This window comes from Excalfactoria chinensis, chromosome 1 (genome assembly GCF_039878825.1).
Source record: "Excalfactoria chinensis isolate bCotChi1 chromosome 1, bCotChi1.hap2, whole genome shotgun sequence".
In the NCBI taxonomy this organism is placed as follows: domain Eukaryota; kingdom Metazoa; phylum Chordata; class Aves; order Galliformes; family Phasianidae; genus Excalfactoria; species Excalfactoria chinensis.
The window spans coordinates 12906795-12978883 of record NC_092825.1 but is presented as its reverse complement, the minus strand read 5'-3'; the positions used below and the strand labels follow the sequence as shown (position 1 = coordinate 12978883).

Genomic DNA, 72089 nt, shown 5'->3' with positions numbered 1-72089 from the left:
GCAAGTGGCACAGGACCGAGTTCTACTGCAGTTATGAATATTTAAGCAATAACTACAGGTCTGTGGTGCAGGTGAAGCAAGGATGGGCCGAGAGCTGCCCACCTCCATCCTCACCAACCCTGTGTCCCACTGGCCTGGCTGCAGTTTACCTGAGGAGCTTATCCCATGGCAGAAGGCACATGAGTTAACCAACCTGTGGGGTGCCTGGGGCTGGTGGGAGTGGAGACCTTGTACCCCAGTGCTGTAGGGTGCATGGTGGCTGCCTGGACAGCCCCGTGGCCCTGCTCTGGGTCACTGCATTTGATGGATCGATGCTTGGAAAGCAGTGGTCCTTCAGCTCACAGTGATGTGCAGTGGCTGTACCACAAAGAAAACTGGTTTGGCGCTCCTTGTTCAGTGCTGTACCTTCTCTTTGGCCAGGATAAGTGTATTTTTCTCTGCCTGAAAGTAATATTTTTAAACAGAATTACCTAAACCTCCATGGAGGGCTATTACAAGTTATTTGGATACATCTAGAGTGTACTGTGCAGCTGTTCAGGCATCAAAAATCAGATTACCCTTTCCTTTTAAAACCTAGAGGAATGTGATCTTGAGCTGTGAGTCACCTTACTGCAACGTACTCCTTTGGACTATTTTTGCTTAGAGAAGAAGCTGTGAACATCAAACAGCAGCTCAGGGCACTGAGGGATGAAGGGGACTTCCCCCAGACCCTAACATGACACTGGGGAAAACAGCATGGACTTGGGCCAGCGAGCAGAGTCTCAGCAGAATTTACATTAGTCAGTGAGCAATAAGGCAATAAGCTGGTGAATGTCCTCTCGTTCCTGGCAGTGCCCCTGGTCTTCCCAGTCCTCTTTGTGACTTCAGCAGAGCATTTTTGCACGTGTGCAGCACGGTCGTGCTGTTACACAACCAACTCTGTCTGCAAGCGTTCTGGTTTCACTTGTGATTCATATCACACAGGGGCTGAAGCGTGTTCACTGGCTCCAGCAGAACAAAAGTCACGAAGCTTTGTAGGCTAAGGTTCATAGCACTCGGCCTCTGGAGCACCGCAGGCATTTCAATCCCATTGATAGTGGTTAATATTTACACGACCAAAGATCACAGAAAATCAACAGTGTCCATGAGATGACCGCGAGCCGAGACTTTGAAACCAGAGCTGGGAACACTGAAGTTAAACTTTTCAAATGAAAAAGACATGAAAATAACCATCAGTGTGCAGCAGAAGAGGGGTTTGCTTCCTTCCCTCCCGCATCTCCTTGTGCAACCCTGCGCACACAGCTTAGCCTGAAAGCTTCTGACCCTAAAATCAGGCTTTGTATCACATGCTTCGAATAAAACGATTTGTGATAGGCAAAGGGAGCACTGGGCTAATCCCAAAAGTATCTGGTTCATGTCATGCTTTCCTGGAATCGTGTAGCAGCCCAATATTGCAGGCTGGGGCTCCCTGAGCTGCATCATGGTCCACAGGACACAGCCAGCTGATGGTGTTTTTTCTAGATACATCTCTTGCTTGCAGACCATTTACATTGTGCAGTCCCAAATGCTCACGTTTAATTCAGGAACCCAGGAAATGCATCATGCAAGAAGGCTGCAGAAGTGGAATGAGCTACAACACAGAAAGGCAGGAAGAAGAGGCAGCCTCAGCATAAAGCCAACAGGAGAGCAGGGCAACGGTCTCATGTGTGAGAGTGAGGCCTCTGTGTGATTTGGCTCCATTTTGGAAAGCATCCTCATGTTCGTAGCCCATCTCTAGCCAGGTGTGCAACCTCAGATTCACAGCACAAAGCAAGAGCAAACAGAAGCTTTGGGGCTGCTATGAGATGCACAGCACACTACGTTTTTTGTCCAGGACAGATAATAACTGCAGGGTTATTTGTGGAGTGGGGCCTCAGCTGGGGCTGGATGCAGATCAGGGTTCAGTCTCCTGGCACTGGGCTTGGGAGGGAGCCCCCAGGAGTCAAGGAGACAAAGGTGGCATCTGAGGAGGCAATGGGTGCAGAGCTGACCAGCCCTAGCCACCATGATGCTGGTCCAGAGGAGAGCAGGGAACTGTGCCTGTGACCACAGAGCTCCATAGTAATCCCAGGAGGGAGGAGTCTTACTGCTTTGGCACTGGGTTGTGCTTGGGAAAACAGTTCTTCTCCGGTCTGGTAATCCTTCAGCCCCACATCCCAAAATATCCCTGAAACAAGAAATCCTGGGAAGAAGTCTCTCATAAGCACCCCACAGCCACCAAGGTTCAGCCTTTCACCTCAACTTACCCCCAGCCCAGGCAGCTGAGATCTTCCTCCTGTGGCTCATAAACACAGAGAGACCCTTCTGCACAGCTGAGCTGTTTGATACTTAAATTGGCAGTTTTCAACCTGCAGCCCACGGAATCCTGAGGGCAGGAGGTAAATAACCCACAAATGAGAAGCTCATTGTCGGGAGTTTAAATTTCCCACAGGGGGAATCCCACATCTGTTGGGGAAAATATCTGTGCCCATAAACATAAAAGGGTTCACAGCCTGCCAGATGTGTGCTCGCCCATAAAGCATTCGGTATTCTTGTGGAATGGCGTTCCTATGGAGTTAGAGTTGGGCCACATGACGCTAACAGTAGCCGTGGTTAACGTTTGGAGAAGCTGTCTATGCTCTGCAAGTTTGTGAAAAGCCGTTATACACAACCAGTTGTGTCATGCCATTAACATGGCTGGGATTTAAATCTCGGCTCGCCCGACTGGCCAGGCCTGTTCCTTTATAATCCCGAGGAAAAAATGCAAAGTCATGTGTAGTCTGTGCAGGGCTGTTTTTATTTCTTGTGCGCTTCCAGCGCTTTCTCCTTTGCTAAACTGCTTGCATAATGCATTGCAATTGTAATTCAGGGAGAAAAGCATTGTGGCTGCTGGTGGCTGAGGCAGTAGGAAATGTTTTACTAGCAGAACTGGCAGGTCGTTTTATTGTGGCTGAGGAAGAGGAGGAGGTTGAAACACGTGGAGCTGGCAGTGTTTCTGTGTTCTAGCATTTATTAACAAGATGAGCCAGGGACCATATTTGCTCTCAGAGGGGTTGGTGTGCAATGCTGCAATACAATTTCACACTGCACAAGGGAAGCTCTGCTTGAACCCTCCAAAGGGTGCGAGTGAGTTTAGAAGATGATCATTTCACTCAGTCCCCTTAAACAGGGCATGCAGCATATAAAAATGTTTTGGGGCTCTGAGCTCATCTTGCCACACTTATATTTATTGAAGATAATGCAGGATTAGGCAGCGGTAATTTGAGTGTACCATGTGTATGCATGCATGAGGTATGTACAATCAGTTCAATGTCTATAAGGAGTTCAATTCCCATTGTCACATTAGCTAAAGACCTGCTTATGGAGGGAAATATTATTATCTCCTGTTTACAAATAGCAGACTGAGGCATGGAGAGCATCGCATCCAGATGAGGGGTGCCAAAGTCCTCCCTATCTATCACTGGAGGTCCAGTGGGAGTTATGTTAGAAAATGCTTTTAGTGTTGTGCAGCTTAATTACTTGTCTGGGGTCACAGAGAGAGCAGCTACAAAGAACTGAACAGAGATTTCGAACTAGCACCTTATATACAGACCATCCCTCTTCCCTCCTCCACAGAGGCAGAACTGTGATATTCACATAAGACAGAAAAAAACTGTGTCCTTGGCAAGTACTTATATACTTGATTGAGTAGATTCTTTGGTTTTACGGTTTAATCCAAAGCTAAATATGAATCCAATTATTTCACAGCATCTTAGGAATATGATTCTGTGACTGCAACTTCTGAATTGTCGCTGCTTTGAAACCTTTCAAGTCAGGATCCTTAGACATTACACTCATACATACCTGTCACATCGCGTTCGCATGCTTACTTTGAAAAGAAGGAATCATTAATGTGTTTTTATTCTCATGGGAAAATACATTTTCTCTTTCTAGAAATATAGAATGAAAATCGAGCCTTCATGCTCTTTGTCAGCTAATTGGCTACTATACACTATTTTCCTCTCAATAATGTGTTGACTTATTTAACACATGTCATTGCCATTTCCAGAGTTTCCATTTTGAAGACAATTCAGATGTATTTCCTCAGTACTTTGAATGTAACACACTATTTTACAAACCCGTTTTCTTTCTCTTAATTTCTTTGGTTTTTGGTGACATCTTTCTCTGCACTTGAGGTGGATTCCAGCTTAAAATCAAGTTCACTCCCAATACCAGATGGCTCATTCAATTCCCTTTGAAATGTAAACCTGTATTGCAAGGGTATGAGTGGCACGTGACAGGTAAAATCCTTCTCCTTGGTGCCAGCTCTTACTAAGAATTTGGCTGCCTACAAGCCATGCATTTGCCCTTTGAAGGTGAAATGCAGAACTCTGCACTCTGTTGGGTGCCCCAGAACCCCTTTCCAATGCACACAATGGCCAGTGCTCCAAGCAAGCCTTAGAAAGCTGCTACACCAAGGGCAAGGCAAGCCCCAAACACCATCTCCAGGCAGCTCAGCCAGTGCTGTGGGCAGGTGTCTCCAGAGGATGCTCAACGACTTTTCTTCCACAAAACCAAGCAGGACTCACTCCTTTACAACTGGACTGAAAGAAAAGACCACCCCTATGCCCCCCTTGGGATGATAGCTTGAATTTTCTAAATAGTCCAGTTGCAAATTTCTCATGGTACTGTTGGCACTAACTAATTTGATGGCACTGACCATTTGGTAACACAAAAGAACATTAGCAATTTTGGTTGAAAGCAAGTACTTAATGATATGATGGCATTTCTTCTAGGCATTTAGCAAATGGGTTCCTCATTCCTAGTCAAGGACAGAGAGATGTGTCAACTGGTATCTTACTGTGACTTACTGCCACATCCTATCAGATGGAGTAATTCAGGAGCTGATTCAAGAGAGCAACTTGTACTTCAGTAGTAAACATTTATCTTCTGGGTTAGGCTTTTTACTTGGTTGTTTGTCCTTAGACTTCCTATATAAGGTATGGATGTAATGACCCAATCCACTTTTCAGTGCGAATCTATGAAGTCAGTGCATAAGCAGGATGACTGCAGCAATTTTAGGCCCATCTGCCTGACTGCGGGAATGTATCTAGAAAAGATCCCTGCTTAGGTACACTTCCAAAGCAAGCTTGGGGGATTTGTATCCAGGACTGCAATACTTCTCCCCACACTTTCTCTTGGATGTACCTTGGACACCGCTGTCCCTGACCCGCAGGATCTGTCCGTATGTCCGGCAACAGGGCTGTGCAGATCCATGTCTTGGTGCTTTGTTGTTTCTGCTTGGCTCTGACCATATCCAGTGGGAATTTTGGAGGCTAAACCCTTTTCACCTTGGTATTCCTGGTTATGCTTCACTCATTTCCATGAGAATGCTGGGAGGTTGCTGAGCTGCCAGCAACCAGCAGGTACATTCACTGGCTCCCTCATCCCTCTGCATGATGAAGAGAGCAGAATGGATGAGGAGAGCAAGAGAAGTGATGTGCTGAGGTATGGGCAGTTTAATAGGTGAGGGAAAGGGGTGTGGAGAGAAACGCAAGTGATGCAAAATTGTCTATAGGCTGTGTCTGCCATCCTGGATCAGCCTTGATATCCTGTCTGGGGGACCCCATTGCACACTGTGAAGGTACCATCCACTGTTTTCTCTGCTCCTTTTGAATACAACCAAGCAGACATGGGGCACTGCCCTACTATTGCCCATGCTGGTCCCACCTTGGGTGTGACAATAGCAGCCGGCTCTATGGGCACCTTTCTGTAACCCTGCCCCAATCCTTCTGTGGGAGTTAGGTGCTCATAGACTGAGGAGGCCACCAGGTCATGGCTGGAGAGAGGGGTGTGCTTGCCAGGGGCACATGGGAAGATGGGAGCCCGTTCTGTGATAAAGTGTGGGTACAGCTTGTGCAGAGACTGGTGTGCAGAGGGATATAGGAGGGAAGGGAACATGGCCAGCTGCACCGCCATGCTGATCAGCGATCTGGCCAGAATGGCTGTCTCTGAGAAGGCCCTGAGACTGCAGGACGCAACCAGGGGCTTTGGCAACACTGGGGAGTAGGATCCTGAGTGCAGAGACCACAGGTAATGTGAGTTGTGTTGCCCCTCACCTCTCAGCAGTGCCTTGCTTCAGCTTTGGATGGGAGCTCAGTTCATGGATGCTCTGTGCTTCAGGTCCCTGCAGTGACTGACCTGTTGGTCTCCAAATATTGGAAGAACTGGTACAGCCTTCCATTAATAAATAAAGGAAGGTAATAAGCTTAGTCTTGCATAACCAAGATTTACGAAAGATATTATGTTCTTATTTTAAAAGTAATATTAATGTAGTTTGAGAAATTTGGCCGATAAACGTGTGTAGCAATATGCTTAGACTTGTACAAGGAAGATTGCTTCAGCATGAATTGTACTCTGAGATAAAAGATAAGACAAAATTGAGACTGGATCTTTCTGTTTTTCAGGAACAATCCAGAATAAAGCAATCATTATTGACAACATAAGGAGGATTGGTTAAAAAAGCAAAATAAATAACACAAGCAAATAATGCATATTTTGGTTTAGTGAAACAGAGTATGATCTCTCCAGGCACAAAAGTTGCATGTCACATTTGCTCAGTAATTCTCTGTCTTGCAGAGCAGTCATTCTGGAAGAGGTTAGGACTCACTGATAATCAGTCGTACTGAAATTGCATGTGATGTTGGGACCTTCAGGGTAAACACTTGTTACTGAGCAGAAGCAGAGAGGCTTGTGGCCTCCACGTTTGGTGCTGGTGCATCTGGAATACAGTGTCCAGTTGTGATGTTCACATTCGAAGAGGGATATAAAAAAGTCTGAGAAGGTTCAGCAAAGAGCAGTGCTTTCAGATGGCACAAGTAACCTTCCCAGGTTTGTCTGCTTGTGTTCTCTGAGCAGTGTATAGCAACCTGCAGGGAAATCAGATCTGCCAAAGTGAATTGATGTCACCAGTAATGACACAACAGACTTTGGTATCTACAGTTGACAGAAGAGTTTAAGTGGGAAATACTATTTAATTATTTTCACTAATAAGGATGATGATTGTCACAGATTTGCCGTCCCTGGGGAAGATTTCAGTCTCTTTCTCTGAAGGATATCCTCAAATTCAGCTGTAGTTACCTAGCTTGATGGTTAGCAGCAAATACGCAGCTCAGCCCAATGCAGATCTGAAAATGGAAGTTCTGAGTTCAGTATCTTCTCATGCCCTGATGTACAATGTTTAATACCTTGGCAAATGTCAGGAAGCATCAATATTTGTGTGGGTGACTGCACGGCAACCAACACACTCCTCCTTCCCTCTGGGGAGAGCCAGTGCAGCCTGCAGCAGGGGGGTGGTACTGGATGGGCTTTAAGGTCCCTTCCAACCAAAGCCATTCTGGGATTCTTTGATATGATTCTACGGTACTGCAAATCCACCTTCACGCAGCCCCAGTCCTCCAGCTCCTCATGCTGGCTTTGGAGGCATCTCCACTTGCTCAGGGAGACTCTGAGAGCTGCAGGTCTCTGGAGGAGGGCTGGATAGAGACAGCAAGTACAGTGCCGGTCTGCCCAGCTCAACACTGCCAGCATTGCTGAGAGCTGCCTCATCCTGTAGTTCTGATGCACAGCAATTTAGCCCGGATGGACCCATTAAGATAAACTACTGAGGCTGGCTGAGGCTACAGAGTGCCTGGATGCATTTCCACAAGCAGTTTAGACACAGAGCACTCTCCTCTGCAAGGACTGTCTGCAAGTAGTTTAGGCCCATTTTCCCCTTTAATGATTCTTTTGAGAAGAATCATAGAATCATAGACTCATGGTTGGAAAAGACCTTAAAGATCATTGAGTCCAACCACAACCCAACCATACTACACTAACAACCCTCTGCTAAATCATGTCCCTGAGCACCACATCCAAATGGTTTTTAAACACATTCAGGGATGGTGACTCAACCACCTCCCCGGGGAGCCTATTCCAGTGCTTAACAACCCTTTCTGTAAAGTTCTTCCTGACATCCAATCTAAACTTACTCTGGCTTAACTTGAGGCCATTTCCCCTCGTTCTGTCACATGTCACCAGTGAGAAGAGACCTGCTCTACTCTCACTGTAAGCACCTTTCAGGTATTTGAAGAGAGTGATAAAGTCTCCCCTCAGCCTCCTTTTCCCCAAACTAAACAGCCCCAGCTCCCTCAGCCTCTCCTCATAGGGCACATTCTCCAAGCCCTTCACAAGCCTCGTTGCCGTTTTCTGGACCTGCTCCAGCACCTCAGTGTCCTTTCTGTACTGAGGTGCCCAAAGCTGAACACGGTACTCAAGGTGAGGCCTCACCAGTGCTGAGTATAGGGGCAGGATGACTTCCCTCGTCCTGCTCACCACACCATCCCTGATACAAGCCACAGACTTTGATGAAATTTTAGAATGAGTGAGGAGTAAAAATAAAACTCTGCCACTCTGCACGCTGTGTTTAACAAAATCCTCTGTTTGGACTTGGAGTGCTAACTTAAAAGCAAGCAGCCAAGAGTGTTTGATTACTCTGTGCTGTTACAGGCAAGGAGGTTCAGGAATGAGAACAATGAACCAGACATCATCACTATTACTTGAAACTCTTTCAGAGATCTCAGATGCTGAGAGTCTGAACTGGCGAGAAGTACTGTCTGCTTCTGCTGCCCTCTTATGTCTTGCTTCTTTTACTAGGACCTTACATTCAAATACAGAAGTTAATCTCCTTCCCCTGCCCAGCCTATTAAAACTCTGAGAACATATATTCCCATTTCTGGTTTTGGGTTCGATCACTGCTTTGAGTAAGGTGCAAAAGTTACTTTTACAGCGTAAGCTGATGAAATCCAAGAATTATTCTTCCAACACTTCTTACTCCTTGCTTGAAAAAAGCAGCTACAAGATGTGAACCGCTTCATAACACCATGTCACAGCAATGTTTGCAAAGCCCCGCCTGACAAACTGTTAGAATTTCTACCCTGTCTCTCTCCACATTGCAGTGAATACCAGACCTCATCTTCGAAGTGGAGATAAAAATCAGGTCTTCATTTGCTACTTCACTTTTGCATCTTATGCTGCACTACAAATTATACCTTCACATCACTTTTTGACACGTACAAGCAAGTAATGCACAGCTGCATGTGTAAAAAAATGGTCTTGTAAGAGCTCCCTGACTGAACTTAAGAGATTTTTGCAGTACGAGCTATTTTTTACTGTTTCTTTTTGTGTAAGGGTGAACACTCCGAGCATGGGTAAGCGACTTTTCCACCAGAACAGTGTCTGCTGCGCAGGTGCACCTGCTGGGGCTGCCCCTTTGTCAGTAGGCACAAGGCATGCCAAGATATTTTTAGCCTTTATACGTTTATATATATTTTTCTTCTAACCCATGAAGGACAGCGCTCTGGGACAAGAACTACGTCATCCAGTGAGTCAGGAGCATTGGCTGTAGGGCAGGTTCTTGTTTCCAGCCATCATGTGGCTCATCAGGAGCACAGACATTTTTCTCCTCATCAGTTTTCAAAGGCTCACAGAGAACACTCTCCCCTTGGTATATGAGCAGAAACAGAATCATAGAATCATTAAGGTTGCACCTCTCCTCTCCTCTTCCCGCACCTGCCTGCAAGATCACCTCCTCTGCTTTTAACTTTGCTAGCAAAGAGGTTGCCAAGTGAGACTTCTGCACAGCTTATGTTAGAATGTGATTTAAGAAATGCTTGCCTTTCCTTGGCACCAGGTGATGCTCCATCGGACTGAGCTCCGAGTGCAGAGCTCGGAAGGATGAAATATAGTACTAACCTTTAAGGCATCTCCAGAAACTCAAAATGTGTCACTGATCAAATGTCAGGAGCACTGCTCTTAGATATTTTATCTAGTCTGTATGAATTGGAAATCCAAGTGCTTTGCAACATGTGTTAATCATCAGGTATCACTGAATCAAATCACTATATGATACTTACGCCTTATTCTCTCAATTTTTCATACACATACGTTTAGGTGTCATCATTTTTAAATGAGTGACATTTATTTGAAAATAGGATGAGAGATTTGTGCATGACTGCACTGCATGGTTTTAGACTCAGTCGTCTCAGTGTGCAAAGACAGAAAAATGCCAAAGCTTGATTTTAAAGTACCTTGAAACATTTCACTTGCTAGAAAGCCCAAATCAGTCACAGCAGTGTAAGGAATCAGGAGCCACATCCAGGATCTGTTTTGAGAGCCCCCCATGAAGCTGAGCAGTGAGCACGTTCACGAGCTAGAGCTCCTCTGGCACTGATGTGTGCAGGGCTTGGAAAGGTCAAGGAAGGGATTGCATGACATGCTGCCACTCCCAGAAAAATAAACTCGATGGTCAGGAGGCGTCTGTGTTCCTGAATGGCATACAAGTGTATAATCAGACTATCTCACCTTATATGGCCCTAAGCAAGCAGATTGGGAGTGTGCACACTGATCTCCAGTGTGGGCAATCTCAGGGACTACTTAAGTGCAACCTAAGTGCATGAGGTTAAGCAAAGCCTTGTAGCCTTCACACAAATCTTGGTAGGCCCTCATTCCAAAATGGAGTTCATGTAGTTGAGTTCTTGAACCCACGTGGAAACTACAATGTCAGCTCCTCAGGTTGGCCTCATCTCCCATGAGTGCAGACAGCAAAAGTCAATGGTTGTATCACATGGAATAAATGCAATAGGCAGTGTATGTGTGCAGTTACATATATGTGTGAATGCAATGCATATGTGACAAATGTATATCCTGCATGTGTAAACAACAGCTTTGGAACACTTCAATGCAGCAAGCATTCTAGTAGAGAGTCATTCATACATGTGTTAGGCTTCTGTATACACCTGGGCTGCTAACTGAATTGATGCTAGATAGGTTGCCCAGTCCTTATGTTCAGCTCCTCAGACCAGGGCTGAAGCCCTGCCTTGTTCCTTTGCAGTGAGATGCCTCTGACTCTGCAATTCTTGAAGCAGAATTGAAAAGTGATCCTCCTAAAATATTTATCTGAACATTTTACTGAGAACTCCAGGAAGTTGGTCAGGATTTTAAAAACAAAATCAAAACAAAACTCCCACAGAAACTTGAGTCGATTTCTGATTAAGGTTGCTTTTTTTCCCCTTCTAGCTATAGGAAAGAAAACATCAGGAAATGTTTCTAACACCAAGTTTAAGCCCCTCATGGAGCCCATAGTTTTCTGCTTCCTTGTGGGTGAGTGTATTTGACTACAGCATGTCTTTGGAAAAGCTGTAAGCCATTCTGTAAGCCATTCTTGAGATTTGTCTTGAACGCTGATGTCTGCTTCTGTGTTTTCCATTCATCAGGCTTTACTCTGAATGCAATGGAAGCACCTACTTGAAATAGCTTTTACAATAGGTTTTGAACAAAGTTTGCCTGAGATCATCTTCTCCCCCTCCTTTCTTTTCACTGTATGAGCAGGGCACATTTTTGCAACAGCTGTACAGAACGTTCAGTGATGGCAGTTTCGCACTAGATATCAATGAAACATTTTGCTCTTTCCTCAACCCTTTCCGCAGCAAAATCTGCTGCCAGGGCCCAGCATTTTCCAGACATTCATGTTTTATCTCATTTTCTTTGAAGCACTCAAAAGTTCTCCTGAAGGAAGAGTTATCACTGATGCCAACTCTCAGATTTCTGCTCCATTTTATCAGCCGCGGAGCTATTCTAAAACACATCTCAGCAATTATTTCATAATGGAAATGATATAGCTTTTTTTTTTTTTCCTTCTTCACATCTTGCTAGAAACGGATTTATTTTTTTTCAGACTCAAGCTGACTTCAAGGCAGTTTCAGCAGCGCTACTGAAGCTCCCTGCCCTGCAGATGCCTGAGCTTTTATTCACTGCACCCTTTGCGCATAATGGGTTTTCGTTTCAGACCCAAGTTCCATGTTGTTCCTCATTATTGTTTCAAGAAATACTTGTCACAACAGTTGGGGAGTGCCAGCAGGTATTAGTCTTCAGCCTTGCAAAAGAGATCTGCCATGACTAGGAAAGCAATGGCAGAAACAAGGAAGGCTCTCCACATTCTATCTGTCAAGCCAGATGATCAGTCTCCCTTTCCAGCAGGCCCATCCTTCACTCTGCATGTCACATAACTTCATCACTGAAAGGCTTAGGTTACCAACAGCCCCTTCTATCAGTTTGCCCTACCCAACTTCCAAGTGAAGCAAGGAATAAGGTAGGCAATCTGCAAGCAATTATACGTGCCTGCCTAGCACAAGTTTCTTACCATGAATGCAAGCCAGTCTGAACTAACAGTGGCTTTTGTGGACATGTTCTGCCAGGAGGGCAGGGTAGGCATGAGATGGAACTGTGGCAAGAGCTGTGGACTATGCTGCAGTTTCCTCCCACCCACATTTCTCCTGACATGGCTCTGTGGCTGGGAGATGATGTGGAAGAAGAGCATTTCTCACTGTTCTTAGGAGCCTGTGATCCTCAAAGGCAAATCTTAGCAGTAAAGACCAAGGCAAAGTGGATGTTGTTTATCTTGACTTTGGAAAAGCTTAGTACACAGTCCCCCAAAATATAGAACAAAGCCCAGCAAGGTGTGTTGCACTGAGCAGAGCTCCGCCATCAGGGTGAGGGAGGTGATCCTTCTCCTGTGCTTGGCAGGGGGCTGCTGTATCTCATTCTGGGCTCCTCAGTACATGACACACAGCTGGAAACTCATACATGGACATACTGGACTGAGTCCAGCAAATGGCCACTCAGATGATGGACTGGAAATTAACATGTGAGAAGAGACTGAGAGAGCCGGGACTATCCATCCTGAAGAAGAGAAGGCTCTGGAGGACCTTACCCGTGTCTGCAAATGCCTGATGTGGGGAGTAAAGAAGGCAGAGACATTCTTCTCAGTGGTGTGCTGTGACAGGAGAAAAGGAAATGGGCACAAACTGAAATATGGAAAATTACACAAAGGAAAACACTTCTTTGCCATGAGGATAAAAGAACAGAGCAAGTTAGCCAGAGAGAGTGAGATCAGACTGGGAGCAGCCCTGAGCATCTCACTACAGCTGGATCCTGTTCTGGACAGGGGAGCTGCACTAGGTATCTCCAGAGGTGCCCGCAAACACATTACTTACATGAATACACGGATATTATGGCTAGGAGATCAGGGTACAGTTTCATCTGCAATCCAGGTTCAGGAGACTCCACGGTCCCAGAGAAGAAATGGACCAAATGCTCAAGTATGTCAGAGCATTTTTATCTGCTTTGGACTGATGCAAGGAAATTGGTGTATTCAAATGGTTTCATGTATCAGTAGAAACAAAACAGAGCAAAAAGGTTCTTTATACTTTTATCAAGCTCTCTTTCAATTGTTGAGATAAGGCAGACCACATCCAGAGAAACTGTGAGTTTTCTTTTATTAGTGATAAAATCTAAGTTGCTGTTGGAAATGTCAGGGGGATTTAAGAGGCTTAACAAGGAGACTCCTGAATTCCTCAGGAGATCTGTGAATGTGGAATACAGATCTGTCAGAGCTAGGGAGCACCTGGCACATTACCAGCAGTCAGCTTACCAGTCTTTGGAGAATGAAAATCACTTTTTGGTTCAGCTTCCCTTGGTAGCCTGCCAGCCTCCTGCTTGCTCACAAAGTCAACTGCCTCTAGAAAATATACTCTGAGATTTAAGTCACGAGATTCAAAACACAGCTCAATAAGTAATCAGCAAGTACATGGGAATTATAATTGCACTGTAGCATCTCTTCCAGGGGCAGATTCATCTCCACGATGGCACAATGCCCTCAGTTCTGCTTGGTGGTGCCACTACCCTGTAGGCACAAAGTCCTCATTAAGCAGTCTGACTTCTTCCCTCCTGAAAAGCAATTGGCAGGCAGGGACACAGAGGGGTGGTATGGAGCAAGGCACTGAGGGGAGAAAAGCCAAATTAGGGCAGCAGGTGGATAAGAAGCTGGCAAACAGGACTGGAGCTGTGCAATCCCACCTGTTTTCCAGAAGCCACTGCTCAGGGAGATTCCTGGAAATTGCTGGTGCCTCTATGAAAGAAGAGGGGGATTTCCCCAGTCTGACAGAGGGCCACATGCTGCTGGGTTTCGTGTTCATGCCCAAAAGCAATGGAGAAACAGAGTGCCCACCCTTCCTCATCATTTCCCTAAAAATACTCTGAGTGGTTGAATCATTCAGTGAGACTGACCTCACTGTGACCAAGGGCATTTCTATTCACATGGCTGAAGACTGCCAAAGATACTTCAATAAATATATTATTTTAAAGATATAAAGATGTATTAATAAATATAAAGTCTACACATACAACAGCAATTAGTACGATCTAAAGAGCAGTAGGATAAAATGTGACTAGGAATACTGACCTATAATCACAGTGACCATGGAGCTCCCTCCTTCCCCTTCAAAAAACCACAAATTGACATCTATTCTACTGATGTCCATGCATGCTGCTGGAGGAGCACTACTATGTTCACAGCTGCCACATGCCCAAAGCCAGCCAGAGACCCTGCAGCACTCACCCCAGGGGATGGAAGAAGACAGGGACGGAAGGGCAGAAGGAGGGATATTTCCATACACATTGTTTGCTCTGAAGCATTAAATGTTTTGCCATTGCCTTGACCATTTGCAGAGTGTTCTCTGTTAAATATTCATCATTTGCTATCCCATTAATCACAGTAAGTGAATCAGTAAATAGCTGTGATGAATGTAAGATATGTGTCAGCAAACACTGATAATTTCTTTCTAAACAAAATTGTGTCTCGCTCCAGAGGAAACTCTCCAAAAGAAGAAGAGTCTGTGCTCACAGATCTCAGCACGATGTGTGCAAGAGCCCAGGACGTGGCTGGTTCTCCCACATTTGGGAATTCTGGTGATTTGTGATGCTTCACGTTTTTTAATTTCAAGTAGCAATGTGAGTTTGCTTCTTCTGCAGTGCTGAGTGTATTGGCAGTGTCATTTCTCTTGAATAGCCCTTTTGCCTGAAATGCAGCTCGTGTTCCCGTCAGGATGACAGATAACGCACTTCATAACCCCCTGGAGCCTGGAAAATCTGAGAGGAGATTGGCAGTGCAATATAAAAAGGTATACTCTCAAAAAGGAGGCAGCAGAGGCAAAAACACTTGGCCTGATTGAAAATAAACACTGGCACTTCCAGCTGCAAACAGTCCTCTGATTTCATGCAGTATTTCAATGTGAAATGACTTTCCCTCATCACAATGTACAGCACCTAGAACAACTGCATCCTCATCGTGACTGTGGGTTTCTGGCATTGCAGTAAGGCAGACACTGAGCTTTTAAAGAAATACACAACCACACGCATTCTTGCATGAGGCACTCACTGCTGTCAACAGAGCATGCCCTTGGCCAAAATTAAATCCAGGAGTAGATCTTTGTACAGCATTGACTTCTGACACCAAAAAATAAGTGTCCAAGAAGAAAAACAACAACAAAACAGAACACAAACTTAGTTTCTTTTACAAAGATAAAGCACACAGGTGGTCTGCCATTTGCTGTGGGTACATAAAGAGAGTACTACACAGATATGGAAGGAGAAATGGACGGATCTGGCAGATGGCATAATGCTCAGGGTTAGCCAAATCCTCTCTCACGCACAGGAGCCCATATGGCCAAGCAGAAACACTATCCACCACAAACCCTGTGCGTGCTTTTGTGGCATTTCTGTGCTGGGAGTGTCGTGTCACCTCACAGTCTTGATGTGATAAAACAAAGCAATGTATTTTCGCAAAGTGTGTTCATTCTCAGGACCTCCTCTGCCCTCAAACTCTCCCTCCCCCAAGGAGCTTCTTCTTCGTATGAGCGCCAATCATGGCTCCCACGCATGATAGAAGGTGGTTTTGAAAGCCATGTTTATAACAAGAGGAAAAAGCCCCTCCTGACAGATTTCTGTCCATGCAGAAACTCAGTAACGTATCTCTGAGAAATAAAAAGGGATGGGACCAGCTGGACACACCTGCCAAAGGGACACAGAAAGCGTGAGTGGTGCCAACAGCTCAACACTCCTCCTTGGTCCTGACACCAGTGATGGCTCTGGTGGTTTTTAGCCCGTGGGATGTCAAAAAAAAATCTACTCAAAGCCTGAAGCACATCCAATGCATTCTCATCACTTGTCTCACAAATGACATCACAGGACATCCAAAGTGTCCTGTTGTCATACTTGTCTCCTACCTTCTGCTTTTTGCACTCAACCTGGGTTGCCACATTCTCTGCAAACTTGCAGGTAGGCAGGGAATTCCTAACTGAGGGCACTGCTCAGGTAGGTGATCTTCCAGTGCCATGTCCCATGGCAGTACATGCTCTGGCCACAATTAGGCCAGTAGTGAGATAAGGTTCAGAAGAATTTTAGTGACGGACCTCACACTGTCTGTTTGGAAAGTAAGGCTGACTCGATGGTCCTTACGGGTCCCTTCCTACCTGAGACATTCCATGTTTTTATGAAACATGCCAAGGCAACAAGGCGAGAGAATCGATGTTTATTTCCTAACGTAAATGTAGTCTCAACATTAGGAAGTCGACCCTCAGCAAGTTTGCTGATGATACCAAGCTGGAAGGAGTGGCTGACACAGCAGAAGACTATACTGCCATTCAGCAAGACCTGGACAGGCTGGAGAGTTAGTCAGAGAAGAAGCTGATGAAGTTCGAGAAGAGCAAGTGTAGAGTCTTGCACCTGAGGAGGAATAACTGGGTGCATCAGTACAGGTTAGGGGATGACCTAGTGGAGAGGACCTCTGCAGGGAAGGACCTGGTGGACAACAGATTGTCTGTGACCCTGGAGTGTGCCCTTGAGTGTGCCCGAGCCATTCTATGATTTCACAGTTCTGTGATCAGTCAAACCATCACTGCTGCTCACCTAGGGTTTTGCATCTGTTCCCTCCTTGCACTCAGTCCCAGTGGTCAGCCTGCCAGGTTCTGGCAGATCCCGACAGATCCTGACTGCCAGCCATGTCAGGATTAAGTCTGACGTTAGGGTATAGGTCACTGAAACAGGAAAATGCTGAATAGAAAGTTCATGAAGTCTCTGAGACAGCAGGCTTTAAAAGGGCACCTCCAAGGAGGTGGAATAGAAGCCAGCTGGGTTCCTGCTGGCCTGCTGAGCTCATCACGGGATGTCTGGAATAGCAGGAGGCATTCAGAACCCCGCTGTGGCTACGCTCTATGCCTGGGCTTTCAGAGCAATTCCAACGCAGAAATGGGATTCAATTGGATAGAGTTGACGTTTATTTTTTCCCCTACATTTCACCTGGGGGCAAATATTAATTCTCACTTAGAAGTTGTCTGTCTACATGTAAATAGTACTGGAAATCTAATATTGGAGTACAGATGGTAAAGTCCCTGTTTACATAATATTTATTCAGCAACAATAAGTTTATCTTTGCTGCTCTGAGCATGCACAGCCTGCTCTGTCTGAGCAGCACTCCAAAGCTGGGAATACATTCCCCCCTCAGTGCCTTTCTCCATGCTCCTTTGGGAACACACAGCAGCCTCTCCCTCTCAGCACTTCTTTGCAGAGGATGCTGTGAGGGGTGAAGAGGCCCGTGGCCATGGGGTTCAATCAGCACTGCCAGAGAGATGGGCACGTGGGGAAGGAGGATGTCAGCTCACAGCCTGTTGTGGCCTTGCTGATGGGAGGAGCTGCCTTAGCTGGCAGATTGCATATTGGGGAGAGTCAGGAAGCAAGCCTGGGGCCTGCTCTTGTGCAAGGCAGCGTGTTGAAAAGAGATGCCTCGATTTGACAGCTGGCACCACGCACTGGCACAGAAAAGGCCACAGAACACCACAGAGCCAGTACAGTGCCTGGCAGCTCCCTCCCAGCCCTCCAAGTGCTGCTGCCATTGGGGCAGGCCAGCCCACGCTGAGCCCCATGTTCCTTGGGTCTGCTGACCACAAGCTCAAGTCCCAGCAGAACACTGCCACCACCACTTCTGGGCCACCGCAGCACGGGTTGGCCCAGGTCCCTTTTTGGTTGTAAGCCAGAGAAAGAGAGAGGATACTGCTGGATTTGAAAACATTTAGAAACTGGTTTCTTCCATGCCATTCCATTGTTCCAGCTCTAGTTGTATTCCAGAAGCTTGTCACTTCTCAGCACGGATAGCCCTCTAACAGAAAACAAAGTCCTTTGTTTGCTTGGGTCCCTGGGCCCCACTGGGACCAGTCTCCCAGTGAGCTGCATGAGATGCTTTTTCCTGCAGTAAGCTCTGAGGTTGTTCCATTTCATCCCATTTCCTTAGGGAGCTTTCCTGCATAAAAAGGCTGTAGCTCTTCTCCCTGTCAGGTCCTTAAGATATATTGTAGTTGTATTTCATGGGGATGTAAAGAGGCTGGCAGCACTACATTCAGATGGAGCCATTTATCACAAGAGGTTAGCAAAGACGAATATAATTTAGTAGCATGACAAAATTTGTGTTCTGTTTTTGCTGGAATCCCAAAGCTGTGGGCAAGAACAATTGAGGCCTGGGATCCAGGCCTTGTCACTCTTGTGTCACAGTGGGCACAGTCCTGGGGGCACTGCTGAAGAGAAGGACTGACACATAACGTGAGTCTGACAGTTCTGGGGGTTGCCATTGCTTTATGAAACTTCTGCATCTATTTTATTTTCTGTTGATCAAGAAAGCTCTGAGTGGAGACCAGATGGTACTAATTTGCTCAGGGTTATTGCTGGTCAAAATTAAACAGCGCTGTGCTCCATTCCCACAGACAGACATTAAACTGGAGATGATTATCATTTATTCATTGGTATTTCAGTGGTGCTCAGCTGGGAGGGCAGCCTCCCTCAGCTGGGTGGTATTCAGAATACACACAGGCAGAGTTACAGTTCTTCGTCCCAAGAAACCTAAACCTGAAGTGAAAGCTCTAGATGCAGCATGCTGTGACCTCAGGCTGTTATCAAATAACTTCCCTCTGCTATTTCAAAACCCATTTCTCAGCAAAATGGCTTCCCCCTTTTCCTCCTCAACTTGAGAACCAGTCTCAATGTCATATTACAGCAACTGCTAATTGGAATGACTGAGAAGACACACTTCAAGGAAATGCTTGGGCTGCTTCAGCTTTGCTGCAAGGGTTGCTGATAGTGGTTGCTTTTCTTTTCCAAATCAAAACACAATCAAAACAGCCTGTGGATAGTATCTTGGAGGTTTAGCCCTGGGGCAGTTTTTTCTTCTTTTTGAGAAAAAGAGAGACTGTATGATGCAGTGTTTGTAACAGAAACATCTTCCTGGAGCAATGCTTGACAAACCCACTGGCTTTCTCCAAGTCTATATTTAAACTGTGGTGCTGAACACTGCAGCCTAGCAGATCTCAGAGGACCACAGCAGCCGTGAGTCCCACATGGCAGGTCTAGGACAGGTGGCACAATTCCTGGGGATGGGGAAAAAACAGAGCTTCAGAAGGACTAAGTGTCTCTGAGGACCTGGAGAGCAGAGGAAACAGAGCCACAATTCCATGTGCCTTTGCAGAAGAAATCAGCCCAGTATAATCCCAAAAGGTTCAACAGAGGCCACCGTGTTTCCTCCGTTAGCCCAAACTGCTTTGATAAAATACCTGATGTGCTCCAGTGCAAGGACGATATGCAGACAGTGAAACCCACTGATAGCAAATATCAAAATGAAGAAAAGTTTAAAGATAATGATATGGCTGTCATAGCAGTTTACACCCAGTTAACTCATTACAAGCTGGTATTTGAACAAATACAAGAGGCCAGCGATTCTCTTAAAATGGTTGAGAAAAGTGGTAGGTTTGAATAAATAAAAGATCCTTTGAAATAGTATCACAGTTTTTCTTGGGAAGTTTAAAATCCAGAACTGATTTGAGTAAAGGTTTTCAGTCAGTAATCCAAAAACAGAGACACCCGAATTCTGAAGGCTAGGACAGTATCTCGGTGTGGTAGGAGCTGTCTGACTTCTAAGTATGAATCTCAGGTCTGTCCCATAGCTATAACTGTGGTGTAGCTGGGTATCAGGGCTGTGCCTCTCTGCACACACACTGCACCCGTCATCAGTTCCCTTATGGTCCAGGAATTCCCCAGCTTGTCATCAGAAGAGATTGGGGCTGGTCTGAGACAAGAGTCTGCTCTGAAAGCAGCTCTGAACTCCTTCCCATCTCGGTAATTAAGTGCTTGGCACACAGGAGCTCTCTGCATGGGAGTGTTGGTCTGTTCTAGAGATTATCCCAGGTATCTCCCCTGAACGCCTCAATGTGTGTGTGTTGATTGATTAACATCCGGGGTGGAGCATCCTTGAGCTTCTCACACCATTCTGCTGCAGAAGAGATCAAGCTAAACAGTACATAAATAAGAGATTTGCAAATGGTACAAACTGTTCCTGCAGAAGCAGAAATAGTCATGTAGGACAGTGTTTTGTACGCAGTTAAGATCATTAAAACACACTTTGTATATAGCTGTCACAGACAAAACAGTTTGGAGTCAGGAAATTATCAGGCCACACAAATTTCTGATCACTGAGGGAAAGAAGAACACGATTAGATAAACACTTATGCAAACCTCTACCCTCCTCCCTTGCCAGTCTCATCTTCCCTTATTGTGCTTCAGACAAAACTCCTCTGGGCAGGTGCAGGTGGCACAGGAAATTGGAGCAGTGTGTGTAATAGTGTTCTGCTGCCCTGTGCATAATGGTCTGAGACTACTGACACTGAGCATCGCAGTTTCTACCATGCTGCACCGGCTTCAGCTGCCCTGTCCCTGAATGTCCTTGCTCAGGAGTGAGCCTCTCACAGGACACAGTCCTTCAGGGGTGTCCCTGCTGCACAGTGGGTCACCCATGGGCTGCAGTCCCTCCTGGACATGCCATTGGGTGGAGTTTCCCCTCTCCAGACCCTGAGGCTGCCAGTTCATTCTCACATCTGTTTATACATGGGGATCCAGTGCTTCACAGGATGGGATTTTGACACATGATGGCACTTCTTGATGAACATGTCATGACCTCACCCCATGCAGACACCACTGCACACTGCTGCCGTGACGGCCTGCAATGTCTGCCCACTGCAGATAACAGTGGTGGAGCACACACTGTCACACAGCACACGAGGTCTGCTGCAACCAACAGCTCATAGGAGTTTTGCACTGGAGAGTCCTGCTGACACCGGACAGTGGCCAACAGTTCTGAGAGAAATGGCCCCTGCCATAGAGTACATTATGGTAAGATCAAGGAAAAGAGATTTTCTTTTAAACAAACGCTCTACCATTGAGTGTCTCTGCATGGGAAATAGTTATTCAAATACCATCACGGCACTCCCTTTTAAAGATGCACAGCTCAATATCTCTGCAACAGTGTGAGCATCAGGGTTAATTCTTCTTATCAGCAGTTGGTTTCACTTACAATAGAAACTGTAGTAACCATTGCAGAAGTAGAGCCAAACATTATCAGAGCTGATTTTAATGGTTTTGCTGCCAAGTGAAAGCAGACTGCAAAGCGGCTCTACCCATCCCTCAGAAAGCACTGGGAAGGGGGAAACCTGGCAGCTGGGTGTTGCTGAGTAGTGTTTCTGCATTAGGATGAGCTCCAGCCCTAAAACTGTGCTCTGTGAGTTTGTGTGTAAGGGGGAATCTGCTGAGATTGCAAAGAAGTCAGAGCCATGCCCACAGCCAGCCTGCACGCAGCTCCATCCTCTGTGTGCTTTAAATAGAAATCTGGGACCACTGAGGCTTGCATAAAGTGTCTCAAACAATTACTCTGTGCACTCACGCTCTGAGCCGGGAAAACAGGCTCCAGAGCATCACGTAAGAGCTGTGCAGACCAGCTCCAGCTGTGCCCATTTCAGGAAGGGATTAAGAGAGGTTTAAGGGCGTGGGGACAGCCTGCAGAACTGCTGCATCTGGGTGAACAGAATCCTCCTTGCTGCTGGGGACTTACTCTGGGTTTTCATTCCAGATTGCTTTTTGCACCAATGCTGCGATACCTGAAGGTGCAATGATTACTATAATTCAATCATTTCAAAAGCTTCTGTGATCTAAATAATGTCTGACAGCTGTATTTATATTTATCTAAATGTATAAAGAACAACGTCGACTCTGGTAGTGGTTGTAAATCCCTCCATGGCCTCTGATATTACAGTCTATGATTGGTGCACTGTGAAATCTGAAGATTCATTTTGGAATATGCTTTTAAATACAGAAAGCTGTGGCAGCCTCTCAGGGAATGCTGTTTGCAGTGTCCGGGCTCTTAATTTTAATGCTCATCCCTAATCCTACTTCCAGTAAATCAGAAGTGGAAATAAAATTGTACTGTTACACAAGTGCAAAGGCACTTAATTCTGTTGTCAGCAGATGTGGTGGCCAAAGATCCCCTTAATCACAGGCACGTGATGTCAGAGTGACAGACCTCTGGATGGGAGAAAAAACGCCAATGTGAAAGTGAAACATGAGCAGAGATTTCGTATAAAACTGAAGTTATGAACTGTGTGAGGGGGTCTGAGTCATAGATGCATTATTTTGCAATATTAGATGTAGCAGACTGTGAACATGACCCTGTTAGCAGAAGGAACTCTTTCTGCCTCCCACCAGACAGATAAAACACACCCAACCCCCCTGTTAACCTCAATTGCATGTGTTGACTGTTACGGCAATAGTGCCTCCATTGAATTCCTGCGTATAATTTCACTCAGGAATAGACAGGCCAACATATAGATTTGTATACCAGTGTCACTGTTTGGGGACAGTTGCAAACTTCTACAGTCACATCACAAAGATTTCTCAGAGGGATTCGCAAGTGACTGATGTTTACTCTGGGGTAATTGCTGTCCCTCCATATGTAACTTTCATCTGTCAGATACAGTAAATTGAGACACAGTCTGCCAAATTATGAATTCCTGCTTTCTCAGATTCCTTTAAAGGTGTTCAAACTCTCACTGTTCTTCTCAGACACCAGATATTTTCCCAAGGCCAGGAGAATGGAGATTCCTTGAGGGCATGTGAAAGTGATCTCTGACAACACATTTTCACCTTGCAGGCTCTTTAGCACGCAATAAATAACTGGAATAAGTTCAGCTGTTTGGAGGGGGGATAGTACAGAGGATAATCGGATTCAGAATTCCTGTGCAAATGTTAATAGGTAAAATGACTTCAGGACATTTTAAAAACGGGGCGCCCTCCTCACTCCATCTACACTCCTTTCATGTTTTTCTCTAAATTTCTTTTTGGCTTTAAAGTCCCCGATCACATTTTCATTGCATATTATATATGGAAAAATCTGGAAACTGGAGGGTTGTTTGATTTCAGTGCACACATATGGGCTATGCTGAAGTCCCTGTGAGTGACTATATTCTTCCTGAAAACCACAGAAACAGCAAAAAGCAGTATGTTTCTTCAACTTATGAATGGCTACAGCTGTCTATTTAATTAGACTGAGATGGTATTTTTTCTGGAGTCAGTTGAGATAAGAAGCTGTGAGCTGCCACACCATGGCTTCAAGGTACTGGAACCTCCACACCCACAAGGCAGGCTAAGAACTTTAAAGGCTGCGTATGTTAGAAAGGAACACTGAAAATAGTGCAGAGGAGACCTTGTATTTAACGCCAATAAAGCATAATTTTATTTAAGAACTGGAATGTCTAATTTATGTAGATATTTCTCTGTTCAGTACCTGCTGAGTATCATGTACAGCTTGTACCTGTGTTAGCAGGTGTGTGCTGGGAAAAACCTGGCTTAGATTTTGCTTGTTGCATAACGTCACCACTACAATTATGTGGAGTTCAAAGCAGTTTTCAGGTAATGTCAGATGTCTCAGTGTTACAGAAAACAGTTTTTCATCTGCACAGACATTTCTCTCTTGGTATGTCTGCAGAATGTATTTACTCTGTTTTATGGAGTGAGCTATTGGACCAAAACTGCTGCTGTCAAATTGCTGTGCGTCATCTGGCAGCTCGTGTAGGGCTGGGGACTGGCATTTTGGTCTGGAGCACCTTCCAGATTCCAGCACCTTCTCTATTGCACAGGGCCTTAAGAACATGACTTAAGAACATGCTCCTATGAGCATCAAACAAAAATGGCTTGCACCCCTCTAACTCACAACACTAAATTCATCCACTTGCTGCACATGGGTCTTATCACAGTCTCTAGTGACAGAGGGTCTAGAAGTTAAGACGGAGTCTCTATGGAAGAAGTAACATAGAATCATAGAATCATCAAGTCCAACCACAATCTAACCATACTACCCTCACTAACAACCCTCTGCTAAATCATGTCCCTGAGCACCACATCCAAACCATTTTTAAACACATCCAAACTGTTTTTAAACACATCCAGGGATGGTGGCTCAACCACCTCCCTGGGGAGCCCATTCCAGTGCTTAACAACCCTTTCTGCAAAGGTAACATATCCGGAACAAAAAGTAACATTTCATATGATCAAGGTGAGAAAGTTGATGAAACTTTCTCCTAAAAATTCTGAAAAGAAAGAAGAATGAACTACCGGTGATACGATTATGTGATCATCAGTGGCACTACTTGACTGCAGTGACAATGAAAATATCAGGGTTAGAGATCCTAAGGGGAGTAAGGAAGACAAATAGGACAGCGTGGTCCCTGGGTTTTAGCAGAGCAAACTTCAGCTTTATCAACTGGTAGGTTGGATCCTGTGAGAAATAGTTCAGAAGTAACTCAGGAAATCCTTAATTACAGCGTCCCCTAAACAGAAGTGCAATACACAGTATGTCAAGCAGCTTTACCAGGAGACTGAATAGAGTAAATAAGAAACTCATGACTGAGCCCTAAAACAATTAAACAGCATATAGGAGGGGGAAGTAGGAATAGACAACAAATGAGGAATTTAGAAATACTGCCTAGGCACACAGGGATGGGGTTAGTAAAGCCATAGTTCAAGTAGAGCTGAAACTTGCCAGGGATGTGAAGCACAAGAAGAGCTACTGCTGTTTCATTGCTACTGGAAAACTGAACAAGGAAAACATGAAACTGTTGCTGAATGTGATAGAATATTCAGTGAGAGTGGGCACAGATTAACCTGGGGTATATAGTGCCTCATTTGCCTCAGCCTTCATATACAAGGTCTTCTGGACCAGTGGAAATCTTCTAGAATTCCACAAAGACACATGCAAAGCCTCGTATCTGCAACAGAAGAATCCCCTGTAACTATATGGGTTGGGCACAGATTAGGTGGAGAGCAACTTTGCTGAAAGAAGCCTGAAGGTCTTAGCAGACAGCACACAAGCCAACAGCATGGCCTGGCAGCAAAGGCTGGTAGCCTCCTGGAGTGTATGAATAGGAGCAGTGCGAGTAGATTGAACCATGTGATCATCTCCCTTGGCATACATTAGATTGCATCTGAAAGGTTGCATTTGCCCTCAGACACAAGTTGATCAACTGCTTCAGGAAGGGGCCTGACCACAGGTAGACATTATGCAAAGTAAGTGGAAGATGGAGAAGGGAATTCCGTAGTCCAGGAAGTTCTGAGAAAGGAAAGTGGAGGGAGACAAAGAGCTGCACTGATTTTTCCTATGTAAGGTGAATAAATGTAGCTCAAAAAGCACTTTGACAGTAACGCCTTGACATCAGATCAATGTCAGGAAACGAAAGCGAATACTGTTCAGAGAAGCTTTATCTCCCAGTATTGCAATCACAGTGTACATAACCAACACAACTGTTGCAACATGCTTTAAACCAGAGTCACTGATGTGATGTAACTGACTTCTGTGCAGAAGTCCTCTCTGGCTGATGTCAAACAGGGGAAACTCCCAGTTAACAAACCCCGGACATTCTACTGTCTGTAGGTGGTCTAAAGCAGCAAGAATGACTGGGACAGCTTTGAAAAATGCTTGCATTCACAGTCCATTCCTGTCATGCCACCTTCTCCCTTCTCTTAGGATTAAAGCAAGAGCACAAAGCAAAGCAGTCACCAGTGCTAGGTTTCCAGGTAGTCAGAACCATAGCACAAAGACTGAAAATGATGGTGAGAGAGGAAGAAAAAAGTTTCCCAGTTCCATTGAATGGACTTCACATAGATCACTGTTCTGGATGTTGGATGGGAACGACAAGCCAGTGCCCAAGATTTTCTTGACCATAACAGATATTATATGAAAGTCAAACTACAAGAAGCATCATGATGACCTCTCAGTCAAAGCTTTCATCTTGATCATCTTAAGCAACCAGAGACTTACTGCCCAAAATCTTAAACCAACATACTGATAGTAAGCATCCAATGCTACCACTGCTTCTGCATAATTGTCTTGGCAGTAAAACCTCATCCACTATTCCAGCCTAGCCTGCTATGAAGAATATAATTTCTAGACTCCATGTCTTCCTTCACTAGGAGAATAAAGTCTTGGACATCTCCCTTTGCTTGGGAATAGGCAAGAAGAAAAAAAGCAAAATCCTAAATTTAAAATGGATAAAGAAAAGGAATACCAAGGAAGATGGACAGCAAAACAAACAGCAATCAAAAGCAGAAGGAATAACAGCAAAGAGAAACAAAATGTAGCGTCTTTTGCCATGGATCCAGGTAGCAAGCTGTTGAGTGGAGTCCTTTTGCAAGCTGCATTAAAGGTCACGAAGCAGCACGAAGCAAAGTGAAGTCAGGGAGAGGTACACAGTGAAAAAAGCACAACCAAAGACGGTTACTCTACCACATGACGACATGGAATAGAAAATAAGGGCTAAACAAAATTAAATGCTAGAACGTGTTCTGAACCTAGAGCCTGGGACCAAATCTTAGCCCCTCAAAATCTCAATGAACATTTAAAAAATACTTGGAAAACTATGCTTTAGTTTTCCAATGTGTTAAATTACAATAACGTTATGCACTTGGTATATTTTATGGGCTTCGTTTCATCAGTGTTCAAAAGACTCTGAGATCTTAAAAGGGTAGACTGATACTGAAGTACAAAACGTATTATTTTTGACTGCCATCTTATTGATCAGAATCTCTCATGCATTTGAAAGTGCTCTCTCCCTGAATTACAGCGCCTTTGCAAAAATACACAGCAGTGCCTCGTAATTTGTGAAGAATAACCTGAAGACCCATACTCCAATTAATCCACAGAGACAGGAAATTTGTTCAGAACACTGAATTAATATTCGCATTTTAAAAAAAATAAATAAATAAATCTGTAAGGTTCTGTAAGATAACAAACCCACAAATAATTCAGAGTATTTTTTTCCAAAATCTCTTTGGATTTCTGATCTGGCTGCGTCAAGAGACAGAAAAAATGTTAAGCTTCAGTTTGTGCAGACATAGCCTATTAAATAAATTTGTGTGCTGTAAGTACAAAGGCGTTTACCAAGGAATGTGAGTGTAATCAAATACCCATTGAAAATATTTTCCAGTACCTAACTGCATTGATGATACTAACTAGACCTTACAACAATTTCTACGTGACAACATAGTGATGTGGGCTCTTTTAATTGCACTTTATAATGAAAGGCTACATGACAATTGCACAATCAGTGTGTGACACTTGTAAAGTAAAAATGCAGACTGCTGAACATAGAACAATAGTCCATAGCACAACCTACTTTGGCCTTTTTTTGAATCAGAGTTCACATCCATTTTACTTAAACTATAAGAAGGGGAAATTTAAACTTAAATTTGCCCAATTCTGTAATCATCACACCAGTTTCACATAGCAGCACTGACTTCAGTATGTTTATGCCTCATTTATGTCAGTGTAACAGAATGAAACAGGCTGCAAGCATTTTAGTTTTATTTTTCTTAGCCTTCCTTATTCACCAAGGTAAGTTGAATGTAATTAATATGTATGGAAGGAGTAAAAGTTTACGCTCCAGCAGGGCCTTTAAAAACAGGGTACCTGTACTTGCTTGATTGCCATTAAGTACCAAGCAGAGCTGTAGAAGATTAAAGTACTTCCATCCTGCTGCTTCTCTGACAACAGCTAGGAGTTGCTCAGAAAATGTTGCATGAACTTCATGTTCCCTAGTTGCTTATAATCAAGAGCATTAAATCTATGCAGGAATCCACTACGACTTTCTAGATAGACCAGAAGAAGATCAGAAATTTTATAGAAGATGAAATACAACATAATATTTTATTCATGAATAATGCACAGTAGTATTCAAAGAAATATTGGAATTCCTGACTCCTTATGAAGAATGTAGAGACTTCAAAATCTTCCTCAAGAAGTATACAGAGATATCTATCTGGAGAAAGATCAGTATACATTGCTTGTACAGAATGACTCATCATCCATCTTGAGCCCTTCTCCTGACATGGAATCATCCTTGCTTACTTTAACATAAAATATAACAATCAGAGGAAACGGTGACTACAGTCAGTGGTCGAAGATATTTACACTGAACTCTGCACTTGCTTACTACACTCACTGCTCTGATGGGTCCAGTCAGCCTATCTGGCTCATCAAGACGATAATCAATTTCTTCCATGACAGAGTTACTGATTATGCACAGTAAAAGGGGAATGGCTGATTCAAGTCCCACATGGTAGCCATCTTCCTCCCTTGTTAGCAAAACATTTAATGTTTTCACAGTCTCTGCTTTTGTGATGACAGAAACCACCATTTATTGTGCTCCCAGCAGCTTTCACTGTAGCCTCTGTAAGGGGGCAGGTTCAATGAGCTAACTGTTCAACAGAGAGCTCTCAGAATGCCTTCAGCCGCTAACCAAGCTTGGGACTACTCACCAGCTGTGTGGTCACAGTCCCTTCACACTATACTAGCAGAGCAACTGGTTAAGAGTTTTTTGATTGAACACACAAGAGTTTCTCATTAAAAGAGAAGTTCAAATAATGCCTTTCCTTGCTTGCTAGCAACTCGTTTGTTAGAAAATAGCATATTTGGACATCCAGGAATCCCAAAGGTATGGATGACCCAACTACTACATACAGATTTTTCATTGCACACAGTTTTCCCACAAGGCAGACACCTTTTTTTTCACCAGCTCTGTTCACTTTTTTCATGTATCTACAATTATGTTATGCTTGTACGATAGAAAAGTACAACCATCCTCATGTTACACAGAAAAAATAGACAGCAGGCTTGCCAGCTGGTAAAGAAGACTTTAAACAATACACCAGGGAACAGTGATAATAGTTTGCAATTAAGTAAGGGAGGTCAGGTTGGTAAGTAATGGGACAAGGTGATAGGAGAAAGAGAGCCCTTGGGAAGGATGAAATAGATATAAAGGAGCAATCTCAAATGTCCATACACAAACATGCAGCCAGACAAACAAACAGAAGCAACAAGACTCCACATCTATGACATTGCTTGAATCACTGAAACATTATGAGATTAGTCATACCAGCAGAATTCTGGGATGTTTGGATGGCTGGATGGATGGAGAGACAAAGGTTGTCAACAGAAATATTAAACCATTGCCCAGGAACTCAGTGATGATTTCAGGAAAGCCAAAGTTGAAACTTGATGGGGGCATCATTGACAACAAGAGCTTCTACTGCTACAATAGCATTAACAGAATACACAAATATGGGCCTGCTGCTGAATGGGAGGGATAAGGATAAGGATAAAATACTAGAGGCTTCCTTTGCCTCCGTCATCACCAGGAAGGTCTCTCAGGCCACTGTGTCTACAAGCAGGAGTGAAGGAGAAAAGCCTTCTCCATGGGAGGGCATTGAGGCAAATATTACTTGATAAACCTTGTCTCATCCAATATGATCAGACCTCACTCACTCTGTGATGTGAGGCTGAGCTTGCCCAGCCTGGAGAAGGCTTTAGCGAGCACTCAGTAGCAGCTTTCCAGTGCCTACAAGGATGCTGAAACAGGAAAAAATATAAGAAGGATAACGAAGCACTGGAACAAATGACTGAGAGAGACTAGGGAGCCTTGGTCCCAGGAAATTTTCAAGGTTTGATGTGACAAAGCCTTGGCAACCAAGTCCAAATTCCACATCAGCCCACTCTGAGCAGAAGGTCATTATAGAGATCTTCCAAGGTCCCATCCAACCTGGATGGTTTTATGAATTATCACAGAGTTTAAAGTGGGTTGCCTGATACCCATCAGAACACGGTGGGAAAAGTAATGGGCTCGGTTATTTGCCAAGACTTCAGCCTCACCTTTTCTCACCTTTTCCCTTCCTGATGCATGTCCTCTGCCAGCAGATCAAAGTCATGCAATGTTTTTACAAAATACATGTGCAGTGTTGCATCTGGGAGCACTCTCTAATCTCCAGCTCTGAGTCCTGAACCATACAACATCCTGACTGTATCTGGAGGTCTCATGTCAACCTTGTGAGACTGGATATTTGCAGTGGTTCTTCTTGTCCTGATCTCACCTTGTACACCCATGTACCAACCACGGTGTGAATTTAAATCAAGATACAACTCCTGCATTGCTTTCCTGATTTAATGGAACTCCTGAGAACTTCCCCACAGCTATGACTGATAGGAGAGGTGGGGAAAATTACTGCAGCAATGTTCACATAAACAAGGACCGATGACCAATTCTTCTATATATATATTCTCACTGTTGTCTTCTGGATCATTTATTTTCCATCTTTAATTTCATTCCCACTTATTTGCACTGCTCCAGGCTAGACAATTTACCCTTATTATCTTCTAAACATTTCCCTTGGGGAGGAATATTTTTGACTCTTTAGTATTTCAGCATCAAGTAGAACATTATTTCTTGAGCTACACACTCAGGTATTTCCTTATTCCCTCCAATTTCTATGGCATTTTCACTCTCTCTGTAAAAGAGACCTTTGGGATTAACAACTGTAGAGTATCTTTCAGATAAGTGTAGTATATATCTTAAAAGTCTTGTAAATTTAAACCTTTTAATTGGAATCAACTTATTCTTATGAAATGGAAGATCCTTGTGACAGGATCAGTTGTTTTTTATGGGGATAATACATAAGAGCTAATAAATGTAAGGTGAGTGATACAGAAATAAATCCTCTTAATAGGAATATGGATTAGTTCCCACTACTATGATCAGGTTATAAAAGAGAGAAGATGGTACTAAGTAGACCATAGGAGGAGTAATCTGCAGAGAAAAAAAATATCAGATACCATCTGCCTCCCCAGCAAGAAGAAAGAAACTGCTTCCAGAAGCAGGAAAACGTATATCTGAGATTGAGAAAATGAATGAGAAAATGAAAACATACAGAAGGGACTGATCCAGTGTAGCAAAATTAACAGCAGCTACGGAAAGGTTTTGTTTGAAACCGAAGTTTGTCATAAAGCAATGTATTTACCTCAGTGTGTTTGTTGCACTGTGAATTACTCAGAACATTTGTGGAACGATTATTACTTGCTGCCTGATCAGCTAAAGGCCTGGCTTTTTAATTTTGTGCTAGAGATTATCACATTTCATGCGTAAGAAGTAATGTTGCCAAAGAGCTGATTATTGCTTCATCTCAGGCAATACCTTCAGTGCTGATTTGACACACAAATCCTATCTCTAAAATCAGCAATCTAAAATCTCACTCCAGTTTCCACTCACTTTGGGATCTCAGGATCTAATCTATAGAGAAATAAATACAAAAGACACCTTGCTAATGATCCCAGGGGAAGGACCAGCTGTAAACAAGTGGGGATTTCAGGGGTGTGTTTTAATTATTTGGTTCATTTCTTGACAGCACTGAGGAAGAAATGAGACTGGAGGCAGGAACTGAGATCAGGGAGCCTGGCAAACAGGGATGGGAAGAGATGCTGGCAAGAAAATGCTGTGTGCAGGGGGCTGTGCTGTAATTCAGTCCAGTTCAGCAGTTTATCAGATTGACAAACTCCCCAGATGTTGCCAAAGTGAAAGAGAAAAGCCAGACCCTACAGGTACTTGTTGGGTAGGTGCAATCCGAACAGCTCCAACTGGGATCTCATGTTGATTCCGAACGCAGTACAAGCTGTCACATAGCATGGCTGCCACCTCTCTTCCTACTGGGCTCAGGCAGCTTTCCCTCCTCTTCTACTGCTCAGCACTTCTTGCTGCTCCTCGTAATTCTAGGTAATGTTTTTTTTATTATATATGTGTCACTCTGATCTGTATCGATCAGAAATGGGTGCACAAACTACATCCCTGTCTCCTCCTGCCACACGGTAGACTCTGATCTCCAGTTTTCATTTCATGTTTCATCACAAAGTACTCAATTAAAATTACAACAAAGATGAATCAAGTAGAATTTGATTTATAAAAAGAGAAAATCCAAATGTAGCATTCATAGAAAGCCCTATGCAGCTGTATATAACATAGCAGGTGAGTATCTGTTTGACCCAAAGGCTCTCTTGGTGCTGCTCAGTTTGCTTCTGTGCACGCTTGCAGCTGCCCCAGTACCTCCGCCCATCAGCATCCGCACACGACATCCCTCTGCTTTCATCCATAGAGGATTTCTAGGCCACGCTTCACACACACTAATGGGATTAAGCTCTTCACAAAGCACTGCTGCAATCTTCTTCTGCATGGAGCGCGAGAGCAGAAAGCTGCCCACTGTGTAACTGGCAGCCCTGCAGGAGGAGGCTGCTCCAGCACGTGCCTTCCAGCAGAGCCCCAGCCAGTCGGCTATGGCAGCACAGGCTGCCTGCCCACCTGCCCCAGGTCGTCTGCTGGGCAGAGAATTTACAATGGATTGGGGTTGAAAGACAGCAGAAAAACCTGTGTCTAGTCTGTATTGTAAAGACAGTGGGCAGAATGCAGGGAGCCCTGTTCCCGCACCAGTGATGGCATTTTCCATAACCCAGCCAGTGCAGAACTTGCGAAGCTCAGTGCCCTGTGCCAATGCAAATATTGTGCAAGGCCACTGTTAGAAAAATAACTTTTTGGCAGAGATCATTCCTGTCTGGGACAGCACAAAGAAAGATTTCCAGCTCCACAAAGGAGTGCACACACTTGTGCACTGCTTCATCACTTCTGCACCACACACGCTGATTTTAACCCTGCTAAAACTGCTGACACTGTGAATGTAAGTACACAAAGTAGTTTTTGCTGGATATGGATTTCAGCTCATATTCTAAATTCATCTCATTTCATTTATTGTTATCTTAAGAATCAAGAAAATGCAAACCCAAACATCAGTTTCCATGAGAAATTCCCTGGTGTTGAAGGTGCTCCCTCGCCAATTCCCATCTCTTTATTTTCTTCCACCTCTGCACAGGAGAAGCACAATCCATGGCACAGCCCAGCAGCAGTTTGAATGCACCAGCACTGAGTGAGCAGAAACGATGCTGCATCTGTCTGCAGGGTTTGCTCACCTCAAGCTAGGATGACTTAGCAGAACAGCCCTGCATCCTTATGCAGCACCTCAGCTCCAGCCGTGGTACAAATATCCTTGCTGACTGCCTGAAAGAGCTTTAATTTGCCCCACGGTCAAACCCTGAGCCTGTGGTGAGCTGTTATGGAAATGGGCATCACTTGGGGCTCAGTCCTGATCCCTTTGCAGTATAAGCATTCACACTCCTCAGGAACAGCACGAGCAAGATCTCTCCTTGATAAATCCCCCAGTTCTCATTGAGGAAGTGTGCAAAGGAAAAAATAACACATTTTTTTTAAAACTTGTGGTGCACCAAATGTGATATTTTTTTGACAGAAAGCTGTTCAGTACTGCTTGCCCTCCATGCCACTCTTCCAGAGAGCAGCAATTAATTATTCATTCTTTTCTCCCTTTAAAGAAACAGTAGGCAAGATGCTGAGCTTATCGAAGTCAGCGGCAGCTCAGGGTTCTCATGGGAGAAGCAGTGCTTGCTGCAGATCACGGCTAGCAGAGCACGCCTGAGCATGTTAGTGCAGCACCAGCTCAGTGCTGAGTTCACGCAAGGAGACTGGTTGAGGTCATCAGCTGAGGAGCTGTGAGTGTAACGGCGGGGCTGGAGCACACGGCTTTGTGTCAGGGCTGGCTGCTGTCTTTTAAAATGCACTGAATTATCTTGTTTTGCTTCCGGAGTTTTCCTTCAAAGCTAATGCAAATGTTACAGAAACCAGGCGGTCATTAAAGACGTCTAACCTTCCATGTTGCCAACATGGCAACAATGGAAACTGTGGGGAATCTAGGGGGTTCCTGGCTTTTCCTTTTCTTTTCTAGAAAGAAAACAAAGATAGACATAACCTTCACCTTTCTAGAATGATCATGGAGACCCAGACCATTTGCAAGCCATCTTCAGGTTCTCCAAGCCAGACAACTGGCACTTGGTCTTCAGACATAGCTGTGGCAATGTGTTAATTTTGCTAACACAGCAGTGCTGTGGATATTGTTCACCATGTGTTTTTACCAGGACACACAACTGTACATCCACCTCTCCTTGAAAATCATCCTTTCAGTTATACAACAGAGAAGCAATCTGTTCTGTTTGAGGTCTCTTATCCCTTCACCCATGCAAAGCTCAGTCTCACCCCATGGACATCGCAGTTGCTGTCACCGTGGCAGTGCAGAGGCTCTGGATTGAATCAGTACTCAGCAGCTTAGGGGATGAACAAACATGGAACTGAAGTGGTCTCCGCTCCAAAGGATTCACTTTCTATTGTTCCACTCCAAAGCAATGAGAAGTGATTAAATTACAAACTTTATTCTAGACAAATAGCTGTAAAATCTTCATGCTATGCCATAACATCAAAAATTCTCTGCCAAACACTACTGGAGAAACTATTTAGAAGTACTTCTGAATCCTGAAATATATTTACTGGAAGTAGTTCACTCTTCTTCCTGTAAAAGCCAGATGCATTAATTAACATGAACTCTATTTGCCCAAGCTGAGCCTCAGGGCACTGTAATGAAGCGGAGGAAATTTGGTTTGAGAGGGAAAGAAAACACTCTCGGCTTACTCAGTTTAAAAGAAAAGGAAACCCAGCTGCTCAGGTGTCTGTGGACCTTGATGTGTGGGCAAAGCACAGGTGACCCGGTTTAATGTTCACATCAGCTACTCACTTTTACTGCATGGGACAGTCCACAGCCATCCCTTAACTGGTCGTGGAGGGTTATTTCAATTTCCCATTGTGCCATGGACCCCGCCTGTATAGCTCAAAGGTTACTCACAGAGTTTACTGGCTTAGGTGCTGCACTTGCACAAAGTTGAGCAGTGCCAGTTCAGATCTAGAAGCTCTATAAACTCTACTGACCCAAGAGGTCTTGCAGAATATCTGGAAGGCTAGGAATCCACCCCCAGGAGAAATACATGCATCTCCTTCCAAAGATAAGGCCCAATGGTGAGATAGAGCTCTTAGAAAAGTATAAAGCAAAACTGGCTTCCTGTAATACACACTTTGAACCACAAAACCTGATAACTTCTTGAAGGACAGCCATTCTGGGATGAAATTCTTGCAGATCCAGGTCCTGCAGACACACAAACATCTCTTGCTAGGCTGGAATTTAGGAAAGAGTTGCTAAACCAAGACCACCAAGCATTATTTTAATAGAATATTAGTTTGTGTATATATACATAAACATATCTCTATATATAATTACATATATGTTGTATGTACAGAGAGACCCAAGAATCTGAGTATCAAACTACATATAATCTAGTGTGGCTGCCCACCAAAAGGCTATGCCATTTTCCATAAGTATAAGAAGAAGACAGTCGTCTGACACAATCCAGCAATACCAACCTGCCTGTCAGGCAAGAGACATTTGCTGCCAACTGCTAAAAGCTTCGGCACCACCACAAGCTGGCTGCACCAACCTGTGCCAAACCTAATGCACAAAGGAGCTCAGCAGTACCTGCATATTTAAACATAAATGATCAGTTTTAAAGTATAATGCTGGCATCTAGTTCATAGAATCATAGAACCAAGGTTGGAAAAGACCTGTAGTCCAACCATCCTCTTACCACCAATATAAGCCCACACAACCGTGTCTCTTAGTACATCTAAATGTTCCTTGAACATCTTCAGGGACAGTGAGCCCTCCCTGGGCATCCTGTTCCAGCACTTGACCCTCTTTCTGAGAATAAATCTTACCTAATATCCAACCTGAACCTCTCCTGATGCAACCTGAGGCCATTACCTCTCATCCTATTGCTGTTACCTGGAGAAGAGGCCAAGACCACCCCTGGCCACAGCCTCCTTTCAGGTGGTTGTGGAGAGTCATAAGGCTTCCCCTGAGACTCCTCCAGACTGAACAATCCCAGATTCACCAATATGCTTAGGAATTATCAACAAGATAAACAGAGTATGAAGGATTGGTCCAGGTAAAGAACTAATTATCAAAAGAATCACAGAATAATTAAGGTTGAAAAAGACCTTTTAAGGCCACCTAGTCCAACTCCCCTGCAATGATCAGGGATATGCACAGCCAGATCAGGTTGAGCAGGGCCTTATCCAGCCTTGCCTTAGAAGTGTCCAGGGACAGGGCATCCACCACACCTCTGGGAAGCCTCACCACCCTCACTGTAAATGACTTTTTCCTTATATGCAACCTAAATCCACCCTCTTTAGTCTTGAAACAATTTTCCCTTGTTCTGTCACCACAGACCCTGCTAAAGAGTCTGTTCCCTTCTTTCCTGTAGCTCCCCTTCAGATACTGACAGGCCACTCTCAGGCTTGTATCGGTAGTGAGGGTTGCCTTGACCCAGATGCTTGCTTTTGGATTTGTTGAACCTCATGAAGTTCACCTGAGCCCACTGCTCAAGCCTGTCTAGGTCCCTCCGAATGGCATCCCAGGAAAAAAGAACCAGAAACTCTTCAGGTGAGGTGAAAAACTCACAGCCTATGTGCAGAAATTTCAGTCATGTGGATTTTCTGTGTAGCTGCGACACGACTCTCACAGCTAGATGACATAAATACGCAGTTTGGCAATGGTTATCAAAGCGATATGATCTAATCTCTATCTTAATTTGGCTGTCCTTGTATACAGTACACCAACCTGAGAACGTATTTCCAGGATAAAATTCCTTCAAAAGCAGCAACAGACAACTACAGAAGCTACTACTGTACACTTCTACTACTCAATATCATTTCTTATCAGAAATCCCTGAAGAAAAAAACATATCCCTGTATTAATATGACTTTATAATACCTACCATTACAGTTTTGTCTATTAAAAACATGTAAAATGAGTACCTCTAGAAGTGTCTCATATGTCAAAGGACAGTGATAGAAATCACTAGTGAAGATCTCACTCACCGAAGACGCTCACCAATAGAGCATTAAGCTCTATCAGCAGGCTAAATGCTGTCAGAAACAATTCAGTTGAACTTCCATTTAAACTGAAGAATACAATTTCTTAACGTTGTTCCATCTGAAAAGAGAAGTTATGCCTATTTAAATTACAAACCCTGGTTTCAGTAAGCCAGATGAAGAGCCCCAAGTCATTTACACAGATAAAGAAGATAAAGCAATCTGACTTACATTAAAATAGACCTTCCAAACAAAAATGGAGATTGGTCCTTTGCCTCAATGTCACCGGGAAAGAACACGTGGATGAAGAACACGGTAAGGGAGGGAAATCAGGTGTAAATGAGATCGCAGTGCAGAGCTTTGGAACAGAGCACGGCACAGGCGTGTGTAAGGACAATTCCACACTACCCCGTAATGGTGGACCTGCATTGATGGGGCACTCCATGAGGGGGGAAGCACAGGTTGCTGCTGTCTCTGTTGCCAGGCCGAGTGCAGCAGGGTGCAGGGCAGGGCCATAACTCAGAGCAGGGCAGGGCCATAACTCAGGGCAGAGCATGGCAGCGCCTGGGGCAGCGCACAAGGAGCTGACAGGCACCTGTGCCTCAAGGCAGCCTGCAGACAGCGCCAGGCCCACAGGACCCATCATGTGCCTGAGATCCCGGGGACACTCGTGCTCCTGTGACAACTTGACCAGCGCAGCCCATCCATCCTAATCCTTGTGCTGAAATAAGCGACTTCTTACAACAGAAAAACTAAATAGGAAAACACCGACAGAACGCTGCAGTTCCATCCATCTAGAAACTCGAAGTCAAGGCAATCTCTGGGATCTCTGGATGTATCTGGGGCTCAGACACACACACCGCCAAAGGCCCCAGCGTTTAGGCAAGGGTTTATTAAAGAGTTTATGAGCGCAGCACCGGCTGGCAGCAGGCACGCAGTCCATACACCTGTCGGAAGGGCCCCTCCCATAGCCTTCCCATAACCCTCCCATAGCCGTACTCCGTCAAGGCCGCGGGTCACGCACCGGCCCCGCCCGTTCCCAGAAGCGCGCCCACGGGAGGCGCCCGCAGGAATCGAAACCGGCGCCCCTGGGCGCGCACCCGCGAACCGCGCGACCCCGCCGCTGCCGAGCGCCGCACTCGCCCCGCCCCCGATCTCTCGGCCAATCGGGAGAGAGAGCGCACGGGCCGCGCGCTGACGTCACCGATCAGGCCCCGCCCCCCCCGCCCTCCGCCCGGCCTCGGATGAAAGAGAACGTGCGGCTCGGGGCTCTCCCCCGCACTCGCGGTGTCACGCCGCCCCCCCCCTCCCCCGGCACCTCCTGCCCAATCAGAGGCCGCTCCTGGCCTGGCCCCGCCCACGCGCGCGCTGACCTCACGGCACGGCCTCCGGCAGCTCGGCGGCGCGGCCAATCGGCTCCAGAAGCCGAGCGAGGTCCCGCCCTCCCGGCCGTCACCCGCCCGGTCCCGCCCCCCGCCGTCCCCCCTTTCTCCTCTCTGCCCCCTCCCCGCACCGAGCGCCTGGCGGCGGCGGGCAGCGCAGCCCAGTCCTGTCCGTGCCGGCGGCGGCGCCTGCTCGGGGCTCGGCGGCATGGAGTGCGCGGCGGCGGGCGCCGAGTTCAACATCCTTCTCGCCACCGACTCCTACAAGGTGGGCGCGGCGGGAGGGACGGGGCCGGAGCCGGAGCCGGAGGGGGGTCACCTCTGCGGGCGCCGTTCCGGACCCGCGAGCCCGCCGCCGTTCGAGGCTCCGAGCCGGGCCGCCGCCGGCTGCCGTTTTCCGTCGGCCCGGTCGGGCCCCGCGGCGGGAGGGAGGGAGGGAGCGCGCCCGGCCTCGGGGCGGCGCGGGAGGACCGTCGGTGGGGCTCCGTGCGGCCCCGCGGCCCCGGCGCCTGTAGGGCGAGAGAGAAAGTGAAAGCGGCGCGGCCGGGCCCGGCGGCTGCGGCCATGGCGGCACCGGGCGCCCCTCAGCCGCGGCGGGGACGGCGGCGGCGCACGTGCGGCCCCGGGGCGGCGCTGTCCCTCCCGCGCCGTAACGGGGCGGCGTCGGCCCCGGGCAGCCGCCGGCTGGAGCCGAGCGTGCGGGGCGGCCGTTCGCCGCGGCGGCTGCTCCGCGCTTCGGGTCTCCGCTCGGAGGCGGCGGTTTGAGGCGCGGCGCTGCCTGGCGGCGGGCTTCCTCCGCGCGGGCCGCCCGCCGCCGTTCCGCGGGGGTTGACCCAGAAGCCCTTTAGGCGCATCGGAACGGGAGCGCGCCCGGGAGCGAGCGCCGTGTCTGCTCGGTGCTGCTTACCGCGAGCACGCACGTGGCTCCGGACGCGGCCATGGCGGGCAGCCCCGGCCCGCAGATACGAGCAGTGACTCCGGGAGCGACAAACGAACTTTTTCTCCTTCGGGAGCCGAATTGCGGTGTCAGGGAGGCGGTCGGTGCCCTGAACACCGCTGCGTTACAAAGCGTTTGTTAACGCTGTCGTCCTTTAAAGCTCTGACCGCTCGTATGGGGTTGGGCGTGTGCTGATACCCAACGGAGCTGAATACGGGAGATGTTATATCACGGCCGGGTCCTGTCGCTGGTGAACCCTGGGGCAGGAGTCCCCTTTTGCGCTTTGATTGCTGGCTTGTGTTGCCATCTCTGCCAGCTCATCCCCGAGGGTATGATGATACCATTATTACTTGATGTTACACAAAGGGACCCTTTTGTGAAGGAGTTTGTAGCACATACCATCGCAGTCTGCGGACAGGTGAGTTGGAACACGAGGAGACACCAATAGAACCTCAGAGTGGCTCCAAGCTTCCTAAGGCTTCCATGAGACTCCGGAAACCACTTTCATGAAGGGCTCGATCTGACGATGATACTTACAATCTACATTTTGGTCTTGTGTGTTAAGAAGGCTGCAGTGCCTCTCCTGTGAAGACAAGCTGAGGGAGCAGGACGTATTGAGAATGGAGAAGAGAAACCTGGTGGTAGTGTTTCACTTAAATTCACCAGATCTGTTCTGGGCACTGGAATGGCAGCTGACCATGCCGTTCTTTTTGCTCGCTGTTCTGTAGGGATGCTGATGTGGTGATGTTCTACCAGTGGTGAGGCTGAGAAAGGCTGAGTTCATTCTAGTTCAGACTGAATTGGGGTTAAGTTCTCTGTGACAGTTGGGAGTGTTTTATGTTATATCAAAACCAGTTGGAGTTGCCTGCTTGGCTCTGTTAGGACCTTTCAGTTTGTCTCCCCGTGCTTTATTCCAACCCTTAAGAACCCTTACATCTTTGAGCAACACCTAAGTAGTTGCTTTTATCCTGTTAGGTAACAGGGGCACACATCACTTACCTGTTCCCTGAATGATACTGTCGTTTCCTAATCAATGAAGCTCACTTACTGAAAGCACTTTCAGTACAGCTGTGCTAAAAGATCTGGTAGTCTGTAACATCAGGCTTTTTGCAGGAGTTACGCACTCTGATGTGCTATTAGGATAAATTGATCTCATGGAGTTGTTTTTTTTTCTTGTACCCCCCCAGTATTTCTTCTATATCCACCATTATGGCATCGGTTTGGATGCAATATGGGACAATCAGGCAGGGCTTCAAATTGCCTAGTGACTCTCTACCCACTAACAACAATACAACTGTTCTTATGTCAGATGGAAAAACATCTGAGTGCTCTGTTGCAGATTCTTAAGCTTCCCCAGGTCCTCCAGCAATGATTTCCCTATTATGTGCCTCTGCTGCCAGGCCCGCGGTGGTCACGCAGAGCGGTGTGTTTGTGTCTCACTGGTGAGTGAAAGCAGTTGTTAATTCTTTGGATCATAAGACTTGCAAGAAATTAATCCATGCAGCGGTGCCTGAGGAACTGCTTTGTGACAATGTCCAGTAGAGACACTATACTTTTAGTGGTGAAATGTCTTGCTGGCGACACGGTACTTGCTGGAAAAGGGAGACACTTGAAGGTAGTTTGAAAGCTGCAGCTGAAGGGATGGATATGGGCAGACTCCTTGAAGTTCACTGTTCTTCAACTGAACGTACTGGCTGCTGCTACAATGATCTGTTGATACCAAGGAGTCCCCATCATGTGCTTTTTTTGTTGATCTTTTTGGTTGTTTTCTATTCATCGAGGGTCCGTTTATCCCACACTTGCCCTTCCTCCCATCAGGGCCATTGTGTCGTCCTGCCTTCCTTGTGCTTCGCAGCAAAGTCTTCCACCTTCTTCATCTCTGATGTTGCTGACACGCTGCCTTTCCCTGTTTTCTCTTTGCTTCCCAGCTCTCTGTTAATCCCATGTTTGTTTGTGCACAGGCCGCAGACCTTCCAGACAATACATCACCTGAGAGCTGGGGGAGGGCTGGCCCAGAAGGGTGTTTTGGTGGGCAGGTGTCAGGGATGGACTCACAGCCAGGCTGCAGTGTGAGCTGTGAGTGGGGAAGGACTGTCAGAAGGACTGAACCTTGTTTGCCAAACTGGTAATAGCTTGTGTTGTTACCAGCAATGGGCCGTATTACTGCTGCTTGGAATGTTTTGTAATTAAGCTGATAGCTATAATAAGCTGTCATGCAATTACCCCATAGGAGGAACTGACTTGATAGCTAGACTGCAAATGAGATCTGTGTCAGAATTCACTTCTTTCTGGATGCTTCAAGGAAGCTTAAAGATATTTTCTTCTTTTATTTTTCTTTTTTTTTTTATTGAAAAAACAAAAAACAACAGTGTGCGTCTCCCGTGTTGAATATTAAGTGTGTCATTCCAGTGACTTCTTTTACTCCACGTGGATGCAGAAGAGCACTTCAGAAGCGTTTCATGTGAGTGTGTTTATTCTCAGGCTCTTGACAGCCTGTACGTTCCTTATTTATAAGGCTGTGGGTATACGAGGAAGTGTCATGACTATTCTTTATTGGTTTTGATTAGTACTTAATGATGGCAAACTATTATTAGCAGCACGTATATTTCTATATTTAATTGAAATCTCATGGTGGGGATGTTGACGTGCTCTGTTACCTCCTGTAATTCTGGCAATGGAAGGGTTGGAAGTTTCTGGCCCAGCATTCCATGTACAAAGCAGTCTTTGCTATGGGAGGGTCTGTTGTCTTCCAGGTTTTAGCTCGTTCACAGAGTCCTCTTCCAATCAAATCATCGTTGCTCTATGGGAATGCTGCGACTGTCTGGGATTTGGACAAGTTTTTAAATTAATTAATGAAATTAACTTTCATTGTTGAACGGCTAAATGCTTTTTTGTTTTTCATTAAGGAACGTGAAGCTTGTAGCAGTAAGTGAAATTCTGCCACTACTCAGAACTGTGTAAACAGTAATCACGAGGCATTTCGGTCGTCTTTGTTATGATAATCTTGGTTGTAAAACATGAGAACTTTTGGTGAGGAATCTGCTGTGAAGTGCTACTTTTGAACCATCATATTTTTTCTGTGCATTTCAGAATACCTTTAGTTACAGTACTTACACTTGACCTTGTTTTGTAGGTGAACGTGAACATCGTCCCTTAAAGCATCTTGCTGTTGTGTGCAGATTCCATATAAATCTGCCTGTGTGCACGTACTTTCATTATTTAACGTAGAACTGACTGATTTCTTAGGGTTTTTTTGCTCACTTTCCTCTTATTTTTCAGCGTATGAGAGATAATGGGAATGCCTCTGTATTTCAGCATAAGAAGTGGTACAGAGCCAGCCTTCAGTCTCAGTCCTAGCCTGTGTTAGTTTGTCCTCAGTACTGCTTCATTTCCTCTGCTGTTTGTTAACTGCACCTTCCATGTAAGTTATTGGCAACCTCTGCTTTGAACCACTCTTATCAGTTAAACCCAATAAAGTTAGGTGAAGCGGTGCTTCAAACCATGGCCTCTGTCTTTTCCTATGAGTTTTCAAATGACAGGCGATGCTAGAACAAGAGAGAATCTTGGAGGTGCTTCATACAGGTCTCTCCAGGATAATGCTTGAGGCACTGCTGCAGGACAGTTATCTAACTCAGCAAACTGTATATGGGGGTGAGGATCCCCCAGATAAATATTTTCCAGTACCAGTTCATTCAACAGCCATTCTGATACCACATCCTGCAGAGTGGCTCTCCTTTTTGTTTGTTACTTACAGAGTAGTCTGGGTCAATGTTCACCCATGCTGTAATGGTTATAGCCCATTTTAGCATGTGAGTGATGCTGACAGGATGTTGACCAGCCCATGATTCATGCCCCAGTGATGCGCTGCAGATCCTGAAGTGCCCCAGTTGAGTGGCCCACCAGGGCTATTCTCCTTTGAGCTTGGCTACAGCATCTGGCTTTCAGGAACTGGACTCTTATACCCATTTTGCAATAAAGAGTTTTCAGACTAGCTACAGAAAGCTCAAGTACCTTCTTAGTTGAGCTGGCATACCTCTTGTAGAGGTACAATACAGGCCAGTTCCTGCTGGCTAGATATGCAGGGTATTGTTTTCTTTGCTACAGACAGAGCATAGAAGCATCTTTCTGATGGGTTGCGATAGCACCCAGCTGAGCAGCAGGAATGTGAGCACACCAGATTTCTCCACTGAGGTCAGAGCTGGGTTTCTCATATTCTCAAATGGTTGGCATGTATGGACTTACATAATGTTCTTAAAGAATTTCATTTCAAACTCTTTACAATACAGCTTGTAAACAGAGACTCTTATTCCAGAGGGTTTGTTACCAACCCTATATTAAAACACTGGTCTCCACTCCAACACCTTGTCTCCATTCTCACTGGTTTGTCACAAGTACCTCTTAATAGGTTTCTCTTAAATTTTAACAACTTAGAGTTGGTGTATTTTCTTGGGTGGCTGCTCTAAGTACATTTTGTGCTTCATATTATTTTTCTTCTACATTTAGTTGAGTAGAGGTATTCTTTGTCCAGCATGCACCTTCATTTGGATTTAATTTAATGAGGAGCTATCACAACTGGAGAGTGAAAGTGCTCTATTTCAGACATAACCTTGTTATAGATGGTTGTTCCAGGGCTGTTTGTTGAAACAAAACTTAAGCCACAGTCTTTGAAGTAAGTATCAAAAGACCTTTGAATGTATTTTGAAGTTCTGTTTTCTTGTAAGAGTATCTTAATCTTGGTAGGAGCTTCTGCTTGGTCTTTGTTTCTGTAGAAATGGGGGTTTCCTATAGAGCTTAGAGTCACTGCTGCTTATCAGGAGCTTGCCTGTACAGGTCCAACTTCTGTCACCCAGTACCTGAAAGCACTGTCTCAATCTGTAAGTCACCTGAAATACATTTCAAATGCCATCTGCTGTCATCAGTTGTTCTTTCTACACTCTGTAGCTCACAGGGAGGTGCAGAATATCATCTGGCAACAAGGAAAGTTCAGGTATTTTGAAAAGCATAGCTTTTGTTGTCCAAGTGCCTCGTAGCCTTTTCTTGTGGGGTTGATTGTGTTGTGTTGGGTTTCTTTTTGTTTTCCCCAGTGGTGTGCTCTGACTCTTCTTTGGAGTGTTCCTGTTTCCTGAGGCTTGATCCTTTTTTGGATTTTCTTAAATTTATTTTGGGTTGGAAGGGACCTCAAAGCCCATTGAATACCCCCCTGCTGACAGCAGGGTTATCACCTACCAGATGAGACTGCCTTTTGACTTCCCTGCACAACCTGCTTACCATCACTGTGGTTAATATGTGTTGTTTCCCATGCCCTAGGTGTCCAAAAATCCCCAGTAATGAACAGAGCCATCATCATACATTGTAGACAGATGTGCCCTCTAGGTTCAGCAGCCTGCCTGGTAGCTTGCAAACACAGCAGAGGATAAACAAAGGGCTTTTGGCTGATGGATGAGTCCTTGAGGTGTGGAATGATGCTTAGCATAGAGGATCTGGAGCCTTCCTGTTATGGTTAAGCACAACAAGAGTGGGGGAAAATGGGTTTTGTGGTCGCCTTCTCGCCTACCTGTACTGCATGCCTGGAGTAAGCGGTGGTTGGAAGGTGTGGTGCTGTAAGATTGAGGTTGTGTCTGAGGGCCATGAAGTTCATGGGGGCCTTGTGGGCGCCCAGTGGGTGCTTTGGTTTTATAGAGGAAACCTGTGGCTTTGTGGAGTATTAAAGGAAGGATAAATTATTCAAAATTACACAGGCTGGTTAGATATGAAATCACTTAATTGCCAGGGAGGTGTATTTTTCACTGTTTAAATGGGTTCTAGTGTGTGAAGAATAGAACTGTGTCTTACATCTATAACTTGTAAAACAAATTATGACTGTCAAGTACTTGATGAAGTTTAATTGATAAACATATTGATTTCTTTCAAACTTACATAAGTTTGCATCCTTAGAAGTAACTTTTTTGGATGCTAAGAGTTGCATATTTTTAGATTGAGATCTAATCTAAAATTAGAGAAATGAGCAGAACTTGTTGTTTAGTATTTGATAGATGTTCATTTGGGGTTTTCTTTTTGCTTTTTGTTCTTCTTGGGTTTTATCTCTTTGTTTGTTTGTTTTTGGGCTGAAACTGCTGCAAGGAAGTCTGGAGGAGCGGTCTCCCCAGCCATGCTACATGGAGGATACCTCTGGCTGTTGGCTTTCCAGCTGGGTTTCAGCCCTCAGGTTCTGCTCATGTACTGTCAGAGCACCCTGTTCTGCAGTTATGCTTCAGAGCAGAGCTAGAATGGGAAGACTCTACAGAAAAGTGTTTAAATGCATCGGGAAAGGGTGGCACCAACTCAGTGTGTGCACTGTGCTCCATAAGTTAACCTGGGAACTGTAACTCATTTGATAGACAGGAATGTCTAGCTGGAGGAGATGCCTTTAAATGACTGCAGCCAGAGATTGTTTCAAAGACAGTAGTGGAAGATCATGCAAGCTTTGGTTATAATGCAAATGTTAACTGCAAATACCTGCCTGTTCTTAGTAACTTGGATCATTAAGCTTTATTAAAGAGACTTGAGTATGCATTCTCACATGGATGTAGTGTTTTGCCTTGCTTGAATTGCTGTGGCTAAAACAACATGATTTTGTTTTGTTCCAGTGGACGTTCCAGGAATTCAGGTACTGGTCTGGGAATTGTTCTTGGAGTGTCTGCTGTACACATCTTCATTTGTCAGCTCTGTGCTGAGCGCTGACTCTGAAATCACTAAGCTGCAGCATCCCAGCTGCGTGAAAACAAAGTCAGGCAGTGTTTGGAAGCAGTGTGACAAAGTGAAGTTCCAGCTTGTAGACCAGTCCCTTGCATGGTCACAGAAAAGACCAGAACTTCTCACGCTGTCACAGTAACTTGTGTGGCAGCAAAAGAACTTTCTGATTTGTTACATGTTTTCCTCTGAGACCATTTAATAACTTTTGTTTGTAAAGGAATTGTATGTTCATATTCCCATTAGTCAGAAGGACCTGATATGTTTCCAGAATGCTCCATAGTAGGTTTTTGTGGTGGTGGGTTTTGTGTTTGTGTGCTTATGTGTGAGCAGAACTGTCTCAGCTGGTATTGTTACTTCTTTTGGAAGTTCTGCCTAGAACTGGGGACACACGTCGCAGTTTATGGAGTGAGATGTTTCCAAATAGCTAGAACTAAGTGTGAACTAGTTGGTAATTCTCCCTTTGGATCGGCTGTGGAGCTGGAGCAGAAGAGTTTGTACACTGCTAACATCTGCTCAGCATGCTTTATTTGAAGTGAAGGCGCACAACTTGCTATTACAAGCTTGGATTTTATTTGATTGGCCTTGGAAACTTCATACAAGTAAAGATAATGGAAAGATCTATAAATTGACTTTTTTCTTTATTTGACTGTTCCTTGCAGCATTGGAAACCCAAACACAACTGCTGCTATAGAAGAACCAGAAGATGCAATTGCACAGTCTAGTTGATTATCCAAGCTCAGTGAAATACTAAATAGAAGTTATACTTGAGAGGAAAATCACCCACTGTTTAAAAAATTCGTAGTATACAATTTTAACAGTACAAGTAATGGAAACTCAAATATGTTGTTTTGAATGTGTCAGAGGCGCTGTTTAGAAAGACAGGACAACAAAGAAAGAATGTTCAGTTACTCCTCCTCCAGCTTCTTGTGGTATTGGAAATGACACTTCTTAAGATTATCTGGGGTGATGTCAGTGGTTTACGGGCTGGTTTGGCCCGGTTCCATGACCAGCGGAGGGGTTTTGCAAAGGTAAAGGGAAACAGGGGACTCCAAAGTAATTTAAAACAGTGGCAACAATCTGAGGAGGAACAAACTAATTTACTGAATATGGCGTCAGATATGGCAAGATAACACACTATAATACAATATAATTAGAACTGAAGCTAATAAATCAAATATAATGAAAGACTGTCTGAAAAAAACTGAGGTTCTTGCACAAATATTGAAGTGATGCACACAGTCGGGATGGGCAGCAGCGAGGAGAGGTGGAGGAGGAGAGATCAGGTGATTTTGCCAGGAGTTCTATCTCTTCTCTGACCACAAAGCCCCCTGGGGAATGTAGGTCTTCTCTTCTGCACAAATACCTGGAACTGAAGCATTAACACTTAACTCCTGGTGCCCTATGTGTTATTATGTGGAATGCCAGTAACCAAAAATCATCAAACCATGACGTTTCACCCCTTGTTCCACATCACTGCATCACACATAATATATACAAACAAACCATAATTAACAAGGATTAAACAGATGCACATGCAAACCTACATATGTATGTGTACATGCAATTACTGACTGCGCTCCTCTAACATTAAATTCCCTTGTGGCACGCACTGAACATCCCCATTTTTCTGCATCACCCACCAAGTGGACCCAGTGGCAAAAACAGTTCCAAAAAGAGGCTTGCCATTCCTGGAAGCTGAAAAAAAAACAAATTGCTTTTCCCAATGTGTTCTTTACATGTACTACAGGGACCTTTTCTCCTTTGGCAGTATGTAGGGAGCTGGCAGCACCATAGCAATTGGTAGATCTTCAGGTGTTGACCAACCAAGTGGCTTCTTCCAAATGCTTCTGAAGTGCATGTTGGGGGATATGGTAAATCCCCTCAATGCCATAATCTCTGGACCAAGTATTTACAAGATAATTTTTTAAAATGAGTCCCATTATCTCATACAAGTCTTCTAGGGTGCCGTGTTGCCACAGGACTTGTTTCTCAAGACCCGATATGGTGTTTTGGTGGTAGCATGGGGTACTGCAAATGTTTCAAGCTGCCCTGTGGTTGCCTCCACTGTATGTTAGCATGTAACGCTTACCATTGCGAGACCGTGGCAAGGTGATGTAATCAACCTGCCATGCCTCCCCATGTTTATACTTTTGTCATCACCCTTCCCCCCCCCCCGAGAGGTTTCATCCTTTTTGTATGTTTAATTGTGGCGCTCGTGTCACAGTCATGAATAACCTGTGCAATAGCTAAGTCTACCCCTCGGTCTCTAGCCCATTTGTATGTTGCATCTCTTCCTTGATTGCCCAAGGCCTCATGGGCCAACTGAGCTAGAAATAATTCACTCTTGTGTTGCCAGTCCAAGTCTATTTGAGCCACCTCAGTTCTGGCAGCTCGATCTACCTGATGGTTGTTTTGTTGTTCCTCAGAAGCCTGAATCTTGGGCATGTGAGCATCCACGTGATGCACCTTTACAACCATATTCTCTATTCGGGCAGCAATGTCTTTCCACAGTTCAGCAGCCCAAATAGGTTTATCCCTCCACTGCCAGTTTGTTTGTTTTTTTTCCCACTGCTGTGACCACCCCCATGAGGCACTGGCCACCATCATGAGTCAGTATAAAGATAAAGCATTGGCCACCTCTCCCGTTCAGCAATGTCCAAGGCCAGCTGGACAGCCTTTACCTCTGCGAACTGACTTGATTCTCATTTACCTGTGGTGCCCTCTGCAACTTGTTGTGTAGGGTTCCACACAGCAGCTTTCCATTTGCGATGCTTTCCCACATATGATGTGATCCATCTGTGAACAATGCAAATTTCATTTTCTGGTAGCTCGTTGTATGGTGGGGCCTCTTTAGCACGTGACACCTCTTCTGCTGGTGATGTCCCAAACTTTTTACCTTCAGGCCAGTCCACGATCACCTCTAGGATCTCTGGACGACTGAGGTTCCCCATCTGCGCTCGTTGTGTAATCAGCGCAATCCACTATACTCCATGTGGCATCGGTAGCATGATGGGTGGAGGGAACCTCTCCTTTGAACATCCAGTTCAACACTGGCAGTTGAGGTGCCAGAAGGAGCTGCATTTCAGTACCGACTACTTTGGAAGCAGCCCGAACCCCCTCATACGCGACTAAGATCTCCTCAGTTGGAGTGTAGCACTCTTCAGACCCCCTGTACACTCCAAAATCCCAGGGGTCGGCCTCGGGTCTCTCCTGAGGCCCTTTGCCACAAACTCCAAGTGGACCTTTCTCTCCAGCAGCAGTGTAGAGGATGTTCTTTACATCCTGTCCCATCCGTACTGGCCCCAGGGCCATGGCATGAGCTATCTCCTATTTAATCTGTTCATAAGCCTGCTGCTGCTCAGGGCCCCATGCAAAATCATTCTTCTTCCGTGTCACCTGATAAAGGGGGCTTACAATGGGGCTGTTAAAAGATGAGTGAGTTTTGCTGATCCTTCTGTATCTAGCTGATGAATCAAGTTATGGATGGGGAGCAAGGCACCTCTGTTGGCGCAGTACCGCTGTCTGTGCACTGTCTTTGTAGCAATCAGCACCTGTTGTTTTTTTACTCATAGCAACCCCACAGCAGACGAATCTTCTGATAGGCCAAGTAAAACAGACAGCTGCTTAACACCTTCTGTGTTTACAGCAGCTATTCCAAAGGCCCATCGATACCCTTTGGGATCCTTGAAATATCCCCTTCTGATCAGTACCAAGTATACAGGGAGCCTCTGGATCAGTCACAGTAGAGTGCTTTTGCCAGTCTTTACCAGTGAGGCTTATTTCAGCCTTCAACTCTTGGGAACCCCCAGTAACCCCATGAATATAAATTGATTTTGTCTCTTAGTGACTTAGAGTGCACTGTGCACCAGTGTCCACGAGGGTCTTGGATTTCTGTGGTTCTGATGTGCCAGGCCATCTAATCCACACAGTCCAATACACTCTATTATCCCTTTCCCTCACCAGCTGGGGGCAGGGCCCCTCTTTTTGTTACCTCTGTAGGTCTTACGGCTATTTCTGTGTCCCACAGCAACTGGAGAAATCACCTTTTTGGAGAAGTTCAGCTTGGCAGCTGATCTGTCTTGCAATTCTTTACCCGTGCTTGAAGTGCAGAAGTGTGTTTTTTGTGCTACTTCTTTGTATCTTCTCCATGGTCGCATAGGTAACATCACAAGGCAAAACATGATATAGTCTTACTCTTGTCACTTGCATGAGCCAGAGGACGTCTTCTTTTGATAGCTGAGACGTTGGATGATGCAGATTGCAAGGAAGCCAAGTTGATCAACCCCTCCAGTAGGCTGTTTTGGGAATCCTGGTCCCCATCAGATGTATCTGGTACCACCATGGATCCATCAGCATTAAGCATGGTAGACAGTTTGTCTGCTGTATCTTCTTGATTGCTCTCCATTCTGTCCAGTTTTTCAGCTACTTTTGCAATGACTGAAACACAAGCTCATAGAATACATTTAACCCCTGTTAAATGTAACTCAAAGACTTGAAGTGTATTAATCAGTTCGTTTATAAGGGGTCATCTTTCCCCTCTGCCATACATTGCTGCAAATGTACTGGCGTACCTTTCTGGTGCAGTTTTTGTGAACATACGCCGCATATTTGGTGTACACCTGACTCTCTCAGGATTATGCTCTTGGGCTGACTTGTTGGGAATGAAAGTGGGGCTATATAACTTCTCCATTGCAGTGTGTTCTCTCAAATAACAGATGCCTTCTTCCATATCAGTCCATTTCTTTGATCTTTGAAGGGTTATCTTTCTTTCACGGCTAACAACATCTGCTTCCAGAGGGTGAAGGCCTGGTTCTGGCATGTACCAGTACCTCTGTCAATGGCTGAGTCCCTAGCAATGCCACCCAGCTGGCGAGCTTCTCTGCTATCTTGCCACACACTGTTGGCCCCATTGTCCCAACATGGAAGTAACCAGGTGACAATAGGCTCATTTGGATGGATTGAAAAGTCTTTTCTCAGACCTCTACTTTGATTCGTTTTCAGAGACTGATCAGTAATGGTAACAATGTCTTGCTCACCTCTGCTCTTTCAGGACTAATTGTTACCCTCCTGGAAGTTGGTGACCACCATCTTATTGAGGGCCCTTCCCCTGGATCTCAGAGCCACTCCTCTGAAATCATTTTTTCTTTTTTTTTCTTAACAGAAGTAAGATATCAGTGCTCAAAGTTTACGGATATCCCAGAATACTGGCAGTCCACCTGGACTTTCAGGGTCAAGTTTTCAGTGAGCACCTGTGAAAGAGATAAACTTTCCCAATGAAGCTCTCTGAGAGCTGAAGATCAGTAGCAGCCGTTAAGTTACACTGACCTCGTGGTTAAATCTGGGCCTTTCAGAAAAATTTAGGTGTTCCATCAGTACCTTTTCAGGTTTTGCTGCATGGTGACTTCTCCATTTGATCAAAGCAGAGTTGTGGGGACGGTGGAGGAGCTGACCATGAAAGGTACTGGGGGAACAAAAGTCTTGTTGCAGAAACAAAGAAGGTTAAGGGATACAGACTTCTGAACTGAAAATCTAAGAAAACTGCAGGAGGGGACATCTAAATGCTCACTGTGTACATTGTTAATGGAGGAACAGGTCAGAAGAGTTGGAGTGCCTGTAAACTCTAACATACAAAGGTAGAGCTCTGCTGAAAACCGTGATATGCCCAGTGACTTTTGATTTCTCTTGTGCTCTACAGTGTTGTTTCAAGCACTTACTGATGTTTTCTTTAATGTAGGTTACACACTACAAGCAATATCCACCCAATACAAGCAAAGTATATTCCTACTTTGAATGTCGTGAGAAGAAGACTGAAAATTCCAAGTTAAGGAAAGTGAAGTATGAAGAAACTGTTTTTTATGGTTTGCAGTACATTCTGAATAAATACTTAAAAGGTAACTATCTCAAATTCCAACATAAATACACCTGTAAATATAAATACCCTAATTTTTATCAAGCCTTACTGGAGTCATGCGGTTTAAGCAATTGCAGATTATCTTGGTTGGTACGTATTTATGTGATTCTGAAATCAAGATGACCACCCCAATAAAATGATATTGACTTCTAACTTCAGGCACCATCCTACTATCTTCCTTTATGACACTGAATTATTAGAAATGAAGAGGTGTTCCTTCCCCACCTTCAGTGGGCTAAATTGAAATGGATGGAAATGAAACAAACTTCACTAAATCACAAGGAGATACATTTCATATTTTTGAATGCAAGTTTTAATCTGTGTTTGCTGTGTAAGGTAGTAACTTTACTTTCCCTTAGGTTTCCCTTGCCACTCAGGTCATTTAATACAGCAGCTGCTGTGAACTTGTTTTCAATATTGGCTGTTTTTAAGAGTATCATTTGAAAGTTTTGTGGTGGTATTTAAGATTTTGCGTGGGTTTTTTTTTTTTGCATTGTGCAGATATCACCTGTTCTGACCCAAATGCAAATTGCCATCTGCCAATCTTTAGAAGGAGAACTGTAGCGATATAGTTTGCGTGCTTTTGTCTTATCCAGAATCCATAAATCTCTGCCACACGTTGGAATTAAATGAGAATCAAAGCACTTAATAACCTCACCTCTTTTCACTAGCAATCTGAGGATTGTCTTTTAATACTGCAAATAGACAAATATTCCTAAAGCAGCAGCAGTGCTTACTCAAGTAATCAGGTTAGTCTGTCTGTTTCTATCACAGAAGTGCTTAATCAGAGACTGATTTTTAAGGCATCTCCACAGGGATTCTCCTGGAGCAGTAGAGCTGGAGACTTGTGCTAGGCAGGCTATGTCTTGTTGTGTGTGTTGAGTTTCATAATTGCTATACCATCCCATGAAAACCAGCGGTAAACAAAACTCATGATGAGTTATTAGCTATCATAAAAGACAAGAGATCTGAAATTGTCCTTGAGCCACCTGCAGACCACAAGTCGATTTATGCTGTTGGCTTCATAAGCATCATAATCTACATAATAAATTAAAGTTAAACAAGCTACTGTACTGCATTTGATGTGTTCTCCATGTCTTTCTTTTTTCTTTTTTTTTTCTTTCTATTTTTTGAGGCAAAATGACACTTCTGTATATAACCTCTTGTTATTTATTTTCTAAGCTTTTATTTGTTTCTGAAACCACAGGTAAAGTGGTGACCAAAGAAAAAATCAAGGAAGCCAAAGAAGTGTATAGGGAGCACTTTCAAGATGATGTCTTCAATGAAAAGGGATGGAACTATATTCTGGAGGTAAAACTTTATGAAAATAATACAAGATAGCAAAGAATTTATGTATCAACTGTAAAACAGATATGGCTGTCTCTTTTTTAAACGAAGATATTTTAACCACAATAGCAAAGAGTGGGTAGGTGTAGCTTTTTATGTACAGTGTATGGGAATTGGTAGCCATCACAGATTAATCATTTAATTGTAAGAGAAAAGCAATGTCCATCCTTTTTTAGATGACAGATATGGCTTTGTGGGAGTTAAGAACTTACGGCTGCCATCAGCCAGGTTAGAGTGTAAGCAGGGTCTTGTTGACCAATCTCCGTTCATAATTTGGTGCCTAGTGCTTGGTTGCATCATTTGTATTGCTATCTGTAACTCATCGTAACTGTTGTAATACTAATGCAGAAAGCATTACAACTTTTTGCAGGTGTTCCAGAAAACGTGTAAATGTGTTTTGTTCAGTTGTTTTGTTCATCAAGTTTTTTTCAGAGATGCTTCGGTTCAACTCTGTTATGAAATACAAGACTTGACACATAAATCCCTCCAAGACTTTCCACATTTTATCCTCTTTCTCTTTTGTTTGTAAATATGTCAGTCTTCAAGTAATTGCAAACATCTCTGTGTGTAAAACCAGCATATTCAAACTAATAGCATTCTTCAGAGCAGTTCTAATCACTGCGGATGAATTAAATACTAAGCCGCGTTGTGAATTCTAATGAACATCATTTGACGCTTGGAAACAATTTTTAGCCCCTTGAGTTTATTTTCCTATTGCTACCCTGACTGAATGCATTTTATGGTGGCATCTGTTGAGATCGGTAGATAGATGGAGATATAGATAGATAGATAGATAGATAGATAGATAGATAGATAGATAGATAGATACCATCTTGCAGCAAAGGTGAGCCATAAGGTGTGCAGGAGAGCCACTGTTTGCAAAGAGGTACTTATGCAGAGATTTATATTTAGGAGAGCCTTATCTCCCTTTGAAATAACTACAGATGTGAATTCAAACTGCATTCTTATTTTAAACTGCATTGTACCTTGTGGACTGCCCTCCAAAATGTACTTAAAGTAATCTTGATTCCTCTTTCTCTGAACTGAATTGATAACTTGTTCTGCTGTGTGACTGTCCACATTGAGTATTAACACTGTTTAATGCCATTTCAGTGCATACCTTTGCCTTAGTCAAAACAGCCATTCCACATGCACCCTGTGAACACTGTTGTCATTGCTCAGGTTTTCTTGCCAAAACAGTCACAGAAAAACAAATATGATTTCCCCTTTTTGATCTTAGATGCAAATGTCTGTCGAACTGGAAAAGTATGTTCCCTTTGTGTGCTTTATGCCCTTCTGCTCTTTGTACCTCTATAAAGTTACCACTGCTTGCTCTCTGCCTCTGTTATCTCATTTCTTGCACTAGGAAAAGCGCAGAGGAAAAATGTTAGCATCTTGCCTGAAATGTGTACTAGATTGTACTCAGTGTTTGCTGGGAAGACACCTTTTTACAAGAGAGAAGCTGACTACCTAAAGCATCTGAAAATGATGATACTGCACTGCTATGTTACGACCTTATTGCTTTTCACGGATAAAATCAACCCCTAAGGGACTTCTAAATCTCTTAGGCTTTTTTTCCTCTTAAATATACTTTTATCTTTATTGAATCATTAGTGAATATTTTTGAGCCTTTTGGAAGGTCTTACTGTCCTTTATTAAACCAGTGCAATCATCTCCAAGTCTGAAAAACCCAAAGCCTGTGTGGTATATCAATGCAGTTAGCTTCAGCATAGTGCACTTCAGAAGAAACTTTAACTGTAGTATATAGGAGATTTCTTTAAATGTATTTTGGGCACTGGAGAATATGCGCTGATTGTAGTTAGGAATCTGTGTCATTTCTCTAAAGCCGTGCAGTTTTTGTTGCCTTTAAAGAAGTAATATCTGATTATGATAATTAAAAAGTATCAATGTACAAAATGTTTTAAGGGTTATTTGGTTTATCTGGCAGAGCTGTTTCAGAAAGCTGCAATCACTGTTTTAGTGCTACTGTTGACAACTGACTTTTTGCAAAAGGTATATTCCATAGAATATTGAGTTTTTCAGGGATGAAAGGCGGAATTTGACAGAAGAATGGTACTTCAGAACTGGATTTTGTGTTTATGAATAGTTGAGGTGATAAAACATTCTTTCAAGCAGATTCTAGTAGGTCCTGTTCTAACAAATGAACAAATCACGCATCTGTACCAAGCCAAACTACTGCAGCTATTTGAAGGCTTAGAGAGCAGCTAAACTTCTTTTTCTTTCTTCATGTGAAAGCCTTGAAGAAAAATGAGCAGCAAGTATTTCTTATTTCTGCGAATAGAGTCTTATGTATTGTTAAGTAATATTTAAGCCCTTTTGCCTCAGTTTACACAAGGAATGCAACTGAAAACCTTCATGTGATTCAATGAAGAAACTGTTTTGTTCTTTAGATTGGAGAGTTCTCCTCCTTTATTCTTATGTGGGCTTTTTTTAATTCAGACTGGTCAGAATCTAAGTAAAGTTTAATATTTTTAGATTTGAAAGAAAGAAAAAACGAAAAAGCTTTATCAGGAGACTTGCGGACTGACTTTCTTATATTGCAGTCAAGTAAGAGAAGTAGTGTGTAATCGTCCTGTTGCCTAATGACACTGTTCTTTCTCACATAGAAATATGATGGCCATCTTCCTATAGAAATAAAGGCTGTTCCCGAGGGCTCTGTCATTCCCAGAGGAAATGTTCTCTTCACAGTAGAAAACACAGATCCAGAATGCTACTGGCTCACAAATTGGATTGAGGTGAGTCTTGGAAAGCTAGCATGATTTTTTCTAAATAAAAATGAATGCTCTTAAATGAAGGGTTGAATCCCATATTGACTTAAGGGAAGTCTCTGACAGCTTTCATTTTCTGCTTTAAATAAGCCTCAATTCTTTCTTTAGTGCTCATACGTAGACCTCTCCTTTCTACCTGGCAAGTGATTGTTATAATTGTATAGCAGTATTTTCATTGTAAGGGAAAGAGGAGGAGGGGAGTCATGTATGCCTGTAGCTTGGGAGCACTAATTCTTGAGATGGTTAATATTACCCTGTCTTATAAAGGTATTATAAAGACTTATTACTTAAACCTAAAGTAAACTGTTGGAGGCTTTCTGAATGGGAGGTGAAAATAAATAGCCCTTTTTGTACCTGAGCAAATGTTTACTTAGGATTCAAAAATTCTCACTCAACGTGTGCCTAATAATGGTTTGGGGTTTTGCTTTAGACTATTCTTGTTCAGTCGTGGTATCCCATCACAGTGGCTACAAATTCTAGAGAGCAGAAAAAGATTTTGGCCAAATATTTGCTGGAGACTTCTGGCAGCTTGGAAGGGCTGGAGTATAAACTGCACGACTTCGGCTACAGGGGAGTTTCTTCACAAGAGGTAATACAGCTTTTCTAATAAGTGAAGTCTGATTTCAACTATAAAGGACAGCAGTGTACGTTTGTTAACAGTTGTAATTGTGTGCAGTAGTGAAATGGTGAATTCTTAGAGTGCTGTGTTTGGATTTACGTGGAGGAAGTGGGTCTGGGTGCGTGGTGTGTGCCTGAACTGTATCAGAGAATTGGACTGGGAGAGCTTTCTTCTCCTTGGACACTGTCTTGCCTGTGTGAATGCATGAAGAGTGTGTTGGTGAAAGAGGAACCGAGTCAGAGCTCTGTGCGTTCAAATTGGTGCTAGCCAGGCTTCTATATTCAGCCTGGCAACTGAAAGCTGCATCGTTTTTCAGACTGCAGGAATAGGAGCTTCAGCTCATTTGGTGAACTTCAAAGGAACAGACACTGTAGCTGGAATTGCGTTAATTAAGAAGTACTATGGAACAAAAGATCCAGTTCCGGGATATTCTGTTCCAGCTGCTGAACACAGGTAGGATTTGGGGCAATTAAAACTCTTTTTTTTAAAAAAGAAAAAGTACATTTGGTTAAACTTACCCATCTTTGTATCAAGGAATGTGTTTGGGTTTTTTTTTCACTGCAAAGGAAAAGTGAAAGCTTTGCTTCATCTGTTTCATTTATTCCCAGATGACTGAGGCTAAAGTTCTATACTGATGCCTCTATACCTTCTAAGGGGCTCAACAGTGGTGTGGCTGTTTTTAAGAGTAGATGTTTTTAAACTATAAACTTCCTAAAAGAGTGCAGTAGAAGCTGATGATCACTGTGGTGGGTCCCTTCCAACTCACAATATCATATGATTCTACTTGTACACGATTATTTTTAAAATGGAATCTGAAGGCTTCCAGGTAAAAGATATTGAGGATGCACATCATGAACTTCACGTTGACAGTTTCATTTAAAGTAAAATGAAAAGCCATATGAGGTACAACTTTCCCACCATGTTTTCCCCATTCTGAGGTTTCCTATCAGCATAAGAGATTCAGCCGGTAACATAATCCTCTATTTGTTGTGAGTGAATTTGAGAGTAAGGAGTTAATCTCAAACAGGCATTTGAGATGAGAAACACTGCTTTGATATTGGAATTGTCTACAGGGTCAGGAGTGAGTGCAAATCTTTGGATGCTACTTGTGCATCTGCAGACTGAAATGAGCACAAAGAAAGGAAAGACCTCTTCTGTTTTTTCTTAGCCAGTACAAAATATAGTTCTTTTGAACAGAGGCTTTCATTCAGAATTGCAAGAAAGATAACAGAAAAGCTTACAGGAATTGTTCTGATAGAGCAGCGATCAGCTTTAAAGGTACTTTGTTTCATTTCACTTTCTGGATCCTTGCTGTAACGCTGTTCTAGAACCGCTGCTTGGTGTAGAAGTAACAAAGTTTGCCTGGCGCATCTCTTGGCTCAACCCCACAATTGATATTTTAAAAACAATGGAGCAAGTGACTGTAAAATTCTGTATGGAAGCATCTTTTGCACAGTGTGTAGAAGTAGATAGAATAGAGAGAATAGAATAGAGAGAATAGAGAGCTTAAACTGTCTCTTGTTTAAGTGTGTTCTACCTGATGCAGACCAGTCTCTGTTTTCAAGCTGGTACACAAAGTGGCTCTTTGCAAGAGACCTGCATTTCTCCAGAACTGTTCTGCCGTTCCCCAGCTTCCATTGTGAGGTGGTGCTGCGTGCGGTGCCTCCTTCAGGCACACCAGGGTTGTTCCTGTGACCTCCCCAGCCTCCTGGAAAGTGATTTTGTTTTCTCTCTTTGGTCCCGTGACTCAGGGCTCATCTGCTTAAAATTAATGCTAGCATTCCGGGGGAAAAACTGCAATGCAAGTTAGTTCTTACTGCACAACGATGTTCTCTACGAGTGTTTTCTCTGTTCACACACAAATTATTGATGTAAGTTGTGCCAGCCACCTACAGACGGGCTCTGCACATCAGCCGGCATTCAGTATCCTACTGCCTCTGTAGCAACTCTGTTTCATATGCTTGCCTGTAGCCTTGTACCAAGGGTGATGCTCTCAGGTTCTTCTGGAAGCAGCTTTGTGATGGGGAACTTGGTGGTTTCAAATTGTTATCCAAGATAAATCTTAGAAGAATCTTAACACTTTTTTTAATTTATGCTGCTAATTATCTACTTCCTATTTGATAGTCTGAAGTTGCCAGAGCAGATGGTCTGTTCTTGCATTTGTAATTCCTTAATTGTCTGTATTTCAGATCTAAGAGAAACTCACAAATACAGAAAGTAAATAAATAAAACTAAATCACATGCTAAAGAAGCTTCACATATCCAGTGTCTGTCTAAGCTGCCAGAGGTGAATCCATGCTGCTGCTGGTATATTTGCTAGCCATGCAAGACAGAGCTCATAAGTGCTGTCCTGTAATCACTTTACATATTCTTATCTTGATTTCTTTCTGCTAGGAAATGCAGAATGTGAGATTTAACACAAATGCTGCTCTAACGTGTTTTCTTTTTTCTATTGACTTGACAGCACCATAACAGCTTGGGGGAAGGATCATGAAAAAGATGCTTTTGAACACATAGTGACACAGTTTTCTTCAGTGCCTGTATCTGTGGTTAGTGACAGCTACGACATTTATAATGCTTGTGAAAAAATATGGGGCGACGACTTAAGGCATATAATTGAAGGCCGAAGTCCAGAGGCACCGCTTATTATTAGACCAGATTCTGGGAATCCCCTCGACACTGTTTTAAAGGTAACGCTTCATGTTCTTTATATATGAGATTAGGAAGGACAATTGTTTGTTTTGTAATGGCTGGCTGGCTGGTAAACCTAATGTTGTAGCGTAGCATGCTTAGAATTGTGTACCTATGAAAAATCTAAACTTGTTTCTCATTTAAATATAGATATGGCAGCTCCTTTGCAGTCTGAATTGCTTCGTTGTTTTCATTAAATGCATTCTTGCATAACATTTCTTGAAGCTTTTATAACAGTTACCGGTTTTGCTCTTCTAATGATGCTGGAATTATACTATAAAGAGAAGTCTTTCATCACTTAATAACAAAATTATTATTTATTTCCCTCTTTTTATTTGTATTAATTCAAATGCCAGGCAGGTAAGGCCTCTTTTCTCCAAGATAGGTATCTTGGAGTCCTCTGTCAGTATAACCTACCATTTTAAGGTGTAAATACAACTTAAACACTTTTCCCTTCTGTAGGGCTTGTATGTAAGTCAATGAACATTAAGTTGAAAACTATTTCTGGCCATCGAGTTGTGTGCAGAGTATAATGAAGGTTGAAGTTTTAAAGTATTAAAAGCTGTTGGTCCCTCTGTTTGTGTGCCTTAAAGCAGGATATGTATGTTCAGGTATATTCATGGATTTGTGCACTTTCGTTGCTTTAATGAATCGAATGTGGGAATTTGTTTCTTTACTGGACGGGTGTTTTTTTTTTACCTCTATTTTGAACCTTTTTTTCCATAGGTCTTGGAGATCTTAGGAAAGAAGTTTCCCATCACAGAGAACTCTAAAGGCTACAAATTACTGCCACCATATCTCAGAGTTATTCAAGGGGATGGTGTGGATATCAACACGTTGCAAGAGGTGAGAGATCCTGTTCACATGTCAGGGTGATACCGGCAATGTTGCTATTTAATCTGCAATCTGTTGCAACTAGCCAGGTGTTGCAGCTTCACTACTGACCCCTCCCTTCCCTTTGTCCTGGACACTCGCTGTGATATCCTCTCATGTAAAACACGTTCCTTAAAACCCCGCAGAGAATAATTAAGATGCATAAACAACTAAAAGGCATATCCTAATCTTAGTGTTGTAACCCTTCTGCTTGCGCTGTCTCATGTTTTTGTTTGCTTTTGTCCAGCTAGTCAAACCTTATTCAGATAAAAATCTGGCAATATTTGGTCTTCTCATTGACACTTTAAGCATGTTGCATGATTGCTGTGCTACAGCAATAGTAGTAATTAACTGGTTGGGTTCATTAGTTACATATGCTCTCATGAGTGTTTGTACTTGGAATTTTGGAGGTGTGCATTTTAAAAACAAAGGTAAGGGAGGTAAGGAGTCCATTGGTTTGGTGACTAATGGAGTAAGGGTTGTTGAAAGCCCAAATGAACAACAGATTAGGCTGTGATCTGAGTCAGAGTGACCAAGTTGGAGCACTGATGCCTGAATCTGGTAAATCTTTGAGTAATGACACTGCAGAACCATTTCAGCAAGACAAAATCTAGTTATTTAGTGGCTGTTGCATGCTAGAAGCTAGTTAAAACTTCATTGCTATTTGCTAGGAGATTCTAGCTAATATAACGTAGACAAGGGGGATAAGTAAAAGGAGGACTTGACTTTATAAGGTTTGTTCTGCATTTTTCATCTTTAACTGTATTAGAGTTCAAAACCAGAAAAACATTGGCTAAACTTAAGCATCAAGATTAATTTTATTGGATTTATTGTAACTTCTTAGGTCGATTCATCTTTAAATTCTTATTAAAAAAGTTGACTTCTGCTGTTTCTCCAATTAGGAATATGAGAGAAAGCAGGTTTAGTTTCAAGCCAGCTAGGAAACATCTGCATATTTAACATGAATGCATTGTGTTAACCTCAAGTTTGCCACTCAGATCCACTCAGTGGAGTTCACACTGCGGTTGCTTGCTGATACACCAGCCATAGTGCAGTCATACACCACAGTTTTGTTCTTGCTCTCCACAGCCTTGAAAGCAAATATTATTCCTGTAGCTTTCTGAGGATAATCTGTGTTAATGTTCTTCAGGAAAAAAAGCATGAGAAATAAGTCTTTTGGTTAGATTCTAACAGGAAAGGTTTGATATAATAATAAGCTTAGTATTCACAGTGACTTCAGCACAGAACTTAATTACACCTTGGTGCTGTTGTTAGGCCACATATGTACTTGTCACAGAATCATGAAAATCTGGACCGTTAATTCTTGTAGGAACTCGAAGTTTTCATTTTGTCAGTTATACTTGACAGAGTTCAAAGAGGTGATAAGCTCATAGAGCATTGGTTGTAATCACATGGAAGGTGATAGGGGACTTGAGCACCTCGCATATGAGGAGGGACAGAACAGATCTGTTGAGCTTGGAGAAGAGGAAGCTCGGGGGATCTCATCCATTTGTATAAATACCTGAAGGGACAGTGCAAAAAAGACAGAGCCATAGGTGGTATCTGAACATCAGGAAGCAGTTCTTTACTGTGCAGTGATGGAACATTGGCACAGGTTACCCAGAGGCTGTAGAGTCTCCTTGGAGGTCTTGCAAAGCTGCCGGCCATAGCCCTGGGCACCCTGCTCTGAGTCTCCCTGCTTGGACTGGGGTTGGGCCAGATGGAGTCAGAATTCCACACCGACCTCAGCCAGTCTGTGGGAAAACCAGAACCATTATTTAAGGTTATTTCTGTTGAAGGATAAAATGCACTGTTCTTAAAGTTCTATAACAGAAAAATAATCCCAGTAGCTAATGGGAGAGGATAAAAGGCAGGAGGAGCAATTTTTTTGTTGTTATTTTCCTCAAACTGTTGCTGACTGTGAGGAAAGACTTACCCTTAATGTGTAGAAGTGGATAGAAGGTCCAATTCCACAGGGCTCACAGAGTAGATATAACTCACCACTGATTAGTGGCCACCTTCTCTTCTTGCCTGACTGTAATCTTGCTGTGCACCTCACATCAGCTTTGGCTGTTGAACTGCTGACCATTAAACTAATTTATGCCACAAATGTAACAGCAAACTAACTTGGCTGAAAGCAATCGATTTTTCGGTTGTTTTAGTGAATGAAATTGTCCCATAAAGCAGGATAATAATCACCGGCACAGTACAAGATAAACTGTTGTCTTGAGCTGGGGGAGGCAGAAAAGAGAGGAAAGCAACATTTAACACTTCTAATTTGGCAGCAGCAAGTTATGTTGGAGCAAGAAGACCACGAGCTTGCAGCCTATTTTAGTCATGCTTAAAATTTCATGGATTTTTCTTTCCTTTAATGTCAGCAAAACCGAGGTTACTGTGCTGACTTGTGAAAGAATGGATAATAGCTTGCCATTTAAAGAAAAAACAACTTGAAATATAATTCATACTTTTTCAAAAGGAGTTTACATGAACCCAAATGCGCACTGTTGTGGTCATATTTTTTTTTTCCCCCTCTGAACCCCTATGGAAGTGATCGTTCTAATTATTCCATATCAGCTTTAGATTCTAGGCACGACCGGTTATGGATCTGACAAGTGGTAATGGGTGTAACAGGAAAGTTAGAAAGAGTAATTGCAGCTCAGTCTCATTTAACTAGAAAGAAAAGATAAAGAAAGAAAAATACAGAAAACAACTCAGTATAAACTGGATTTTAAAATTCTTTGTTTTAATAGGGAATGCTGGTAGAACAGGTAAGGAACCTTTTCTGACTTTCTTCCAGTATTTTTCACTTCAAAAATCATTCCAATCTGCTAACTCCACAATACGCTACACTTTCAAAGGATTTCCTTTTGAACATTCAATTTCCAGATGTCTTTAAATGGTTACGAAGAAAGAAAATCCTCTAACCTGGAGTCATAATCGTTAATCATGCTCATAATGGTCAGCAGGAGGTGGTCAAAACCTTAACAACAGAACTGATCTTTATGTAGGTTTGAAAATGTGAGACAGTAAATTGTTCCCTACTGGTTTTTCCTCTGGGGAGACTTCAGAACAGAAGGATAGAACTGGATCAGAGTCCAGGCGGGGTTTACCAGCGTTTGCCATATCAAAAGTCAGCAATAAATAAGCAGAGTCCCTATCTGTGAATCAAGGCTAGCTTTTTTCTGCCTTGCTGGGCTTTGTATGTGATAAGAGGATATTGAAATTCCTCTTTATCATCCTTTCTTTGTCAGGTACAGTAACTTCTGAAATGCATTGGGGAGAATTCTATTTGCACTGTAATGATCTCAAACCCTTTGTCCTATATGGATCCTCCTTTTAAAACTGCTTCCAGGAGAACCTAATCACCTGAAAATACATGCGCCTTTTGTACCGGGTTGCTGTTGGGAAGGATGTGATAACTACTACTAAATTGCACGGGATTTTCACGTGCAGAGGCACTATTTACTTAAGATAGAGAGTTTCCAAAGGGTTCCTTCCTTAGGCAAAGGTCATGGGAGTGGGGCCTGAGAGTCCTGCTTGCTTTCTTGGATGAGGCTGAGTCAGCAGCTACCATTAGACTGAAAAAAGCCTACCGTAAGATCTCAACGGAATAAATCTCTGTTAAGTATCTTATGGAAGATTGTTCAACATATTCTCTCACAGTTAGGTCTCTGAAAGCAAGAGAAAATGCTCATAGGTGGGTTTTTGTTGCTTTGTTGCTTTTTTATGTGTAGTTGTTGTTTTTTTCTTGTAGTTAGCCCCCTCTTGTAGTTAGGATCTGGGGCTTCTGGCTGATGGCAAGTTGAACACAAGCCAGCAGTGTGCTCTGGCAGCCCAAAGGGCCACCCATACCCTGGGTAAGGTTGAGTGTCCATTGAGACAGTCTACATGCAATTAGATGGATAAATACTCATACTCTGTTTACTTTAGCTACCCATTTACTGCTATCTGAAAGTTGTCACTTTTTCCCACCCCCACTCCTTTCCTTTGGAAAGCTTCATTTTGCCTTAGCTGTCTCTAAAAGAAAAGACTTAACATCAGCAGCTCCTGGAGCAGTTGTGTTATCTCTTACCGTGGCATTTCTTTTTGATGCAAGAGGCTGAGCATGCACAAAAAATTACCAGATTTCTCATGATTTTGGTTTCTGCAACTGCACTGTTACCCATGGGTTATATCCTTCCGTTCTGCTCCTCAGCTTCCTTTTATGTGGATGGATGGGACTTTGCTATTTCACCAACTCTGAAGCTTTCGCTTTTACTTTTATTAGTGAACTATTTAGGAGATATGAGTTCAGACATTCTTACTGGGGCTGTCGCTACCTTTTTAGCCTTACGTAGGTGTAACAAGTTATGGAAACAAATCTTGGCCATTTATGAGTGTGACTAAACCAGCACCCGTGACTCCAGGCTGGGGGATGTCAGATTTGTGTAGATAGAATGGGATGAGGGGAATGCCGTAGTAAGCTTTAAATTGACTGTCAATACTAGTGCAGTTCACATTGATCTGTATCTGCCTGAGAAGGTGTCAAAACCACGTTCTAAGCAGCTTTATTATCTCCATTTCTAAATTGCTACTCTTAATTCTAGACAACGTGATTTTTCAGTTCTGTTTTTAAGTGAACTGCTGCATGCCAAGTATTGACAGGATTGTTACGTACATCTCCTGGAAACTGAATGTTAGTTGGCTCAGTTGTTTGTAAAAAGCATCTTGTTTAAGTCGTACGTTATTTTGATGGAAAAATAGCATGGCCTAAGAGCATATTCTATCATAATTTTCTTTCTATTGTTAGATTGTGGAGGGAATGAAGAAGAATAAATGGAGTATTGAAAATATCGCCTTTGGATCTGGTGGAGCTTTGTTGCAGAAGCTGACTAGAGATCTCTTAAACTGTTCCTTCAAATGTAGCTACGTGGTAACCAACGGTCTTGGGGTATGTCTTACACTACTTCTACCATTATGTTTTCAGCAGGGGCCTCCCCGCCTGTCAAACCTTTTCGTACCTCCTATTAGATTACTGCCATCTACACAAGGTACGCAACTCCAACAAAGCCCAATGGTTCTTTTGATTTTAGGTAAATGTCTTCAAGGATCCGGTAGCTGATCCAAACAAAAGGTCAAAGAAAGGCCGACTGTCTTTGCATAGGACACCTGCTGGAGATTTTGTGACACTTGAAGAAGGAAAGGGAGATCTGGAAGAGTATGGCCAGGTATGAATTCTCAAGGCTTATTACATCATTCTTGATGTAGGACTAGACTGGGAAAAAAAGAAAAGTTCATCAAAACCAAATTGTGAAATTGCATTTTTGTTCAACTTCTGTCTCAGGGCTTCAGAATTTGGTAACACTAAAATGCTGGATGTTGTTGGAATGTCCAGCTTGTACAATTATCCATCTTTTGTTTCTGTTCAGAAACAAGAGAATATTGCTTTGTTCCCCAAAACTAGTTTATCTTAATGTAGTAGAAGATTAGAAGGATATGAAACTATTGGAGAGCCTCCAAAAGGGGGCAACAGAGATGGTGAAAGGTCTAGAGGGCAAAACACTGATCCTTCTGGGTCCTCCCTTCCCACTTGAGATGTTCTATGAGAATATTATGCAAGCCAAGCACTTCTGTATGAGCCACGTTGTGAAATTCAAGTAATGTCCTGAGCTGGAGGGGGGAAAAGGACAGATTTTATTGAACTTGTGTCTGCTTTCCAATTTGAGATTTGTAAAACAGCTCCTTCAGGTGTTAATGTTCTGTGCCTGGAGTTTCCCAGTTTTCAAAGATGTAAATTAATCCACAAATTCAGTTTCCTTGTTAATTCTTTGCAATCACAAAATTAAGTGCTATTTCAGTAAAACAAACATGATCTTTAGGCCAGTCTCCAGGCTTTCAGCTGGAAATCTCTTTAATTTTCCATTGTATGAGCAATAAACTGTTTAACAGCATGTCTGTTCCTGAACTAAGAGGTTTGAAAATAAGCAAGCTATCAAACTGCATTTCAGCCATTAAAAGCTGGAAGATTCTTGAGTTTTTGGATACTTGGAGGCACATTTCTGTGCTACAAGGCAGAGGAATAGTACTAGGCACACAGTTTTATGCAACAATAATCATTAAACTGACATCTCTGAGAAATTTAAGCACAGAAAGCAAACAAACTCCATAGATAACATGCTCTGGATGCAGAGACCTAAGAAACAGACTCTCTGTCTGGAAGTAGGATGATAGGACAAGTGATAATGGTTTTAAACTAAAAGAGGGAAGGTCTAGATTAGATAATAGTAAGATTCTCTGTTATGAGAGTTGAGGAATCTCTTCAACTCAGTCATAAGACTTGGGGCCTGAAATAAGGCAGCGCACGGTTCCTTCATTTTTGACAGGTGAAATGATTGATAAGGATGTTTTCTGTAATGGGATGTTGGAGAGGGCTCTATGTGTGATACAGGGTCTGTGGCTCCCTGGGAAGTGATGGTGAGATGCACTCTTTTGCAGGCCCTGTTTCCCTAAAGCTGTGGGTCTGTTTGGTAGGTCAGCAGGCACAGCAGCTGCCTGACATTGCTTTATGCTAACTTTGCTGCACAAAGCTCTGCTTATTGCTCTCTCAGTGTGCTGTTTGTGAGCACTTCTTGATGTGCTGCTTTACAGAATTGTTATGCAAAGGGGACTGGCTGTCAAGAAAGATATCTTCCATTGTGGGTGTATGGAAAATAAAGACTTCATCTAAATACCTGTAGTTGAATTGAACATAAGATTTGGTTGGTGTCTCCTCTCCTAGCCAATCTAGCAGAGTCCTTAGCTTATGTTGTTCTGTCCTTGGCCAGATGTGGACAGCTTCCTTCAGGAACTACTTAGCACTAAACTGCTGTCTGTGTGTAGGGTAGCTTAAATCCTTTCTTCTGCGTGGTAGTGTGAGATAGCAGAAGGTGAAAAGATCAGGTATGATGGCAGTCACGAGTCGACCAAATCAGCGTTGCTAAATCAATGGTGTTTCTTGCAGGATCTCCTTCATACGGTATTTAAGAATGGGAAAGTAACGAAGTCATATTCATTTGATGAAGTAAGACAAAATGCCAGGCTGAAGAACAGTGAACTAGAAACGGCGTCTCACTAAGTTTCATTCCATGTCTGTGTATGTGTGTAACAAGTATGTACTGCATAGCTACTGGATTTACTGTACAGATTTGTGTGTTTGTGTTTTATGACATTGTAGCCAAATTATTTGTTGGTTTATGGACATACTGCCCTATCTTTTGCCAGCCTTTAGAAAAGATAAAATCAGGAAATGGTACTTACATTGTAAAACATATTTAATGCTAAAGTGTGCTTTTTAGGGCCCTTTGCCAGTAGTGATTCAATCTGGTATTGATCTTTTCACAAATGAGACAGAGCTGAACTTTTTTATATATAACAGAATATCACAAAATGGATTTACATAAAATTATCATGATTGCTTTATGTTTATATTTAACTTGTATTTTTGTACAAACAAGATTGTGTAAAATATATTTAAAGTTTCAATAAGTAAGTCTTTCCAACTTTTCATGATTTTTATGAGCACAGACTTTCAAGAAAATATTTGGTGGGGGGGAGAGAATCCATTGCCTTTTGTCCATTAATCAGCAAATAAAACACGGCCTTAAAGTTTGTTGTGACATTGTACCATTTGACGACTAAATCAGGACTTGTATCTCCTTCGGATCCGATAGAATTGCTGACCTCACCGTTTCTTGTAGTTGTCTGTATCAGTTAGTCTGCATCAAAAGAAATTTACTGTTCTTTTTAGAAGGTTTAGGTACTTACAGGCCTTGCTGGCACAGTGAGGTATGTAAATGGAATGCCAAATTTGAAAGGATTCTCTACTGCAACTGAACTTGCCAAGTCTGTCCCGCTTGGCATATGCACCTCAATATTTTAAGAGTAAAGTTTTTAAGAGATCTCCTCTTCCACTATAGAATATATGTGTAAAATATTGAAATATGGAAGCGGTGTATTTTAAAGTAATGACACCTCTGGGTTTATTTTTCATATACTGTAAGTGACATGACTTTAAAGCAGAATACTGGACTCGGTAGTGCACTTTTTTACTTTTTTGTATTTTTTTCATTGATTTGCCTTTTGTCAGACTGGATGTTAAATTGTAAAAAATGTTCAACTATTTTTGTTAACAACTTTAATAAAACTTTATGCTAGCCAAACTGCTACACGAATGGCAGAGCTGTTTCCCCTTCTCCCCCATCTCACTGGGGCGAGGAGGGGCTTTCCTTTTGCAGAGGGTAACTGTAAGCAGTGTTTGAGAGACTTCTGAACTGTCTGCACTTGGTCGTACCAGCTCTCTGCATATGCTTGATCTAAATATCTGCTGGAAAACGCAGCTGTTGAGGATTTCATTTGAGAAGCTATGTAGTAACCTCCAAAATGGTAGTGCCGTAGGCTGGCTCTCGCTACAGAAGGAACGCCTCCCTTACTTAAAAAGAACAACAGCAAAAGCAAACGGCTTCTGTATTTTAATGATCAACTGTCAATGACTTCATATACCGATAGAATTAATGCTTCTAATTAGGAAATGATGTTCAAGGAAAATGTTAGAGGTCCTCTGAAACCGCTTAAGCCTACAAGAGTTATACAAAACATGCATTTAAAGGAAGATTGAAAAGCCATACTTCATTGTTTTTATTCTCTCACCAAAAAGGGCCACATCAGAGCATTCAGAATCTTTCTAGGGTTTGTGGTTAAGGTATTTATGCCCGGTCTCAACAGTTCTTGTTCATAAAAGCTTGTTTTCCCACTCCTGGTGTATGTAATTATACATTTAAGTGATGTATTGTTTCAAAAATAGCGCTTTAGAGTAAAACTTTAAATGCTGACCTTTCACACTGAGGAGCTACCTTCCCTTTGCTGTTAGTGATACCGTTTGTATTTGGCCAAGAAGGGATTAGTACCCATAGCAGGTAAATAGTACAGAGCCTATTTTCCTCCTCCACACGTGTCCTGGGGAATTTTATGATGTACAGTTTAAAAACAAAACAAAAACAAAAGAAGGAAATGCTGCTTTCATTCTGTACCAATAAAAATTTTGATAACTATGAACTACCCACAACTGATATTTTTGTATTTGGGAACCGAGGATACGCTGTGGAAGCACTGTTTTCTTTTGTATCGCAATGTGCATCACTATTTGTTCGGTGTTGTCTAAAATGTAGCTTGCTCGTTGGAGTCTTAAAGCAAATTCTGTGTGTGCACGTCACTCTTGGAAGTCGTCATGTCACTCATCTTGGTAAATGCTGATGTGTTTAAAAGAGGGGACTTGGGGAGAAAAACACCCGGTGCTATTCGGACCCAAATACACGTTTCTCTGTGTTTGACGGCTTGTTGTTTTGGGCGTCAAGGAGTTGACAGAAGTTTCTGCAGTGCTTAAACCATACGGTATCCTAATTCTTCCACATAAAAGCAAACAGCATGTTTAAGCTTGCTTTAAATTACTAGATTTGTAGTCATCGATATATTTTAATTATCCCCATTTCATAATAGAACACGGTATTTGTATTTAAAAATAGGAACTGGGAGTTTTGTGTTAATACCTTATTTGTAGCCATATTTAGCATAAGAAATGGATTTTATAAAACTATTTTTCTTGAGCTGCATGATTATGAAAAGATGTTTTGGTTTTTTTTTCCTACCTTGAAAGATGGGAGGAGAGAATAGAAGAGTACTTCACTGTTTGGATTGCCAAAATCAAAACTAAGTTGAAACATTTTTTTTTTTCCTGTAGGTTTTTACATTCCTTCTTAACCTGTTTAGTGAAGAATAAATATTCCTCACTTAAATCCTCTGTTAAAGTAATTCTAATGTACTTGGCATCAAATACCAGTATGTAATACACATGGAAATAAAGTTTAGTTCTGGCAGTGAAAATAAGAGCCATTTGCCTGTGTCTTAAAGTTGTGATGTTGGGCATCAGACTTCATTCATGTGCTCTTTGTTGCCGAACAGATGGGAGCATAGCTGTGCTGTCACAGTCCGCTGTAGAAGAGCTGCTCTCACAGCTGCCCTGCAGTTTGTGGTCAGTTTTTGCTCTAAAGAAGAGAAGGAAAACTGAACTCTCTTTTCAGCGGAGTGTGAGCGTGTCTGTGGTTCAGTATTGTGTGTGTTCTGCTTAAAGATCATAGAATCATAGAATGGCCCGGGTTGAAAAGGACCGCAGTGATCATCTGGTTTCAAACCCCCTGCTGTGTGCAGGGTCAACAACCAGCAGACCAGGCTGCCCAGAGCCACATCCAGCCTGGCCTTGAATGCCTGCAGGGATGGGGAAGATGGAGCACTTGAGATTGGATTCGCTAGAAGGTCTTTTCCACTGCCTACATTTCACGTAATCCTTTCTCAAATAAAGATTTATTATTTAATTTTCACATGTCCACATGAAAATGCTTTGGTATCTATCAAAAATATTGTCTCTTAGTAGAAAGAATAGCTCGTCCCTTGAATGGGATTTACATAATTGGAAGAAACTGCACTTTCAGTTCCTACAAAACTTGAAATGGCGAAATGTCCCTTAAATGCAGTCTGTAATACCAGTGTAAAGATTATTTCTTTGTATTTGTTGCCTGTCTCTTCACATCACACTGGAGTACAAGAAAGGGCACCTGTAGCCTGCAGCAATGGCCTTGCTGATAGTTATTTAATTAATGGTAGTTGTGTCTTTATGCAATCCTGCATGCTCCTGCTTGTCCATGAGAGTCCTAACAGCATCCTGTAGGCACACACCTGCTCTGAAGCTTGTGAGCAGCTTAGTGCAAGGTGACCCCCTTGGCTTCAGTGTGTCAAAGGCAAGTTATGGGGGGGCCTCCATGGTGCCTCCTGAAGAACTCAGCCACCAGAAGTAAAGAAACACTGACTTTAAACTTTAAAGATGCTCCATCAAGTCATGCTTACTGAAAGTGCAACAGCTCCATAGATAGTGTGTTCGTTTTCCCCTCTTTCAACTGTTAGCACAGCTGGCCTTGTTAATGATCTAAGAACACCCGTTGCGTTTATCTTCATTGCTGGTTTACATGTGAGGAAAAAAATAGTCATTTGGACTGTACAACTTTAGCAATTGGGATTGTATCTGAAACAACGTGGTTTTGGATCTCCATATGCGTTACACAAGCATACTTTAATTGATCTGTATATTTAACTGCATTTTCTTATGCTTCATTGATGAATACTGTGAGTTCTGATGATCCAGTTCTTGGTAGTTTACTTGTGGTGTCCCTGTTCATTGCAGGGGAGCTGGACTACGTGATCTTTAAAGGTCCCTTCCAACTCTATGGATTCTATGATTCTATGACAAGGAGGCTTATTTGATGATGACCGAGTTTTCCTGTCACCAAAATATTCATAAAAATATTACTTTTGTGTCAGGTGAATTGTGAGAACTCTAAGCCTTGTAAGGCTTCCTTTCATTCTAAGAAAAAGTGAAGAATTTCAGTCTTGAACTTCCTTCCCTTTTCCTCCAAAAGCAAAAGAGGAAAGCTGTTTTCTGAGCGTCATTGTGATGCAGTTTCTTCAGCAGCAGCAGTAAGGACTCTTCCCTTTGAGGAAGTTTTCAATGTTCTGAAAGATGCCACCCTGGTTTATGTGTAAGCAATTGCAGCTTGGTTTTGGTGTCAGAAGGATGGCCTATCCTGCAATTGAAGAGGATAAACTGTGGGTTAAATGGCTTTGGGTAGGGATATGTCCATAAATCACAGAAGGGTCAGAGCTTTACAGCTAATCTCCCTCTATTGAGGTTGCCTCCCCGCGATTTCTGTCTCAGCTGAGCTGGTTCAAGTCTATCCTATAATCTGCTGCAAAGCATTGAGGCTGTTCAACCGAAGTGGAGTGTG

The 72089-nt window shown here is 43.4% G+C and overlaps 1 protein-coding gene across 1 annotated transcript; it reads left to right on the top strand.

Annotated features, from left to right (window-relative positions):
- The first annotated feature begins 38433 nt into the window (after positions 1-38433).
- NAMPT (nicotinamide phosphoribosyltransferase) lies at positions 38434-70133 on the top strand. Its single transcript, XM_072359840.1, has 11 exons — positions 38434-38612; positions 51748-51904; positions 53132-53235; positions 55899-56027; positions 56491-56649; positions 56996-57132; positions 59144-59369; positions 60097-60216; positions 65033-65173; positions 65316-65450; positions 67223-70133. The coding sequence occupies exons 1-11, from the start codon at positions 38553-38555 to the stop codon at positions 67334-67336; spliced, it is 1482 nt and encodes a 493-aa protein (XP_072215941.1). The 5' UTR covers positions 38434-38552; the 3' UTR covers positions 67337-70133.
- The last annotated feature ends 1956 nt before the right edge of the window (positions 70134-72089 follow it).

Bases quoted from the DNA above. Each gene is read 5' to 3' on its own strand.
- NAMPT (XM_072359840.1), top strand. From the start codon at position 38,553: ATGGAGTGCGCGGCGGCGGGCGCCGAGTTCAACATCCTTCTCGCCACC. The intron at 56,650-56,995 runs GTAATACAGCTT...ATCGTTTTTCAG, and splicing joins GGGGAGTTTCTTCACAAGAG to ACTGCAGGAATAGGAGCTTC. The intron at 65,451-67,222 runs GTATGAATTCTC...TGTTTCTTGCAG, and splicing joins ATCTGGAAGAGTATGGCCAG to GATCTCCTTCATACGGTATT.